Consider the following 72,089-nt stretch of genomic DNA (forward strand, 5'->3'; position numbering starts at 1 on the left):
GACAGTCATAACATTGAAGTCGTAGATAATTTTGTCTATCTTGGAACCAGTGTAAACACCACCAACAATGTCAGCCTGGAAATCCAACGCAGGATAACTCTTGCCAACAGGTGCTACTTCGGACAATTGAGTAGTAAAGTCCTCTCTCGCCGATAAAAACCAAACTCTATAAGTCACTCATAATTCCCATCCTATTATATGGTGCAAAGGCTTGGACGATTACAACAACTAATGAGTCGACGTTGCGAGTTTTGGAGTGAAAAGTTCTGCGAAAGATTAATGGTCCTTTGCGTGTTGGCCACGGCGAATAACGCATTCGATGGAACGATGAGCTGTATGAGATATACGACGAGATTGACATAGTTCAGTAAATTAAAAGACAGCAGTACCCGCCGGGGGAAGCAGAGGAAGAGGAATACCTCCACTCCGTTGGAAGGGCCAGGTGGAAAAGGACCTGGCCTCGCTTGGAATATCCAATTGGCGCCACGTAGCGAAAAGAAAAAACTACTGAGAAATTACTTCGTAAACTTTGCACCACAACCCATCGTCCGACATGGTCAGAGGAAAACATATCTACATGTTCAAACGTTTTTATTCGTCGCGACGCTCCACACCACGCATTCACTTCACTTTATAAAGGACTTCACCGAGTCATTTCAAAGCATGAAAAGTATTTCATTACAGTTTCGATCGACCGACTAAAGCCTGTTTACCTATTTCTCGACGATAAGTTCAACGAGAGTGAGCAGAACAACGACGATGACGGTAATACTACGCTTACTACAATAACTTCAGAATCATCTGAACCTGGGACATGTCGATTTTCGTCGCTATTACACCGTCCATCTCAATCCGATTCCCGCTTATCTATACCGTCACCCAAGAGACGCGTTAGATTCCGCTGAGTAGTTCTTCCTAAATTATCAATAATTTTGATAACGTTCTCCAAGAAGGGGAGAACTTGTGGGACGAGCCACAATATATTATAATATTATACTTCAACTTTTAATACAACATGGCAACATCATGTCAGCAAGTCAGCTGCGCCTGGCGTACCAGCAACGTTGAAACGAATACGACACAAAATGAAACATAGTTATTCGTTAGGCTTGAGGACGCCCGCTGTTATTACTATATAGGACTACACATCATACGATCAAGTATCTTCTCCTGCTGACAGCCACCGCGTGCGCATTGTAAAGGGTGATTTTTTTGAGGTTAGGATTTTCATGCATTAGTATTTGACAGATCACGTGGGATTTCAGACATGGTGTCAAAGAGAAAGATGCTCAGTATGCTTTGACATTTCATCATGAATAGACTTACTAACGAGCAACGCTTGCAAATCATTGAATTTTATTACCAAAATCAGTGTTCGGTTCGAAAATTTTTTATCGACAAATTTTGTTCAGCGATGAGGCTCATTTCTGGTTGAATGGCTACGTAAATAAGCAAAATTGCCGCATTTGGGGTGAAGAGCAACCAGAAGCCGTTCAAGAACTGCCCATGCATCCCGAAAAATGCACTGTTTGGTGTGGTTTGTACGCTGGTGGAATCATTGGACCGTATTTTTTCAAAGATGCTGTTGGACGCAACGTTACGGTGAATGGCGATCGCTATCGTTCGATGCTAACAAACTTTTTGTTGCCAAAAATGGAAGAACTGAACTTGGTTGACATGTGGTTTCAACAAGATGGCGCTACATGCCACACAGCTCGCGATTCTATGGCCATTTTGAGGGAAAACTTCGGACAACAATTCATCTCAAGAAATGGACCCGTAAGTTGGCCACCAAGATCATGCGATTTAACGCCTTTAGACTATTTTTTGTGGGGCTACGTCAAGTCTGAAGTCTACAGAAATAAGCCAGCAACTATTCCAGCTTTGGAAGACAACATTTCCGAAGAAATTCGGGCTATTCCGGCCGAAATGCTCGAAAAAGTTGCCCAAAATTGGACTTTCCGAATGGACCACCTAAGACGCAGCCGCGGTCAACATTTAAATGAAATTATCTTCAAAAAGTAAATGTCATGAACCAATCTAACGTTTCAAATAAAGAACCGATGAGATTTTGCAAATTTTATGCGTTTTTTTTTTAAAAAAAGTTATCAAGCTCTTAAAAAATCACCCTATACAATAACCACCACAAAAAAAAGTAGTAGGTGTCATGAATTCAGATATTATTGATGTGCGAAACAGAATTTTTCGTTTTTTCTTATTCTAATAAATGAAAGTTAAAATTGCCGAACTCATTGCAAATTTTATTAGAATTGATTCGAATATTGGTTTTGCGTATGTTCGAAAAGACGTAAATCTGTCTTGGATTCCGCAACACCCCTGATTATCTTTCTACTCATTTTTAAATATGTATGTATTGTAGAAAACAAAACGAAAATTGTACGTATTTATTCTGGCACTGGGTGGTACAAATTTGTTAATTATGAAGTAGATCCGAATTTCAAATAGAATACATTTACGAATCGAGATACAGAATAGTACTCCATTCACTGAGAAGGAGTCTGTGTTTATGGCTCCACTGTGAATGGCGGTCAGTGCATGTCTAAGGTTGCGTCCGAAGTCTGGTCGGCGTAGTGTCTCATGTCGTCAATGTAGATAAGGAAGGACCTCTTGATGTACTACGAAAACACCCAACAGAACCTGCTTATATACAGGCGACCTCATTGGTACGGCGTAGTTAAGAACCGGCCAACCGATTGTCTTGTATGTTGCCAGAAAACTCTTGATTTTTCAGCTAGCGACTTAAAGATTTTATTGCGGCTCAGTACTTTACAAAAATCTTAGGATTATTATCAGTCGGAAATTTAACGATTTAGTGCGGGAGAAGGTTAGACTCCATGAAGCGAGAAAAGTCGAAGAGATAGCCGTTTACTTTGTATAACTGTTCTCAAATACATGCTTAGGGGTTACATGGGTTTCCTCGGGCAAAAAACGGCCTTTTTTCAATAATTTTTTTTTACATATAAAAAAATAAAATATTTTAATGAATTTTTTTTTATTTAAAAGACTCATATTTAGTAAAAATTTTGCAAAATTTTCAAAAAAAAATATCAAAATGGCAGTCATTGCGAATATAAACAGATCATTTACTGTAAACAGAAAACAATTTGAAATTTTCCATTAGTAGAGCATAAATTAAAAAAAAAAAATATGTTAAAAACTGTATCAGCATTTTCCGCTGATTTACTTGCAAGAGCTTTGCGTATTTTTTATTCAACGAATTAGAATCACTTTTAACAAAATTTATGGCGTTATATACCATTTTCCTCGAACCATTCATACTTTTTGCATTCTGAGCTGGATTTTTGCCTCTTAGATCAAAAATAATTCTCTTTTTTCAAGAGTACAATGCAAATTTCAACAAATTTTTTAATCTTCTTTGACAGCTGCAACGTATTCTTTTCACGACTGCCAATGAATACTGTATATTTGTACAAATAATCAAATGTGTGCTATTCTTTTATCCAATCAAATTTCTTTTAAACGCGATTGTAAGAACAAGAAAAACTGCGAACCAGTAATTTTTGGGCGAGGTAATAGTAAGAAATCAAATCTGGAGACTTTCCAAATTTTAAGGAATTTAATAAGAAATATATATTTTTAAACAAGCTACTGGTTCCAATTTAAAAACGAAACCAACAAAAGAACAATTTACATAAAAAAGTGAGTAATAAGATATACGTACCTGATTCCTTCATACAAAATAGTTGATAAAATACGTGTTGTATAAAAACCAGGGCCGTCATTTACTGTAATCACTACTTTTCCTTGTTTAAGGCCTACAGCCACAGCTTTAGCTGTAGTTTCCTTAGAAGTTTTCGGATGAGTAATTATTTCGAGTAATTGCATTTTGTCAACAGGTGAAAAGTAATGCATGCCTATCAAATTTTCAGGTCTTGAGCTGACCTCAGCGATATTTTTGATAGGTATGGCACTTGTGTTGGTTGCGATTATGCAATGAGGAGGCACTATAGACTCCAATTCTGAAATTACTGCATGCTTGACTTTTAAATCTTCAAATACGGCCTCTATGACTATGTCTGCATTTTGAAACTTTTTATAATCGAGTGTAGGTTTTAATTTTGATATTATTTGATTGCATTCCACGACGCTAATTCTTTTTCTCTTCACTTGAGCGTCTAATCCTTTTTGGATTTGTTCCACTCCCCGTGCTAGTCCTTTAATGGATGTGTCTTTAATAAAAACTTGATATCCATTGTTAACTGATACTTGGGCAATACCAGCACCCATAAGTCCAGCACCTAACACCCCGACAGTTTTAACTTCTGATTTTGGATGGCCAAAACGGTTCTTTCTACATTCAGTTTGGCCACGAAATAGGCTAATAAGGCCTTTTGACTCCGGAGTCATAACAAGTTCTCCAAATGCTTTGCTTTCAGCTTCATATCCAGCTGAAGTTCCTTTTTCAATACCTGTTCGAATAACATCGATTATTTTTAAAGGTGCGGGATAAAGGCCGTTTGATAGCCTTAAAACTTGCTTTTGGGCAGTTTTGAATATATTGTTTCTGATGAAATCTACACCCATAGAGGCCTTCAAAACTTTATCCATCAAACTTTTACTTCCACGATTTACCTTGATACGAAAAGTTAAATTTTATGGGGCTAAATACATCATAAACAAACCTTTAATTTTTCACTGGCAATGTCTTTTGCTACTTGGATTGCGATTTTTTCCAAATATTGCATGGTATTTTCTTCATTTGGAGCTAATCCTGGCCCTAATGTATTAACTAACAAATCTACCAATCCTATTTTTTTCGCTCTGTTCGGTGATACACGTTTTCCTGTGAGACACAAATCTAAAGCTGTTGTCACGTTACTAAGTTCCGAAAGCCGAACTGTACCGCCAGCACCAGGAAGAAGACCTAATAAAACTTCCGGTGTACCGAGTTTTGTTGTCCTTGATGTTGTTGCTATACGATAATGACACGCCATAGCTAATTCAAAACCTCCTCCGAGACATACTCCATTAATAGCAGCCACAATGGGTTTTCGGCTATTTTCCATTTGATGAAAGAAATCTTGTCCTTCTTTCGAAATATTTGAAGCCTCTTCCAAGGTCCTACACTTTTCAAGCATGCTTATATCAGCTCCAGCAATGAAGCACCCTGGTTTTCCAGAAATTACCACTGCTGAAGTGATAGCGCTATTTGTTTCGAGCTCTTGTAAAATTGATTTTATCTCAGAGGTCATGGATACATTTAGAGAATTTACTTTTGCATTTTGTAAATCCAAAGTAACAACTAAAACGTCATCAACAATTTTTGTCCGCAAGTCTTTTGCACTCCCATCGTTAACAATGCTAGAAGCAAACTTTTTCGTACCCATTAATCCACCTTTATATAAAATAAATATAAATTAACAATATATTAAGAAATACATTCACACCATTAAGTAAGGGTCCAAAGTACGAAATCAAATTCTCACCAAATCGACAAAATAGGTCTGTCCTTGACATAAACATTGGGACCCTCAATAGTTGATTAACTGCCATATCTTAAAATTCGTTTTTTCTATAATTTAAATTAAAATAAAACTATAGCGAACAATCTGACCTGTTATATGAATAAAGATTACATACACTAAAATAATTCACTATTCTGAGTATCCTAAATCTAACCAAAATTACAGGTTGTCCCCACTTATCATCAATTATAAATTGCACCTTTTACCATGTTACAGGAAAGAGCATTTTTATTAAGCAGAAATTAGAACACCTTGCACGGGTTTTATTGTCTTCCCGTTTTTGCCTTAACACAAGAAAAAATTACAGATAAAAATACTTACAAAGTCTTCAAAATATATTAGACCGAAACCCACGTTAAAAATGTTAAAAATCAATAGGGTCAAAATCCTTGCACGTATTGCACAGATGTTTCAGAGTTTTCTTCAGAGATAAAGAGATCCCCAACTCTCCTGTCACTGGAAATGTGAGAGCCGCTCACCTACCGAACTTTGACAGTTGACTGGATTGGGTAGGTGTTGACGTTTGGCAATTGGAATGACTGGAACGGCCAGATTGAAATTATACCAAAAATATATGTGAACGGAGGAATTTGTTGCCGCCGTTCAAAATCGCTAATAAAAATTTAAAACAATGAAAATCAAAGGAAATGCGAAATTTAAATATATTTCATGAAACGTTTTGTAATTTGATGCATAATAGAATTAATTTTCATTACAATTGATTAAAAACATTTATTAACTGAGAACTAACAGGCTTAATTCACCTTATTAAGTATTGAAAGATCGAAAGTCAGTTGTTTTAATATACCATAAAATCATAAAAAAGGAATTAAGTAGTTTCGCCATATATTAAAAGTCCAATATATAATAATTTGCAATCGTAATAAATGTTGGGTATTTTAATTTAAAATGCCCAAAAATTTTTATTTTGTTCAATCTGGCCATAATGGAAAATGTTATAAAAAACGCTTATTTTGAGGCGCTCTCACACTGGAATAAGTTGGGCATCCCATTATCCCTGGTTTTCTTATTGGTGCAATGACATAACAACAAAAAACACGCAGAAAACTTTTTGCAATGGTTGTAAAATATGTCAGATCAAAATCCATGTTTTTTTCGAGCAATGACATGTAAAATATAATTGCAACCCTGTGCCAGCTTCCATTTATATTAAGACATTGCAGTTAGATTTATAAAGAAGGTAAGTGTTAAATAGATTTTGTAATTTCTATTTAAATTCTAAGAATTTTTACAGTTTTAGATAAGAATGAATACTGAATGAAGAAAAGAAAAAATGAAAAGGCAGCATCCAAACAAGAAGTAGAAGGGAAGTGAGGTGCTCTCCATTATAGAGGTTTTGATGGAGGTGGAGGATTTTGAAGTAAGTTTCTACATTTTTTTTTACTTTTGATCTAATTCAGTTTTCTGTCTTTTCAACTCCATCTTACAACCATCGATGGTAAGTATAATCTTGATATTTTACAATTTGTACATAAATAATTTTTCAATAATTTCAGAAAAAATTGTTAAAAATGTGTCTCTATTACGTCCAGCTGAGGGAAATATTTGGAAAGAGGTTGCCGGCCATGCAACAGTTATTAGTTACAAGTAATCTGCCTTTGCTTCAGCTGTGACCAGCTACTCGTGCACCAGAATTCGAACTAGAATTCTTAAAAGAGGAAAATGTACCTGCTGCGCCATCAAAAGCCGCGTCTTCGATCGCATCAATTCCATCATCGTTCGATTAAATACGATGTTTGCCGCTACCAATGCGCATAGGAAGATGGAGTGATGTGTAGAAGTTCACTCAAGTGAGGAAAGTTCTCTGATCGTCATTCACTTGGGAGTGGCCAGAAACGATTCTTTTACATATGGTTCTAGCAGCTCACGAGTTCCGGTCTTTGACCAAGTATCCTCTGGGTAGCCTAAGAACATCAGTTTCAAGGCGAGCTAACGTGAGAAGGCGAAACACCCCCTTTTCCAGGGTTGTGCGCTGGGTTTGCGACCCGCCACGTAAAAAACGCACCCTATGAAAAGGAACAACAAGCCTCGGATAAGTAACACCCGATTTGATTTCGGACATAAGAAACGAATTAAGGACTAAGAATTGAGGGCATGCACCTGGAATATCCGGTCCCTTAATTGGGAATGTGTCCCTGCTCAGCTGGTGGATATCCTCTTTAGAGTGACGGATAACATCACGAGACAAGGACTGAGACGAGTAGGTCCTTGGGTCATTTACCATAGTGGACATATAAAAGAGCGCAAATTTGGTGTGAGCTTCGTGGTGGGAGAGAGGCTCCGTCACCGAGTACTATCATTCACCCCGGTGGATAAACGTCTAGCCTCAATCCGCATCAAATCCAAGTTATCGCTGATTTGCGCCCACGCCCCGACGGAAGAGAAGGACAATGTGGCCAAAGATGCCTTCTATGAGCGCTTGGGGCGCACCTATGAGAGGTGCCCCGCCACGATATCAAAATCGTGCTTGGCGACTTTAACGCTAGGGTGGGCAAGGAAGGTATCTTTGGCACTACGGTCAGTAAATTGAGCCTCCACGATGCAACCTCCCCAAATGTGTTGAGGCTGATGGGCTTTGCCGGGGCCCGAAATATGGTTATCTGTAGTACTAGATTCCAGCATAAGAAGATGCATCAAGCTACCTGGCTGTCTCCGGATCGAAAAACTACCAACCAGATCGATCATGTTGTGATAGACGGATGACACGTTTCCAGTGTTTTAGATGTGCTTGCACTTCGAGGACCTAACACCGACTCGGACCAATATCTTGTTGCAGTCAATATTCGTACCCGCCTCTGTGCAGCAAAAAACAAACACCATCAAACACAAGGAAGGTTCGACGTCGAAAAGCTGCAATCCCAACAGATAGCCGAACGATTTTCTACTGCTCTCTGAGAGCACTCATCAACATCTCGCTATAAGGGAACTGTGGGTTGGCATTTTAAGCTCCTTACGTAGAGCTGCAACCGAAACCATTGGTTTTCGGAAAATGCAAAAGAACAACTAGTACGACCAGGATTGCTGCTGCAAGGAGAAAACAGGCTGCCTACCTCGCACCGTTACGATCGACCACAACATGTGAGGAATGGGATAAATACCAAGAGTTGAAGAGGGAAGAGAGACGCATTTGCAGACAGAAAAAGAAAGAGACCGAAATGAGTGAGTATGAAGAGCTTGATAAGCTGCCAGACAGGGGTAATGCTCGAAAACTCTACGAAAAAATGCGGCGACTAAGGGAAGGTTTCAAGGCCGAAGCATACACTTGTAGAACCCCCAAAAGTGATCTAGGGACCGATGACCAGAGCATACTTAAATTATGGAAGGAACACTTCTCCAGCCTGCTGAATGGCAGTGAACGTACAACGCCAGGAGAAGGCGAACCCGATTCCCCAATCGATGACGATGGCGATGACGTTCCATTGCCCGACCATGAAGAAGTTCGAACAGCAATTACTCTTTTGAAGAACAACAAAGCGGCGGTGCCGATGGATTGCCGGCCGAGCGGTAAGCCTGGAAATCCAACGCAGGATAACTCCTGCCAATAAGTGCTACTTTAGACTGAGGAGACAATTGAGAAGCAAAGTCCTCTCTTGACGAACAAAAACCAAACTCTATAAGTCACTCATTTCTCCCGTCCTGCTATATGATGCAGAGGCATGGACGATGACAACATCTGACACATACAATACGCTCGATAGAATTTTATGCGATGTTGGGGCGGCTTAACCCACGGTAGTTGGTGCAGATTAAGGGGTCTTTGTTTTTGTGGAATGGGCTGATGGAAGCTGATGCATACTCCTTATCCGCCGTGCTTGAATAGCTCAGCTGGCATCCCATTGGTCACCCCCGCTTTGTTGTTCTTCAAACGGGTAATTGCTTTTTGAACGTCTCCCTGGTCGGACTGTGTAATAGGGTTCGCCATCTCCTGATGTTATGCTTACACTGCCATTCAGCAAGCTTGAGAAGTTTTCCCTTCATAATTTCTGCATACTTTGGGCATCGGTTATGCTCCGGTCTTGAAACCTTCTGTAAACCACCGCATTTTTTCGTAGAATTTTCGAGCATCACCCCTGTCGACCAGCTTTTTAAGCTCTTCATACTCACGCATTTTCCGAACGTGTTGTGGTTGATCGTAACGTTGCAAGGTAGGCAGCCTGTTCTCGCTCCGCTGCGACACGGCACTTCTTGTCGCACCAGCTGTTTTTTTGCAATTTCCGAAAACCAATGGTTCCGGTTGCAGCTTTCAAGCGCTCATGGCTTCTATGCTCACGTTGTCATTGTCCTTCTCTTCCTTCGGGGCATGGGTGCTAATCTGCGATAGGTTAAAGAACTTCGCTTTGATGCGGATTGTGGCTAGACGTTCATCTACCAAAGTGAATGGCTGTACTCGACGACGGAGTTTCCTTCTCATCACGAATCCCACATCAAGTTTGCTTTCCTTTAGATGGTTACTGTGATAAATTCCACAAGGACCTACTTGCCTAAGTTCTTGTACCGTCCAACGCATTTCTTGTACGGCGGGAATATCAGCTTTCACGCTAACGAAGACATCAACGAGCTGGACTGGGGCACCTTCCCAATTAAAGGACCGGACATTCCAGGTGCTTACCTTTAACTCGTTATCCTTAATTCTTTTGTCACGTTTGTTATCAAAAGTGGAATTTCTCTTTCAAGGCTTTCTCAATTCTGTGGAGCGGATGTTTCGCCTTCTCAATTTAGCTCGTCTTTAAACGGATGTTCTTTGGCTACACAGAAGATACTTGGTACAATACTGGAAGTCATGAGCGGCATGAGCCATATGTAAAATAGAGTTTGTACACTTAATACTACGTTCTATAGGTTTCCATCTGCTAAAAAGTTATAGTTAATTCAAAAAATGTATAACATAAAGTATGTATGTAATTCACTTCTTATTGATCATCAAAGATTCACTCTTGGCTTCTGCCTCAACCATTCGCTGGCTATTTTCATGTGGAAAAAATTCATCGTGATTCTTCGTTGCTATAGACATTGAATTCATTGTCGATAGAAGTAGCACGTCAATTGTTAAGCAATATACAGCAAACAATAAACCAGTTGGAACAAAGAATATGATTTTTTCGTCCTGAATACGTATTCCTTATGGCTGCCAAAGCGTTCTTCTAGGATCCCAAAGCAGTGTTAAATCAGCACGCTATATCTTCTATGACCCAAGTGCCTTACGCTTAGGGGCCATCCATAAAATACGTCACACGAATTTAGGGACTTTTTAACCCCTCCCCCCTCCTTGTCACAAGTTGTCACATTTTGCACTAGCCTCCCCCTTTCGTGACGTCACACATTTTCCAATTTTATGGATTTATCAAAAAATAAAAAAACAGGTTATTCTATTTATTCTTTGATAGAATCAACATTTAGTTAAATGTTAAAGTACAGACACAACGACACAACGAATGGCTAGTCAAGCAATAATAGATACTTAATTATGCTAATTAAAATACTTAATCATTTATTACTGGCAAATCAGGTACTTCATTTCTTCTGAAGTTGGATGTCAGGAACATCTTTCGTATCAATATCGTCTTCTTGTTTTTTATGTGACTATTTGTGTTGATTGGTGGCTTTATATGAAGAAAAATATAGGCCACATATGCTACACGATCTTTTAAATAAGTATGACTCGACACTAAGGCAATATCTATGATATGGAACTTGTTTCAGATGGGATGATGCTTGGAGATTTAATAATATCTGTAGTAATAATGGAGCAAACTTAGCGTCGTTGTCATCACTCCCTGTGACTCCAATGTTAATACCAAAGCTTCGTTACAACTTAAATATTAAAAAACCAAGATTGTGTTTATAAATGTTTAATATTTTTTGTTTACCTATAAATTTCACGTTTGTACATCACAAATTTTGAAATGTGATGTCACAAATCTTTTGACCCCCCCTGCCCCTTGTCACACAATGTCACTTCTGAATGATACCCTCCCCCCCCTTCAAGGTGTGACGTAATTTATGGATGGCCCCTTACGCCTTACGCTTTGAATAGTTTATTTGTTGGGAATTTGAACGAAATGGTGTGATAAGAGTAGTCAGCAATGGATAAGCACAAAAACTCCTGTGCTTTTATGGAATAGATTCGGCTTCCTGAAAATTAAGCTCCAATAAAGTACCATCAATATACCCTAAGCGCGCATCTCATTGTATGTTGTTTCAACGTTATCTTGTCTTTCATTCGCATTCATATTTCAATTTTAACACCAAAAAAGGCAAACAAAACCCGATTTGTGATTTCGTAAAACGTTTCACCATCCCCTGCTCCAAACACATTCTGTATTGGGTGCTCTCGTGCCCTTGCATATGTCGGTATAGGATGTTTGCATTTTGCGTCGTCACCAAATCGAGGAAGAGAAGATTTTTGTTTTCCTCATGAATTTTCTGCTTACATTCGGCTTTTATCGTAAAGCAAAAAACAGAAACAGAAAGTTGAAGATCAGAACATTGAAGTGCTGCAATATTCTTTGTTCACATCTTCTGCTTATGCATAATGGAGTTCTAACACACGCCTAAGTCGAGGAGTATAAAACTTTTGGTTGACTATTTGTTACGTGCGGCATTAGTAAGTGAATATAATTCACATATAATATAGAAAGTGGTGATGTTCCTCCCATATTTATTGGATGGAGCTGATTATGTGTCAGGCTAGAGTTGGCCTGCTAACCATTCGCACGAAGCAGACCTTACGGTACTTACTTAACTTTAATTTTGAAATTAAGGGACTACCTGTTTGACCGTTCGTCCGTTCGTGCAAGTTGTAACTTGAGTAAAAATTAAGATATCTCGATGAAACTTGGTATGTGGATTTCTTAGTACAAAAACAAATTGCTGCTGCACTGCCACGCCCACAAATCGCCATTAAATTTAGTACGTATTATTCTTCTCAGGAATATGTCACAGTACGTACGAAATCGCTTACTTCCCATATAGTAAAATTTTGAATTCCACTTGATTCTTTCACTTTCCAGTACACAAATCAAGAAGTAATGATATAACGGAATAAAACTTTGCACTAATAATTCCTTTAAATTATGCCAGCTTATGGCAACAAATTTTACAAATCCAACCAAAAATGTTCAAACCCTAGTTTCCGAACATGTGGACCTTAGTACGAAAATATTGTACAATATATGAGATATGCAATTGAAATTCACACAGAAATCTTCCCTGATAATAGTATTTCTGTGTATCAACATGCTGAATATATCGGCCAATATTTGAGTTGTCTCAATGAAAATCACAGTCTTACAGTACACCGTTGTGCCGAAAATAGTTAAAATTGGGCGAAAACTTGATCTAGCCCCCAAATAACTAGATTTGAATATGAACCGTTCGGTTGAATCCGAACGTAGCCTTTCCCTACTTGTTATACTATGTTCAGACCGACACTTAATCACACGATTTCGGCTGTTGAATAGATTATCCCACTAATCTTAAAAAATTATTAAGATTTCGCAATACAAAAATGACAGTTCCAAATCACTTCATTGAAATGATTTGAAACTGATCCACGCAAAATCTCTCTGTGCGACTCTGATTTTGCGCCATCTATTTGTCAACATTGGAAATCTGTTACATTATCACAGCTGATTTGGACACTACAAAGGGGAAAAAATGTAAACAAACAAATTTTTTTAAAGCAATGAATCTAATTTCACCTGAAAATCGACTTAACAAATGAAAAAATGCATCCACTATTTCTATTATATGGAAAATATTTGAAAAAAGATGGCTTTTATTACAAAATACTATATGACAATGTTTTCTTTTGATGAATATTAAGCGATGTGACTTCATGAATGACAATAACAGCTGTTGTTTGATCTTTCTAACGGCATTGAGAACACTGTTGGGTTATGAAATGCTTAAATGTAATCTAATCTTTTAAATTTTCGGTCTGAACATAATATTAAGGTGTAAAACCAATCATATAGATTAAAGTCAGCCGGATGTTCGAAAATTTATTTTAGGCACAAAGATACACTATTATGAATAAAACACACTCTCTCTTTCATTTAGATAACTCACATATTGGATATATACGGTACAAAGTCACCCGGAAGTTCGAAAATGTTTATATTAGATATAAGGGGCTAAGGGAAGTATTGGTCCGATTCAATCCACTTTTGACATACAGACACACCATTATAAGATATGGATTATCCCTGAATTTCAATTATATATCTCAAACATTGACCGAATATTTTCGAACAAAAATCAACTATAGTGTTACGAATTTACTCTTGCTAGTTTACTTTGTTAGGTTCGTATCTCTGGATTGACAAATAAAATCAACACTGTTTAATTTAATTCAACAACTCTTTATTTCACAACTCGTCTACACTATAGCAGTTTACTCTTAGCACTGATTGAATACGTTGGCGCTGCCACGGCTTATATAGCCACGCACTTCTCGCTGATGCCGACGTGTCCTTCTAGAATATCGCGTCTGGAAATTACCAGAACATACGGCTATACGGCGCCAGACGCAAGCAGACAGTCGCGGCGCCAGACTCAGCAATTGTTTACCTAGACAAGCAGACAGTGCGGCGCCAGATGTTTATTGTTTCGACGAGCAGACAGCCGTGGCGCCAGATGTCTACAACAAGACAAATGCTATTCCATATACCTACAGCTATTGTGCATAATCAGGGATGTATATAGTAATACAAATACAACTTAATACTACTTTTGTAACACTGCCCTCCACTAAAGCCTAATCGTCCCGATTAGGCACAAATCCTCTTGAACCAAATGGGGCGAGCCTCTCCAAATGTACTACTTTCATTTTACATCGTGCTTTTCCATTTCTTTGTATGCGGTATACCACGTCATTAAGTCGTTTCATCACCATATAGGGTCCTTCCCAGGCTGTCTGCAGTTTCGGGGACAAGCCTTTCTTTCGAAGTGGATTGTACAACAGGACCAGATCACCTTCTTCGAAACCTTTTGAATTTGCCGCTTGATCGAACCGGTCCTTCATCTTATTGCTCATCAGATGCGTATGCTGTCTTACCATTAGATGCAATTCATTCATTTCTTCCTTTAAGGCAGAACAATAATCTCCATCATTTCTTACAGCTGTCGGATTCGTTCCAAACTTAAGATCAGCAGGGAGTCGCAGATCAGATCCGAAAATAATCTTTGCTGGCGTGTAACCAGTTGTCTCGTGCTTCGCTGAACGATACGCCAGCAGGAACATCTGGATGCACTTGTCCCAATTCCGTTGATCTTTATCAACGATTTTCCGCATATGTTCTTCGAGCGTTCGGTTGAATCTCTCCACCATTCCATCTGATTGTGGATGTAACGCTGTTGTCCGTGTCTTGTGGATGCCCAATAATATACAGACTTCTTGGAAAATGGAAGATTCAAAATTCCTGCCTTGATCTGAGTGTAATTCGATGGGCACTCCGAATCTTGTTATCCAATTTTCTACAAACGCTTCGGCTACTGTCTTCGCTTCTTGGTTTGGTAAGGCATATACTTCTGGCCATTTACTGAAATAGTCCATGACAACCAGTAGATATTTGTTTCCGGCCGTACTGGTTGGGAACGGACCTGCAATATCCATTGCGACTCGTTCAAATGGTGATCCCACGTTGTACTGTTGTAGCCTACCGCGACTTTTGGCTTTAGGACCTTTAGCTGCCATGCACTCTACGCAATTACTTATCCATTCTGCTATGGAATCTCGACAACCGATCCAGTAGAACCGTTGTTTAATCTTCTCTATAGTTTTTGTTATTCCAAGGTGCCCTCCACTAGGTCCATTGTGATATTCTTTCAATACTTTTGGGATCATGGACTTCGGTACTATGATCAGCAGACGAGAATGTTTGCCATCTTCGCTTTCCCAGGTACGATGAAGGTATCCATTAACGAGGTTTATGCTGTTCCATTGGGCCCAATATGCTTTTGCAGTTGGACTCTCGCTACTTATTTGTTCCTTTGGTGGTCGTACCCCATTTTCTTTGGCCATTACCAGCTTTGCAAGATCAGGGTCCTCCAGCTGATTGATTCTGATGCGGTGAGGAGTCCAATCATCTTCAGGTTCTATATTCAGTAATCGCACGTCGATTATACCTTCTTTTCCCTCTGATTTGGAGCAATGTTTACGTTCCAGTGGACAAGGGCGACGCGATAATGCATCCGCATTTTTGTGGTGAATCCTCTTTCGGTGTTCTGTTGGTTGATTCCGTTTTGATGGGTTTACCTTTATATTGCAATTACGGGCAAAGTGACCCGCTTTTCCACAGTTAAAACATCTGTCTGTTGTATTTACTCGCTGTGCAGCAATTGTCTTCAGAGTCTTCAATATTTCTTCCATCAGCGCTGGTTGTTCCGTTTCAACTCTTTGTACTTTGAGTGCTGGTTTACTTAGTAGGGAAGCTGTTTCCTGTGTGAGGGCGTGCGAAACCGTTTCTGCAAACGTTCTTTTTGGCAATGCATATGTGGCGCGTTTGGTGTCCACATCACGAATTCCATTTATGAAACATTGAATTTTTACCCTCTCAATGTAATCCACAGGTGCATCTGCATTTGCCAAATGAGCCAGTCGTTCGATTTCAGTTGCGAACTCTTGCAATGACTCGTTCATCTTCTGACCCCTATTTTGCAGTTCGATCTGGTATATTTGTTTCCGGTGCTCACTACCATATCGTCTTTCTATCGCACTCATCAATGCCTCATAGTTGTCCCGTTCACAGTATGGAATAGTCTGAAGGATTTCTGCCGCAGGTCCTTTCAATGATACAAACAAGGACGCTACTTTGTCCGCTGCATTCCAGTTATTGGCCATTGCTGTCTTTTCAAACTGAAGTTTGAAAATTTGAAATGGAATACTTCCATCGAATGTGGGTGCCTTCAATCTTTGATTATTTGTTGATGGTGCAGGGCCATGCAGTTGCAGTTCTCGCACACGATTACTTAATTGAAGAACTTCTGCTTTTAAATTTTCTTCGTCATTTTTTAAAGTGCTTAATTCGTCTTCAAATTTTGAAAATTTCTCTTGCACTTGTTTTTGTAGTTGTGTAGTATTTTCCGTAATCTGTTGTACCAAACGATGTTGTTGTGTAAGGCGAGACTCTAACTGTGATGTATTTTCAGCTATTTGCTGTGCCAGACGATTTTCGGTTTGCACTGCATTGTCTGCTATTTGTGATGTATTTGCAGCTATTTGCTGTGCCAGACGATTTTCTGTTTGCACTGCCTTTTCTGCATTTTCAGCTATTTGCTGTGCCAGACGATTTCCTGTTTGCACTGCATTTTCTGTATTTTCAGCTAACGGGTGATTTTTTTGAGGTTAGGATTTTCATGCATTAGTATTTGACAGATCACGTGGGATTTCAGACATGGTGTCAAAGAGAAAGATGCTCAGTATGCTTTGACATTTCATCATGAATAGACTTACTAACGAGCAACGCTTGCAAATCATTGAATTTTATTACCAAAATCAGTGTTCGGTTCGAAATGTGAAAATCCGCTTTTTTATCGACAAATTTTGTTCAGCGATGAGGCTCATTTCTGGTTGAATGGCTACGTAAATAAGCAAAATTGCCGCATTTGGGGTGAAGAGCAACCAGAAGCCGTTCAAGAACTGCCCATGCATCCCGAAAAATGCACTGTTTGGTGTGGTTTGTACGCTGGTGGAATCATTGGACCGTATTTTTTCAAAGATGCTGTTGGACGCAACGTTACGGTGAATGGCGATCGCTATCGTTCGATGCTAACAAACTTTTTGTTGCCAAAAATGGAAGAACTGAACTTGGTTGACATGTGGTTTCAACAAGATGGCGCTACATGCCACACAGCTCGCGATTCTATGGCCATTTTGAGGGAAAACTTCGGACAACAATTCATCTCAAGAAATGGACCCGTAAGTTGGCCACCAAGATCATGCGATTTAACGCCTTTAGACTATTTTTTGTGGGGCTACGTCAAGTCTAAAGTCTACAGAAATAAGCCAGCAACTATTCCAGCTTTGGAAGACAACATTTCCGAAGAAATTCGGGCTATTCCGGCCGAAATGCTCGAAAAAGTTGCCCAAAATTGGACTTTCCGAATGGACCACCTAAGACGCAGCCGCGGTCAACATTTAAATGAAATTATCTTCAAAAAGTAAATGTCATGAACCAATCTAACGTTTCAAATAAAGAACCGATGAGATTTTGCAAATTTTATGCGTTTTTTTTTTTAAAAAAAGTTATCAAGCTCTTAAAAAATCACCCTTTATTTTCTGTATAGCCACTAACAGCATGTTCATGTCCACACTCGATGATGTTCGTTGTTCTTCTACTTTTTCTTCTGTAGAAGTTTCTGGCCCAACAAATTCGAACTCGTCCACATTAATTCCATCCGCTTCCATTGCTTCACGTAATCGTGCCTGCAGATCCGCCTTTTGCCCGCTTATCGGCAAATTACGCTCCTCCAGTTCCTTTTTTAATTGCTGAATTCTCATTTCTCCGAATTTAACCATCTTGATTTTGGATTATTTGACAATCCCACTTCTGACACCAATTGTTACGAATTTACTCTTGCTAGTTTACTTTGTTAGGTTCGTATCTCTGGATTGACAAATAAAATCAACACTGTTTAATTTAATTCAACAACTCTTTATTTCACAACTCGTCTACACTATAGCAGTTTACTCTTAGCACTGATTGAATACGTTGGCGCTGCCACGGCTTATATAGCCACGCACTTCTCGCTGATGCCGACGTGTCCTTCTAGAATATCGCGTCTGGAAATTACCAGAACATACGGCTATACGGCGCCAGACGCAAGCAGACAGTCGCGGCGCCAGACTCAGCAATTGTTTACCTAGACAAGCAGACAGTGCGGCGCCAGATGTTTATTGTTTCGACGAGCAGACAGCCGTGGCGCCAGATGTCTACAACAAGACAAATGCTATTCCATATACCTACAGCTATTGTGCATAATCAGGGATGCATATAGTAATACAAATACAACTTAATACTACTTTTGTAACAATAGGTACTTGGATCCGGTACTTAGAGGCACAATCAGTTTTTATTGGATTTTACCAATTTTAGGTCATAAAGTGACACACATTAAAGTCATTATTCGTGCAAAAGTTGTATCTCATTTTATTAATTGTTCTTGAATTGTGTACTGGAAATTTAAAATTGTGCTATATCGGAAATGGGCGAGCTTGTTGTACGATTTTGTCTATTTTCACAATGTGACATAAGAATGTAAGAAGAATGCCACGTAATAAGTTTTGTCGACATTGGTTGGTCGGTCCCGTGATGTGGGATTTCACTAAAAAGTGGGCGGTGCCACGTCCATCATTCATACCGGCCCTAATAAAGCTCTCTCATACCATCAAGCTGGTAAAATTTAATGTCTCTGGCGTATTTAGTTATTGATTTATCGCGCTTTTAGTACTTTTTAACAGTACCGTTGTTTGGGGAGTGAGGGTTATCCTCCATTTTCAAACTGTCGGTAGAAATTCTTATAAGATTTGCTATTAGCAAATTTGGTTGTTGTAGCTTAGGGGGTTTAGGAGTTATGTGCATACATTAAACTTGTTAGTTAATTTGCATCAAATAACAGCATTATACTTTAATTTAGTGCTTAGTTGGCAGTGTTCCGGGCACGATTCCGATTATTTTTGCGGAGGGGTAAAAAAACCCGAATTTCCGTATTAATGGGGTATGTACGGATAGGGGAGCTTCGCCAGAGGAGGAATATCCAAAGATAATATAAAAATAACTAATATTTTTTAAAATATTCACGTTTAAAATTCAAAAATTTTCACTAAGAACACATGTTATTTCTCTGCGTTTCACTAAATTTTTTCACGTTTTTACTCTGTATATTCAAATATACGCTCTAAGCATTGAAATAAGCCCCCATTTCACATTTATTTTGTAATTTTTCAGGTAAATTTAGTAATTTAAAAATCACTTATAAAATTTATCGCTTAAAAGTTTAGAGTGTTTATATTTACTAGGAAAACCAGCTTTGCCACACCTTAAAAACCAAAAGTGAATGATTTTTCAGCGTTTCACACCGTTTTCTTTGTTTGTACTTTCGAGTTCGAGAGTTTCGATTTTTCAAGCTAAAATTGAATATGTGACCACTTTTCCATATATGTACATATTATTCATATTATTCAATAAACACAGATTAGTAAAATCGTGTGATCATATTATAATATTACGAGCGAACACCCGTGGTGACTAAAGTACTTTCGCGTGGCACTCCTTTCTGCGTTGGCGGTCTTCGGTTGCGCTTTTAAAAAATAACCCTGGCCGAGCGAATATCCGGGATGACTGAAGTACTTTCGCGTAGTACTCTTTTTTGCGTTAAAAATAAAAAAATATATTAAGTTTTTGTTATAAAGTGGTTAAAGTAGTTATATCCGCCAACAAAATTGCAACTTAGCAAAACGGAGCTACGATCGAAATGTATGATAGGCAGAATTGTAAATTTCGAAGTTGAACTGAACGGGAACGGAACGCATGATACCAAAGTCGCCAAACGGAGAAAATTTCAATCCAAGTCGAAATGCGTGATAGGGGTGATTATATGTTTTACGTTAATTTGATCTTTTTATTATTCTATCATGCTTTTTTGTTTATTACTGGTTTATCTTCCCTTCAGTATTATTTAATAAATGTTATTGTACACATATAATTTTTAATATTTCTATTCTTAAATTTTCTGACATGACATAACATGGGATGGTGTGCTAATTAGTGCGCCACCTTGTACATTAAGCATGTATATATGTAAGTATATTAGTTAGACATTTTTTGTGCTTCAATATTTCGACGTTTCTTTTTCAACAACCATTTTTCCTTTTCTTTTACTTGTTTTTCTCGTACTAGTTTCCTAAAAAGGGTGCGATGACGAGACTTTACCATGCGTGCTTGTAACCGGTGTTCATCAATTTCATTCTTTCGACGGATCTTCTTATTTTCTTTGTGGACTTTACCAGCCTGAACACTCATGGACAGCGTCTAAAATATGATTATTTTAAAATATTAAATATAATTATATAAAAATCGGTTACTTCTTCGTGTCGAAGTTTTTCCTTTTGCTCTTCAGGAATATTATCGTCATTTTGCTCTTCTTCATTTTCAATGCGATCATACTCCTCAAAATCTGCTCTTTCTTCAATATATGCTTTTTGTAATTGATCATCATCCATGGCGTGACTGTCTATTATTTCTTTTGCTGATGCTGAAAACCCGGTATTACCTTCAACATCTACAAATATATATAATAATTAGTAATACAAGAAATTTGTGAAAACCTTACATTTCTTTTGATTGCAATCAGATTCGTTTTGGCTTTCATTTTCCTCGGGGGGAATGTAAGAATCTCGGTTACTGTCAACGAATGGGGATAAATGAGGTGGTAATAAAACCCCTAAAAAATAACTGTTCGTTGGAAGTAGTGTGCGCTTATTAACGCAATCGAAGACCCATTGTGGTTGAATATAATCACGAGATATATATTTTTTACTAAGGATTGGTCTGTCGACGATTTGATGAGTAATAGTTTCATCGCTTTCGTTATAAGTGGCTCCAACAAACGCTGTGCAGTCCCAAGAAACTTTGCCTCCAAACGATCGTATTAAAATTACTATGGGTTCTCGTGGTACCTCTCTATTGACATAAAACTTTAAACCTTTAAACAGTGAGCGTAAGTTTGTAAGTTCTTTTGCTTCCTTTTTTAACTTCATTATACGGTTTGAACTTTGACCCTGTTCAAGTAAATCTAGGTCAATATTCTCAATTTCGTCTTCTAACTCATTTTCGGTGCATATCAAATCAGAATTAAGCGTCGCAATACGATCTGAAACATATGATAATTCGTCTTTATAATTATCTTGCGAATCATTGTGTATTTCTGAACGAAATTTAGGTGGGTAAGTATATCCTGCACTATGGTAAAGGCGATAATTTACAAATCCAAGCATTATTGTATAAAATTCCACGAAAATCGACATAACTTTAAAATCCACTTCTGCTTTTGAATGAGGTTTAAAAGGATAATGATGTGGCATAATCCATGTCACTTTTTGCCCTTTAATATCCGCTTGAAAATAAAATCCTTTAATCGATATGAAAACATTACGAATTGATTTCGAACTGATAATATAATGTAAGAATTCTATAGTAAGTCGTCTACATAAAAACGATTGCTCCCGTGGAATTAAACGTAATGAAGGAAATGTGCTGAATAGGAAAAGTAACGTTAAGCAATCGTCGAGGTCTTTAATTGCATCAACAAACGTTGGATATCGTTCCTTCACAATATGATCTATTCGCAATTCTGGAAATAAAGCCAAACGTCGCTTTAAATTTCGAAAATCTTTTACAGCGCGGTCTTTCCCAGTTTTCTTTGCAAAAATCTAAAACATATATGTACAATGTAAAGGCACTATTAAAAAAATGGCTGGAATTTAGAATAGCATCCCCCGATTTCGGGATAAAATGTGTATGTGCAGATATAGGACGTTTTCCAGATTAAGAAAATATATATGTGTGAATAGTTATTGTTGTTGAATTTTAGACATATATACATATTTAAATTGTGCAAAAAGAAAATTTATTCATTATTTAACTTTCGTTCACACCAAAGCAAAGAAATGCTATTCCAAAATTCACCCAGAAGAATTAATAACAAACCAACCTTGTAATCTCTTAGTGTCCAAACAATAGGTTCATGAAGCAGAAACCGTATATCTTTAGCATGGTACAGTATTTTAATTTCAGAAGACCCCTTTTGTGCCCTTCTCCGATGTTTAGGCTCACGTGGATAAACACCTTTGATTATACATAGACGGCGAAAATCGTTTAACGATAATTGTAACTTACGCAAAGCCGCGCGGCGTGTAATATATTGTGCTGCTTCTCCAGACTGATACTGTTAATTGATTAACAATAAAATTACTAAATTATCTAAACATAACTTTAATTTAAGTATTAGTTTTATACTAAACAATACATATGTACCGACCTTTTTCAAACGACGCATTTTATTTAACGAAACTCTACCACTCTTTTTTCGAAATTGTTGTGTCGCTATGATCTCCAAACATGTGCCGACAATGTGTAAATTAGGGTTGTCGAAAAAATATCGATATATCGATATAATTCTTTCAATGCAACAATATGTTTGAGCTATATTTTTGTTTCGAATTATCGGGGTATCGATATAATATTATAAGTATTGAAAAGGTACAAAAACGATATTTTTATGACCAAAAAATTCTAAATCCTTTTTTATACTAACTGTTTAATCCAAACAAATACTCCTCTGCATTACTCCCACAAATTACCTAAAGTAATAGAAGCGTAATGCAGAGGAATATCAACCGCCTCAACTTCACTCAACAGGCGAAAGAGGAGAAAAAGAAAACATCTTTTCCCGCGTTTTTTACAAAAGGATTCTGGGCACACTGTTCTTCAGAGTTAGGTGTCATACGAGATCTGATAATATTGCTTACCCCATTTAAGCAATCTACTGAAGAAATTAGCTGCGATCAGTACGTGACTTGAAGTTTGGTGATTCCCATTGCAAACTTACTTCAGAGAGGCCTTGAACAAGTAAAACCTTTCACCGAATTTGGTATTGCTGTTCAGAAGAGTTTGCTAAATTTAGTTATTGCAAAACTAGAACCGCTAGAGCGACATTTACATTTGGCCAAAGCAACAATTTTAGACCCACGCTTTAAGCGTATTCATTTTCGTTCAGCGCTAGCTGTTTCCACTGCAATAGCCGAACTGTCAAAAGAAATACCATTAGAACATAGGCGTAGAGGACAACTTTCGCCTGAACTCAGACCCATTCGCACTACCACAATTCCAAATTCCGAAATATCTTCGCCGTCGTTGTGGTCCGGACATGAAAAAATTATTATAGATATTGCTGCAGCTTCAGAAAACTCTTTACTTTCAACTTCAACCAGTGATGGTATGCCTAGCGAACTAAAGCAATATCTAGATCAGCCTATAATACCCAGAAAAGAGAATCCAACAAAATTCTGGTTTCATTGTCGTCACTTTTCCCCCTCCCCTCCCCGATATAGCTCTAAAGTATTTGATATCGCCTGCGTCCTCGGTTTGTTGTTCTTGATTTATTAAAAATTATGTCTATTGGTTAGTATTTATTTAGTAAGGTAAGATGTTTCTGCTAATGATAGTCACCTTGTCGCGGTGCAGAGGCTTAGTCGCAAGGCATACTCGGCGCCCCCCAACCGGTGTGGACGGTGCCGAATGGCGCCATCCAGGCGGGTTGTCGGGCGCCGCATGCGGGCGGCGACCAAGGACTACCACCTCCTAATCCAGGGTGTTATGCGACCCGCGCCCATTGGAAGATTTGCAGCCAGGAGGAAAATTCGGCTGTATTCTAACGGAGCCTCCCCAACACCGGGCCGAATTGGGGTGTAACTGTGGCCTTACCGCGCCAAGGGGCTCTGGCGTGGCGGACTCCCTAGTTCCCCATTTAACAAGAAGACCCGCAGCTCACCTCGTTGAGCCAAGGGTCGTACGAAAGAGATGGATATAAATACAAAAACAAAAACAACGACAACAACGAATAAAGAGGAATCGACAACGCAACGGAATAGGACTACGGATATGGAACACGACAGGGAGAAGGTAAGAACAGGAGGAGCAGCTGGAGGCCGGGGAGGTCAAGGAGCTAAACGGAAGGTTAATTACCTTGATGCTCTCTCGCCAGAGGCGCGGGCGCTGTTCGAGGAGCATGCCAGGGAGGACGATGATGACGACATGCCCTCTAGCAGCGGCGCCCGCCGCTCAACAGACGTCAAGACAGCGGATGCAGCCCAAACCACCACCAGGGCCCACCGAAACAGGCCAAGCCACTCTGACTCGGGAGAGTCGCATCGGGCAGAGGCCGGTGGCGCACGCAGAAGGAGAAGGAGGCGCAGGAGGGGAGGGCAGAGATCTCTCCCAACGGTGGACAGACCCGGAGGGTACGATGACTCCCGGAAGAAGGCCATGAGCGGTGCCTGCCTCAAGTGGTATCTGCGGTACCTCCGGGATGGGATGACCCCCGAAGCGGCGGAATCCCTAGCCAAGCGACGGTACGCGGATACTGCGATATACCCAACAAGGGAACGCGGCGAGGCAGTGTCGGAAAGTGCGCGAGGCAGCCGGTCTATAGACCGTGGCCAGGTTAGTGTACCACTGACCGAAACGCGCGGTGACGGGAAGGCGGTCACCTTTGCAGAGGCCGTGAAGAGAAAGAGCGGTCAACTTACACCACAGGCGCTCTCCAGCTCGAAAAGGCCAAGGGACAGCAGCAGGAGAACTGAAGGTCAATCATCAGCACCGGCTCCCCCCAGGGTGGAGGAGGGTCGGCGCGGGTATTTGGACGCTGTCAAAAGCATCCGCATGGCTGTACTGCCTCAAGACTACCCGGCGGTGTCGTTGGAGTCGCAGCAACTCACGGTGCTCCAAAACCTCCTCCTAGAAGAGGTAGCTGGCGGAGCTGAATACGCGGCATCCTTCCTCGGGGTTGAATTCAGAGGGGGAATGCTACAGGTGGACTGCAATGACCAGGAGTCCGCCGACTGGCTGCGGGAATTTACCCCAAAGCTAAGTGGCTGGACCGGTCCAGTCCTCTGTGCAAAAAGGGCGGAGGACCTGCCAGTTATGCACAATTTGACAGTGTTCCTCCCCCCAAGCGATGACAAGCCGTACCAGTTTGCCCTAAACTTAATAAAGAACCAAAACCGGGGCCTTAGCATCGCGGCCTGGCGAATTGTCAGTAGCCAGCTGGAGGACAAAGGAGAGCTACGAGGTTGGAGACTGTACCTGTACATAGACGACGAGTCGTACAGGTAAATACGTGCAGCAAGCTTCCGCCTATTTTACAGGTTCAGCATGGTGGTCATGAGGCCGCATAAACCAGTGACTACAGGAAGCAAGGAGGACGGGAAGACTGCCACCCAGCCGAGTGGTAGCGCGTCAACACTAGCAGAGACGATGGTGAGCAAGGCGATGGAGAAGATGCAGGTGGACGCCGTGGCAAAGCAACCGGGCGTGAGCAGGGTTGAGCAGACTACGAAGATCGCTACCGCTGACGTCCTGGATGCCCACGAAACCGAGCTACCCTCCACCCAGGAGCTCCTCGAGGGACTAGAGGACCCAGTGGACAGCAGCGCGAACGACGGAGGGGATGTGGACATGCCCCCCCTCGAGCCACTACCTTAATGGCCGTCGACGTGGAGGTTGCCCAAGTGAACCTGCATCACACGGCGGGGGCCTCAGCAGTGATTGCGAGCAGGTTCACAGCGGATAAATTGGGCGTTCTGTTGATCCAAGAACCATGGGTCTACAAAGGAGAGGTCAAAAGCCTCAAGACGGAACAAAACAAGGTAATCTGGGACATCTCCAGCGAGAGGCCTAGATCGTGCATAGTGGTCAGGAATAATGTGAATTTCTTCTGCATTTCAGAGTTCCTGACGCAGGACTTGGTAGCAGTACAGGCCAGAGACTGGGAGGGCAAAAGCTTCGTCCTGGCATCAGCCTACTTCCCAGGGGAGACAGCAGCAGCACCTCCTGAGGGAGTGATTAGGCTCGTGGAGTACTGCAGGAGGTACAGGCTGCCCCTCATCATAGGATGTGACGCGAATGCTCACCACGTGGAATGGGGGAGCACGGATTGTAACGCAAGGGGTGAGTCTTTACTAGAGTATGTATTAGGTAGTAGTTTAGCAATTGAGAACGTGGGTTGTGAACCCACCTTTATAACTATAAGCAGGAGGGAGGTGCTGGACATCACCTTCAGCAGCGAGCATGCTAATGGTTGGGTCTCAGGGTGGAGGGTTTCAACGGAGCCCTCCCTGTCAGACCACAGAATAATAAGGTTCGCACTGAAGGTGGAGGTCAGGCAACTTCCCCCGAGACGCAACCCCCGCAGAACAAACTGGGGTGTTTTCAGGAAAAAACTAAAGGACGGGTTACAAAGGCAGAACCAGATCGACGATAGCGTCACGGGCCTGGGGATAGAGAGCAGGGTGTTGGCACTAAACGAGTCAATCACCAAAGCCTACAATGATAGTTGTCCCCAAATAGTGCCCACAGACAGACGTAGCTGTCCCTGGTGGACAAGAAAGCTCGCGGACCTCAGGAAGAAGGTACGCAGCCTATTTAACAAGGCGAAGCGTACAGGGGTCTGGGAGGAGTACAGGTGCTACCTAACTCTATACAATAAGGAGATTAGGTCAGCAAAACAAAACAGTTTCAGGAGCTTCTGTGAAAAAGTCTCCTCCACACCAGAAGCGGCGCGGCTACACAAAGCTCTGGCCAGTGGAAAGACAAGCACGGAACTGGCCATTAAGAGGAGTGACGGGACGTTTACGGCCAGCGCCGAGGAAAGGGCGTCAGAGCTCCTGCGTGCTCACTTCCCGGAGACTATCCCGGTGGACCAAAGTCCACCTGTGAGCGAACATAGGCCAACCCGCTTGGATTGGGCAACCGCCAATAGCCACGTTCGAAAAATTCAAGTCTCCGGGGGTGGATGGCATCTTCCCTGCGTTTTTTGCAACAGGGCGAGCAGCTGTTGCTACCTCACCTTGTTCGGCTGCTAAGGGAGAGCCTTGCACTGGCGTACATCCCGGACCCATACCGAAAGCTGGTAGGAGGGACTACTCCTTGGCCAAATCCCACAGGCCGATCAGTCTAACCTCCTTCCTGCTGAAGACGATGGAAAAGATCATTGACAACAATATAAGGTCGACGGTGCTGAAAACTGCCGCCCTGCATGCTACTCAGCATGCATACAGAGCGGGAAGATCAACCAGTACGGCTCTGACCAGTTGACCTCAGAGATCGAGAGCTCAATAGAAGAAGGGGAGGTGATTATATGCGCCTTTCTAGATATCGAAGGTGCCTTTGACAATACGTCTCACAGGAGTGTAGCCAAGGCACTGGAGAGAAGGAAGGTGGCTACACCGGTGCGCAGATGGATTGACGCTGTGCTGCGCACCAGAATAGCTGAGACCAAAGTTGGCGATACAACAATTCGTCTTGGGGTGACAAGAGGGTGCCCACAGGGAGGTGTGCTATCACCACTACTGTGGAACCTTGTCGTGGATGAACTGCTAGAATTGCTAACTGACAACGGGATCCGCTGCCAAGGGTACGCGGACGATATTGTGATATTAGCAAAAGGTAAATTTGAGGATACTCTCTGTGACCTAGTACAGCGCGGTCTGAATCTGGCAAAGGGGTGGTGCAGGGGAGTTGAATTAAACATCAACTCCTCGAAGACAACCATCGTCCCATTTACAAGGCGCAGGTCCCTACCCGGCCTGAGGAACCTCACACTTGGGGGCAGAGAGATTGAAATGACTAACAAGGTTAAATACCTAGGTCTCACTCTGGATTCTACCTTACGATGGAAGCAGCACGTGAACCAAACGGTAGCCAAGGCAACAAAGGCACTGATGGTATGCGGCTGGCGGGTAGTTCCTAGGGCTGTAAGCCAAAAATCATTAGGTGGTTATACACCATGATTGTCCGACCGATTATTACATACGGGGCGGTGTCCTGGGCCTCCGTGGCGGCACAGGCTTCGGTGGGAACCCAACTGGCCAAACTACAGCGGTTGGCATGCGTGTGCATGACGGGAGCCATGCGGACCTGCCCTACGGCGGCTCTGGAGGTCCTGCTGGAACTCACACCGCTCCATATAATAATAGGTCAAGTAGCCAAGAATTCACTTCTGCAGATAACAGCGGAGGGTGGTGGTAAAGGCAAGATAATTTCGTCCCAGAGGATGGAGAGAATAAGTGGTGATATTCCTATTGCCCTCCTCCCAAGGGACGGCATCAGCAAAACGACACACTTAACAAGGAAGTTTAAGGTTACCCTTGGTAGTAAGAGTGAGTGGAACGACACCACTCTTGAGCAAATGCTAAGGGATAGCACATTGAGGTGGTACACCGATGGCTCGAAGACATCGGAAGGAATAGGTGCGGGTATCGCGGGTCCGCGTACCAAGCTCTCCATTCCGATGGGAAACTTTCCGAGCATTTTCCAAGCCGAAGTTCTGGCCATAAGCCGGTGTATTGAGATAAACCTTCGCCGAAACTATCGCAACGAGCGCATAGCTATAATCAGCGATAGTCAGGCGGCACTAAAAGCGATTTCCTCTTACGAAATCAAATCGCTGCTAGTGCAAGAGTGTAGAAGAAGGCTTGACAACCTAGCCCAAAAGAACCAGGTACACCTTATCTGGGTGCCTGGTCACAGGGGAATAGCCGGCAATGAACTGGCTGACGAGCTTGCCCGCTCCGCAGCCTCCACTGCTTTGGTGGGGCCAGAACCATTCACTGGAGTGGGTCCCCATACGGTGAAGGAACTGCTCCGCAAAGAGGAAAGAGCGTGTAGGGAGGCACACTGGCAGCGAGCGCACGGGATGCGTCATGCCAAACTGTTAGTGGGGGGGTATAACCAAAAGAGGTTCGAGACTATAATCAACCTCCCAAGAAACAAACTCAGGCTCCTGGTCACATTCTACACCGGCCACTGCAAGCTAAGAAGGCATTTATCAAACATGGGCCTCTCAGCTTGCGCAAACTGTCGGTTCTGCGATAGTGAGCCTGAAACCCCGGAGCACCTGCTATTCGACTGTAACGCAGTCTGTAGGCGCAGGTCAAAGGCCCTCGGATCCATGTTTCCGGATAGGGATCACACTGCCTCGCTAGCACCCAGTAGGATATTGGACTTCATCAATATGCTGGGGCTAAGCGAGTCTTTGTGAGCTAGGTGAGGGCACAATAGACCCGTGGTCGCAGTGCAAACCTCAATCAATAATCTATCTATCTATCTAAGATGTTTAAAGTAGATTAGGCCAAATATTTGTTTTCACATCATACCGATATATCGATATCGTTGTTAAAGTTTTTGAGTCTGAGGCTGTCCAGAGCTGGGCACAAAACGAGTAGGTGTAGCACACTAACCGTTGACTCACAAAAGGGACATTGCCTGATGTGACTACCATCCAGAAGGTGTGCGTTGGTAATGATAGTGTGTCCAATGCGGAGTCTGACGTACGGAGTGATGAGATTGACTGGCAGAGAGGTCGGAAAGTTAGGTTTCGTGCGATTTGGGTTAATTCTTGAGTAATGGTGATTGTAAAGTACCCAATCAACAGCTAACTTGGTGTTTCTCAGTTGAGCGATGAGCCGGTAGATAACGTCCTTAACGAAAAATGATGAGGTTATAGTGGGAGAGTGATACATTTCCTTGGCAGTTGAGTCAGCAAGCATGTTTCCAATTATACTCGAGTGGCTGGGAACCCACATAATTCTGAGTTTATGTGGAAGCGATATCAAAATGTCTCTGATGGCACAAATGATGTAATTGGAGTTATTGCAGTTTTTTAAAGCTAGGAAGCAGGATAAACTGTCAGTACAGATAATATATTTTCCTTTGTTTAGCTTTGAGTATTGAACAGCTTTAAGAATTGCGGTAGCTTCAGCTGTAAAAATTGAACAGAAAGAAAATAGCAGGCCATACGAAATAGGGTTTCCAGCTTCACTAACTGCGGCGAAGGAGGTGTGAGTTCCTTTTGATCCGTCTGTGAATAAAAGTTTCCAACCAGCTGATTTGAGAGGAGCTGTTACTTTCAGGAAGTGGACTTTATAAACATCGCAAGGAGTATTGTTCTTTCGTAGTTGAGCTAAATCAGAAACAAATGAGGTTTCACTCACACGCCACGGGGGGTGTTTAGTACTCCAAGGTAAAGCTATTTTATGCGGTAACTCATTTACTTTCACAAACATGGCGCATTTGTATAACGATGATTGAATCTTTGGCGATCGTATACGTGTCAGAGCTGAGTGGAAATCCTTCTTCAGAAAAAAACTGGGATTGATTAAGAGCTTAGGATAGAGTTTAAATAAGCTGTCTTCCATATTGTCTTTTAAAGAAGGCAGTCCAGATTCAGGCAATATGTTTTTTATCGGAGATGTAGGAAACGCACGAATAGAACGACGGGCAGCAGCATGATATGGTGCAGCAAGCAATTTGATATGATTTTTAGAATGGTGTCCATATATTTCAAGGCCATAATTAATTATTGATAAGATGAGAGCTTTGGTGACCTTAACCAGTAGAGCCGGGCCAATGAGTGAGCACTTACATGAAAGATACTTGATTATGTTTAAATTAACAAATAGTCTTTTTCTTACATATTGACAATGTTGCTTAAATGAGTACTTAGAGTCTAATATTAAGCCTAGGAACTTAAAACTATCTGTACAGTTTAAATTTATATTATTAACGGTAAGTGTGAGTGGATTACAATGATGTTTCTTACAAATATGTAATAACTTAGATTTAGAGGAAGAAATTGACGTGCCCGAAGAACCGGACCAGTGGAATAAGAGGGATAAGATTTTAGAAAAGGAGGACGTGACAACGGACAAATCGGAGGAATTAGAAAATAATACTAAATCATCAGCATAGATTTGGTGACTGATGTTAGGGAAGTCAGATAAAATTGTACTGATTTCATCAAATGCGATAATGAAAAGTATGACTGAAAGGGGGGAACCTTGGGGTGTTCCATTATCAAGAGGTAGTATAGAGGATCGGACATTAGAAACAAGTACAGTAATTTTGCGTTTAGAGAGGAAAGATTTAACAAAGTTATATATATGTGAGCCGACTTTCCATTTACTAAGCTGCCTTAATACCACGTGTATACCAATACGATCAAAAGCCTTTAAAAAATCAAGTGAAAGTATCGACACATGATTTTTGTGGGATAATGCATCAGAGACAAATTGGTCAAGATGCAGAAGAGCGTCTAACGTCCCCTGCCCCTTCTTAAATGCAAACTGGTTATGGTGAATAAGATTGTGAGATTGAGCATACCAGGATAGCCTGATTGCAATGATTTTCTCCATTAGTTTTCCTAGGCAAGGAAGGAGGGATATAGGCCGATAACTATTGACTTCGCTGGGAGGCTTACCAGGTTTTAAAATGGGAATGACAGCGCTGGTCTTCCAAAGTAGAGGATAGTTACCTGACCGAAGGATGTTATTATAAAGATTAATTAGACGGGATAGCAGGAAGGGAGGGAGGTGTTTAATGATAGGGTAGGATATTTTATCAATCCCAGGGGTTTTGCCTTTAACTGCAGAGAGTGCAGAGAGGAGTTCAAGAATGGATATATCAGAATCTAAAAACCTAGCTGAAGAAGATAAGTTCGAGGGAGGCCGGTAAGGGGAGGAAAGAGCGGACAGTTTGCTGGAGGAAAATTCAGGAGAGAAACTGGAATCCGAGGAAACGTTGGAAAAATGAAGCGCAAATTCTAAGGCAATATCTTGCGGATATAGTAGATTTCCACGAGGAGAATTGAGGAGAGAAATCGGAGAAAAGGAGGTTAAGCCAGACAGTCTCCTAATATCAGCCCAGATCTTTTTTGGGTTAGATGAGAAATTGATTTCGCTAGTGAACTTTTGAAAGCAGAGTACTTTAGCAGCTTTCGCCTTACGACGAAAAATCGCATTAGCTTTTTTGTATTGCATTAAATTAACATTTGAACGAGTGCTCTTGAATTTGTGCCAAGCAAATTGTTTTTGTTGCCTAAACGCAAAAAGTTCACTATTCCACCAACGAGGTGCAGGTTTGGCTGATTTAGAGGAGGACTGAGGTATGGAATAATTGGCTGCAGAACGGATAATTTTTTGAATACGTGAGGACTCCTGATGGACGTTGGACGAAATGGGGAGACGACGGGAATGCAATTCGCAGAAATGTTCAAACTTATCCCAATCAGCCAAGTCTGTTTTAAAGCATACTCTAGTCTTAAACCGGGATGTATGATGGGGAGAGGAAATTTTAGAAAGGATGGGGAAGTGATCGCTACCATGAAGGTCATCGATCCGGAGCCATTCGGTTTTGGTGAGGAGGGATGGGGAGCAAAGCGAAAGGTCAATATGTGTAAAGGAAGAGTGAGTGGAAAATTGGGTGGGGGAACCGTCATTAAGAACAATGTAGTTAGAACTAAGTATAACATCTTCAATAATTCGACCTTTCGGATTAGCTGAGGAAGACCCCCAAAGGGGGCTCCAAGCGTTAAAATCACCGGCCAGTAAGAAAGGAGTGGTTCCAGACGGGAAGAGATGACGGATATCACTTAAAGTGAAAGGTTCATTAGAAGGGGAATAGGCACAAGTAATGATGAGATTACTAGGATAAAGAATTTCTATGGAGAGGGAGGAGATGTTTGAAGGAGTAGGGGGGAGGGTGTTATGTGGTATTTTACTATTGATCAGAATGGCTATTCCCTGTTTGCTGGTGGTATTGCTGGGGAGGTTATAAAAATAACCTATAAATACCTTGGGGGTATGAGCTACAATGTTGTTGGCAAGATGAGTTTCATTTAATAATATTGCTGAGGGGTTGAATGTTTTAATTAAGAGTTCGAGTTCGATGTAATTATTTAAGTATCCGTTGATATTCCACTGAAGGATGGATAACATGGATAGAAAAATAAAGAAAAAATAATAATATGAGGTTATGGGAACTTATTGTTCCATCGACGAGGGTGACGGAGATGAAAGGGAGGAGGAAGCTGGATGGGTGTTATGAGCAAGAGGAGAGATGGCAAAAGATGCCAGGGGAGATAAGGTGTGTGAGGAGGGAGAAGAGACGTGAGAAAGTGGAGAGAAAGATGGGGAGGGGGAAGAATTCAAGGGTGTGGGGTATAGAAGAGGGGAGTTCTTTGAAGTTTCTGGAAGTTCAATGTGATGCAATGGATTGTTGGTGGAGGATGAATCGTTGTTAGCTTTTGTTGTTGTTGCGTTAGTATTGAGGTTAGAATTTTTAGATATTGGAGTATTATCTTTGTTATTAGGATTTTTTGAGTTTGAATTTATATCGCTGTTACTTTGAATTTTTGCCACGTTGGCGAAGGAGAAGGGGGATGGGGTGGAAGGATGTTGATTTTTATACATGGTAATGGCGTCCCGCATGGTGCATTTGTGTATAGTTTTAATCTTTAATATTTCTTTCGATTGAATAAATTTAGGGCAAGCATTTGAGGACGAGGGATGTTCACCTGCGCAGTAAGCGCAGTAAACTCTGGTGCAATCAGAAGGAGGAGAGTGGTTAGGAGGAAGGTTGCAAATGACACAGGAAGGAGTTTTTACGCAGTGTTTAGCGGTGTGTCCTAATAGCTGACAAGTTTTGCAGCGCATAGGATTAGGGTAGTACGGACGGACATCTAGGGTTCTCCAGGCTACATCAATTCTGTTAGGAAGTGTATATTTATTGAATGTTAATAATACGGCACCAGTAGGTACACGAACGCCTTTAACTATTTTGTTAAACTTGTGGACTGCAGAGACACCTTGTTCCTTGAGACCTTCGATTATTTCTTCGTCGCTAAGTTGGCAAATAAAGGGGGCATAAATTGTGCCCTTGACTGAGTTAAGGGTGCTGTGAAGAGCAACTTCAACAGCACCTGCACCGGGTAGATTCTTAGTGGAAATGAATTTATCAGCAATTTTTTGATTTTTTACCAGGAGGAGTAGGCTGCCATCGCGAAGTGACGAGATGTTGTTAATATCTTTACTGATAGCTTGAATACCTTTATAAATCGCGAAGCAGGAGATGGATGTAATTGGTTTACTGGCATCCCGCGACTTAATGACGAGGTATTTAGGGTCATCCTTCTTAGTTATGGGGAGTTCCGGAAATAGTTCCAACGTTGTTTGCTCAGGCTTTTTTCTTTTTGTCTTCTGGGCTGAGGATAATAGGGCAAACCTATTATCACCCAGATTGTTGGCCCCGGGGGGCATAGTGAAAATATTACTTTTTGTGTATGCAAAAATGTAAGAATGTAGCACAAGTTAACAATAAGAAATAAACACAGCGAGAAATTAACAGTAAAAAAGTTATTTGTGCACAACTGTAAAGTAGCGTTATAACACAGACACTGCTAGAATGACCGCGAGAGAAAAAGAAAAATGCGACCGTACGGTTTGACAACTCGGTTGCGACTGCTCACAAATTTATTTGTTTGTTTACATTTGAGCAACGAGAATGGTATGTTCCTTAATTTTTGCTTGTAATTATTACTAAAGATCGTGTTTTTTAGAATTCTGAGAAAAAGTTGCTAATTGCAAAAGCAATTGCTTTGAGAAGCCAAATAAATATCCTGCTCAACGACAATTCTTCAAGAGAACTACTCAGCACCAGGCCTTGGCAAAAAATATAGCCGAGTTAAAGAAACAACATCTAATCGTATTAGAATTAATATTTATTAATTATAATTTAGGGAGAACAGCCAGTTGACCCGACTGCTGTCTTCTTGTTCTACAGAACGCTTTATTAAAATACCCATAAATGTAAAGGTGTCTCTTGCATTCATGTCCAACGCTACAAGCGGCCTAAAAAATAATAAATAAAATACTCACTAAAATATAATCTGAACCAAATAATAAACACCCACCTTAGCAAGACTGGCATAATTTTCAACCGACACGTTACGTTATATTATGTTCAGACCGAAAATTTCAAAGATTAGATTACATTTAATCATTTCATAACCCAACAGTGTTCTCACTGCCGTTAGAAAGATCAAAAAACAGCTGTTATTGTCATTCATGAAGTCACATCGCTTAATATTTATCAAAAGAAAACATTGTCATATAGTATTTTGTAATAAAAGCCATCTTTTTTCAAATATTTTCCATATAATAGAAATAGTGGATGCATTTTTTCATTTGTTAAGTCGATTTTCAGGTGAAATTAGATTCATTGCTTTAAAAAAATTTGTTTGTTTACATTTTTTCCCCTTTGTAGTGTCTAAATCAGCTGTGATAATGTAACAGATTTCCAATGTTGACAAATAGATGGCGCAAAATCAGAGCCGCACAGAGAGATTTTGCGTGGATCAGTTTCAAATCATTTCAATGAAGTGATTTGGAACTGTCATTTTTGTATGGCGAAATCTTGATAATTTTTTAAGATTAGTGGGATAATCTATTCAACAGCCGAAATCGTGTGATTAAGTGTCGGTCTGAACATAGTATTACATTATTGTCATCATTACTATATAGGAATATTGGATTTTCTGCTGTGGTTTTAGGAAAAGCTTTAGCTATTAAAAAAGGAAGAAAATATAATTGAAACATCCAAAAGTTTTTTTGAATAGCGGAGTCGGCACTTACATATGGAAGAGGACGTCACTTTCCTCATTATTGAATAATAATATCTGCTTTTCTATTGGTACTCCGGCTTTAGTAATATGCGTTCACGAAATTTATCAATTTGTACGACTGGTTCGAGGTAAACTTACGAGGTAAATTTACGCAAAATTAATGTTACTTCTTGGAGAAACGATCAAACACCAGGTTTTCTCTAGATATTTTTTTTAACAAACCAGTCAAGAGCGGTGTCACCAATGTTTTTAGATCTTCTGACAAATTGCAATATGATGGCAGCGTAGTCCACCATTCGATTGGTCCATTTCCGGATAGTTGAGGGGAAATGTTTAGTATCGCGCCGGTTTAGTATCGTTTATGGAGAAAAATAGGGGGGGCTACCCCCCCTCACGCCCCCTCATTGGAAAGGGGAAGGATCGAACTTTTTAATAAACCCCCCCTCGACCCCCTAGAGCCCCTATAGACCTGTAGGGAGCCCTTTGAAAATGACCAAAAATCAGTGTTTTTGCTCATTTTTCCATACAAACTGAAAGCAATGCAACCCAGCCAACATTTTTGTATGGACAAGAAATCAAAATAAAGAATGATACAAAGGTATCCGGGGTGACCGAAGTACTTTCGTGTAGTACTCCTTTCTGCGTTGGCGGCCTTCGGCCGCGCTCTAAAAAAATAACCCTGGTCGAGCGAATACCCGGGGTGACCGATGTACTTTTGTGTAGTACTCCTTTCTGCGTTGGCGGCCTTCGGCCGCGCTTCAAAAAAAATAACCCTGGTCGGTCCAACACCGGGGTGTATCAAATTTTTTTCGCTTAGAACTCCTTTTTGCGTGGGCGGCCTTCGGCCGCGCTTTAAAAAAATAACCCTGGCCGGTCCAACACCGCTACGCCATCCACAGTATTTTAGCACTGAACACCTTTTCGCGTTCACTTCCCACATTTGTTGCTAACTGGGTTTAATTTATTCCCTTTTGTTCGTGCTTTCTCGGCAATTTGACAGTTCAAATTAGGCAGTCATTTTGGTTTTTCGCATTATTGAACTCAATGCAGAAAAAGGTGTATTTTATTTAAAGATTTACAAAGAAATTAACAATCAAAAGTAATAAAAAACATTACTAGTGGTTTTTATAATTCATAAGTAATATATGTGCGTGAAAATGTATCCATAATTGGTTTGGTACAATGCACAACAGAGGAAAATACACTAGCATATATTGAGAAATTTGCAAAAAATAGCATTTTTTAAAGTGAATTTGTGGAAAAATTTGTGAACCGATTTTTATAAAATATGTTTTAAAATAAAGTTCGATAATTTAAGCATACATGCGTGTTTAAAATTTTCAATTTGGTTCTCTCGTTTAGCTACAGTGAGCCAAAATTAACCGGCGCGATACTAAACCCAACCCTAGTTGAGTACCCGAAATTACGCCAGACGCCTTTTTTGTGGTTTTTTGATGTATTGTTTTTTGCCACCAAAAGGACGGAATGGTAAATTTCCAGTTGCTACATGGTAAAGAGTGACACCAATGAACCATAAGTCCACATTTGCAGTAAATGAACGATTTATTTGTTTACGTAGCACAGCACGTTCATACATATCGAGATGTAAATACTCCGCTGTTCCATAAAGTGAAACAAACGCTTTGTTATCATCCAATTCCCGGGCGGCACCGAAATCAGTTAGCTTGTATTATATATGGTTTGACCATCTCCGAAATAAATTTTATTATATTTCCCGGTTTTAAATCGCGATGTACTAAATTATTGTTACGTAGATGTTTCATTCCAGCACATAAATGTTCCAGCACCAATAGAAATTTTTGTTTTTCCATTTTTTAATATTAATATCAAATACAAACTGACAACTGTATATGGAATGTAAACAAATATCAAGTGACAATTTAGGGCCGGCAAAATATGTCTTCCAAAAAAATCGATTAAACTAGAGCAGGCACCGAATATAATGAGTGGAATGTAAGTTTTCAAGTAGTTTTCAGCGAAAACCGTGTTTTCGTTTGACAGATTTTACATGGACGAAAACATAAGTTTTCGTGCGAAAATCAGTTTTTCCCACGAAAACATGTTTTCGTTGTCGGTCCGAACATAGTATTATATCATGTACAAATGAAGAACTCCAAAAACACATTTTCTTACAGGCAATAGCCAGAAGGCTATCTTTTAGCGAACGTGTAAGCGACTTGTTATTGTTCACTTTTGCGTACCCTGTAAGACGGACCCTGCCACAGAGAACGTATAATATAGAGAAGGTCCACCGCCTTGCCAAACTTACGATATTTCATTTTTTGGAGGGGTCCTCTTTTCTATTAGTGGATTTCACCTCAAAATCAGGGGAACTATTTTCTATAAGCGGACTTCACCAATATTTAACAGGAGCGTCGCAAATAGCAGAATTGAGCATTTTCAGTGTTAAATTAGAACAATAATGATAATTCCAATGTTGAGGAATGTACGCTTACAGATTCCCCTTTTTACTATGCGCAAACGATGCTGCATATAATTTATAGATCGGTATACATATGTACATATTAAAGGGCTGCATGAATACGCAAAAAACAAACTTTGAATCACTGTCCAAAAATTTCAACTCGCACTCACTCACACAACGTAAAAATGAATTCTCATGTTTGGGTAAAATAAGGACCGAATCTCATGAGTGAGAACAACAACGAGTTCGCTCAACTCATAGCACTCTCACAAGTAACGATCCACTCTCTGTAGAATTGGTCTACCAAAGCATTTCATTCTGTTGGTGTGAATTAATTCTGTGCAAGAAGGATGTTGGATGAGTGAATGATGTTCGTGTGAATTAACAACTGTTAACTCGAGTTATTGTAGTTGCACGACTAGAAAGAAGTATGTAAATACGCATAGATAATTACATACGAATGTGAATAAAAAAATGTTTCCAATATTAAATTTTATTGCAATTTTCGTGAAGTTTATTTAGGCATTAATAGATTTAACAAAAAAATTATAAAAAATAAAAATATTTTAGAACTAAAACCTGTCCTTTGGAACAATTGAAAAAAAAAACTATTTTTAAATCACAAAATACATACAACTTTTAGTTCCAAAGTATCACATTTTTATTAGTTACATTCGCGTTCATTTCCAGTCCAATTAACTCATGTGTAAATATACCTATATATTATGCTGATAAACTGTCGATAAATCGTAAAAAAACATTAGGGAAAACCAAAAAACATACGTAAACAGAGACACAGGTGTAAATTGTATTATTACATGGCAAATATTAGCCAACAATTGCACTGAATTTCGCGATCAATTACTTACATCCATTATTTTTGAAGAAAAATATGAAATATTAAAATAAAAATCTGCCAAAACTATTTTACCCCCTTTTATCTCCGTATACACAAAACAAATGACGAATTTAAATATTTAATAAACCGTCTCGGTTAAGCGTCTACGGCCAGTACAATGCAGGCAAACATGTTGTGGGGAAAACCCTTCCGTTTATCTTCTCTATTTGCTTGCTAAGCTGAACACTATGGGTGCACACTGTTCTGTTAAAAGGTTGGTACGCAGCTCTCAAGTAATTGCTCAAGAACAAAAATACATTATTTCTGAAGTAATTTTGACAGCTGGTTACGCATTGTGAATCATCCACATTAGAAGAGCAAGAGAGAATAAACAAAGTAAACAAACTTTGTGCGTATGTATGTATGTATGCATGTGTATGGTAACACAAATATTTTCATTGAGATTTAAGGAATGTTGTTGATGATTGGTTGGTTTTATACAACATTTCAAAATGGAACATACTTTATAATAATGATTTCAACTAATTTAGGATGAATTTGACGATTATTTCGAATTTCCTGCAAGAAACAATTGTTGATTTGATGTTTCTTCGCAAAACCAGGTTTGCCATATTCACATTTTATTGAAAAAAAGTATTAAAAATTAGTACTAGCTTTCTTAAGAGCTGCGTACTAGCACAAGTAACTTTATCGCAGGAACGTTTCTGGACCGTTTCTTAAGCGTTTTTTTATATGAAGTTTTTACGTTTCTTGAGAGCTGCGTACTAAGCTAAAAGAATGAGAGAAACAATGAATTCACATAACAATAAGTGACGATCACACACTATTCCACTACTAAGCGAACGCTAACGCTTTGCATTCATTGCTGGTTGATGATATGAGTGTGAGTTGGGTTTGTTTATGAGATGAATGAGCTGAGTCTACCTGCTAGCGATAAACAGCAACTCACAATGTCTTCTCTGTATCTGCATTCACATAATTCCAACTCAGCGTCGGCGCTTAACTCGAGTTATGAGATGAATTCATAAATTCTCTGTTGCATTCATAGCGTGAATTAATTCTTGCAACCCTTTAGTACATATACATATTTGTTATGAAAACACATAAGTGTGTATGTATACATTTTAAAATTGAGCTATTTTATGATGAATTCCAAAAAATCTTTGCAAATGTATAATTCAATAAAATGTGTATTACTACCTAAATATGCATTTTATATAGGTTTGGTACGACATACATATGTATGTATATTTGTATACTTAAATAAATATTTACTGTGGTCAATAAACTTTTCGAAATCATATTAAAAGACCAAGCGGTCGCACATTTGCCCATATTTAATTATGTTTGCATGTAAATAAATATAAAAGAACCATACGCATAATGTTTGTAAATTTGTCTAAAAGCAACATATGTATGTATATAAATATGTACATTCAATGCTTCATGCGCAATTTCCGTTGGCGCGGACAACCAATGGCGAAGCTCATATTTTTTGCTTTCATGTCAAAGAATCAATGTGTCGAAAGACTGACGCGTCACAACATTAGGGGTATTCTCTTGCTCTTGCAAAATCCTTGCACGGTGCAAGAATTGCACATATTTCCTCTTGGTGCACTTGCATATTTCGGTATAGTACTTTAGCAATCTGCAATCTTGCAAGAGCAAGAGTATACCCCTATTGTGTTGTTGGTAGAAAATCCGAGCTGTGCCGAAAACACAAGCGAACGATCGTCAATTGCCACTTCCCTTGGCGCTGAGACAGCTTCGCATACAAACCAGCGTAGATATGTATGTTCGTATGTGAGCTTGCATACATATCGACGCAGATTTTTGCAAGCCGCGTAAAAATACATTTTACATTCCTTGACAAATACAGTCAATCCCGGTTATGTGCCACGATCAAAGATACAGAAGTTTGTGTTTGTAAAAATAAAAATATAATATGACACATAAGCGAGTGCGAATATTTAAGCGAGTGGTACTTAAAACAATAATTTCTATGTATTTCCAAAAACAAATCGTGAGGTGCAGCATGATATAATATAGGCTGTTAAGAGTGAAGAGGGAGGGATTTGACTTTCATTTAAGCGGAATACTACTTAGCCGGGATTGACTGTACACATAAATCAGAGGAATATTGAACATTTTCTTTAATACATTTCTTGACTTGAATTTGCGGGGTCAGAAATTGTTCAATTTATGATTTTTAGCTTTTGCCTTCGTCGCGAAAAGACGCTTGTAGGCAAAGGCATGCTCGGGGAGATGTAATGGTGTTTGTTTTTATGAATGAAGCAAGTTTGCCTGTTGAAAGTGCGCTTGCGTTCATGAATGAAAATATTGTTGTTGGGTGTTTTTCTACAAATTTGGGCATCGACTGTTTGGCTGCCATATTGACTGGTGACGCTGCTGATGCTATATTAGACGATTGTTGTTTTTGTAGAACAATATTCGTAATTTTTGCGGGTGACATATCGACATGTGTACACATATTTGTATGTTGCTTTGTGTATACATTATTTGTTCGGCAATGTCGTACACATATGTATGCATATGTATGTACATATAGAGCAGTGCGCGCACACTTTTTACTGACACGATTACGTGAAGCAATGGAAGCGGATGGAATTAATGTGGACGAGTTCGAATTTGTTGGGCCAGAAACTTCTACAAAGGTAGAAGAAAAAGTAGAAGAACAACGAACATCATCAAGTGTGGACATGAACATGCTGTTAGTGGCTATTAAGCAAATGGCAGAGAATGCAGTGCAAACAGAAAATCGTCTGGCACAGCAAATAGCTGAAAATACAGAAAACGCAGTGCAAACAGAAAATCGTCTGGCACAGCAAATGACGCAAATAGCTGAAAATACATCACAGTTAGAGTCTCGCCTTACACAACAAATGACTGAAAATAATACGCAGTTAGAAAAGCGTTTGGTACAACAGATTACAGAAAATAATACACAAGTGCAAGAGAAATTTTCAAAATTTGAAGACGAATTAAGCACTTTAAAAAATGACGAAGAAAATTTAAAATCAGAAGTTCTTCAATTAAGTAATCGTGTGCGAGAACTGCAACTACATGGTCCTGCACCATCAACAAATAATCAAAGATTGAAGGCACCCACATTCGATGGAAGTATTCCATTTCAAATTTTCAAACTTCAGTTTGAAAAGACAGCAATGGCCAATAACTGGAATGCAGCGGACAAAGTGGCGTCCTTGTTTGTATCATTGAAAGGACCTGCGGCAGAAATCCTTCAGACTATTCCAGACTGTGAACGGGACAACTATGAGGCATTGATGAGTGCGATAGAAAGACGATATGGTAGTGAGCACCGGAAACAAATATACCAGATCGAACTGCAAAATAGGGGTCAGAAGATGAACGAGTCATTGCAAGAGTTCGCAACTGAAATAGAACGACTGGCTCATTTGGCAAATGCAGATGGACCTGTGGATTACATTAAGAGGGTAAAAATTCAATGTTTCATAAATGGAATTCGTGATGTGGACACCAAACGCGCCACATATGCATTGCCAGAACGTTTGCTGAAACGGTTTCGCACGCCCTCACACAGGAAACAGCTTCGCTACTAAGTAAACCAGCACACAAAGTACAAAGAGTTGAAATGGAACAACCGGCGCTGATGGAAGAAATATTGAAGACTCTGAAGACAATTGCTGCACAGCGAGTAAATACAACAGGCAGATGTTTCAACTGTGGAAAAGCGGGTCACTTTGCCCGAAATTGCAATATAAAGGAAAACCCATCAAAACGGAATCAACCAACAGAACACCGAAAGAGGATTCACCACAAAAATGCGGATGCATTATCGCGTCGCCCTTGTCCACTGGAACGTAAACATTGCTCCAAATCAGAGGGAAAATAAGGTATAATCGACGTGCGATTACTGAATATAGAACCTGAAGATGATTGGACTCCTCACCGCATCAGAATCAATCAGCTGGAGGACCCTGATTTTGCAAAGCTGATAATAGCCAAAGAAAATGGGGTACGACCACCAAAAGAACAAATAAGTTGCGAGAGTCCAACTGCAAAAGCATATTGGGCCCAATGGAACAGCATAAACCCCGTTAATGGATACCTTCATCGTACCTGGGAAAGCGAAGATGGCAAACAGTCTCGTCTGCTGATCATAGTACCGAAGTCCATGATCCCGAAAGTATTGAAAAATATCACAATGGACCTAGTGGAGGGCACCTTGGAATTACAAAAACTATAGAGAAGATTAAACAACGGTTCTACTGGATCGGTTGTCGAGATTCCATAGCAGAATGGATAAGTAATTGCGTAGAGTGCATGGCAGCTAAAGGTCCTAAAGCCAAAAGTCGCGGTAGGCTACAACAGTACAACGTGGGATCACCATTTGAACGAGTCGCAATGGATGTTGCAGGTCCGTTCCCAACCAGTACGGCCGGAAACAAATATATACTGGTTGTCATGGACTATTTCAGTAAATGGCCAGAAGTATATGCCTTACCACCCCAGGAAGCGAAGACCGTAGCCGAAGCGTTTGTAGAAAATTGGATAACAAGGTTCGGAGTGCCCGTCGAATTACACTCAGATCAAGGCAGGAATTTCGAATCTTCCATTTTCCAAGAAGTCTGTACATTATTGGGCATCCACAAGACACGGACAACAGCGTTACATCCACAATCAGATGGAATGGTGGAGAGATTCAACCGAACGCTCGAAGAACATCTGCGGAAAATCGTTGATAAAGATCAACGGAATTGGGACAAGTGCATCCAGATGTTCCTGCTGGCGTATCGTTCAGCGAAGCACACGCCAGCAAAGATTATTTTCGGATCTGATCTGCGACTCCCTGCTGATCTTAAGTTTGGAACGAGCCCTACAGCTGTAAGAAATGATGGAGATTATTGTTCTGCCTTAAAGGAAGAAATGAATGAATTGCATCTAATGGTAAGACAGCATACGCATCTGATGAGCAATAAGATGAAGGACCGGTTCAATCAAGCGGCCAATTCAAAAGGTTTCGAAGAAGGTGATCTGGTCCTGTTGTACAATCCACTTCGAAAGAAAGGCTTGTCCCCGAAACTGCAGACAGCCTGGGAAGGACCCTATACGGTGATGAAACGACTTAATGACGTGGTATACCGCATACAAAGAAATGGAAAAGCACGATGTAAAATGAAAGTAGTACATTTGGAGAGGCTCGCCCCATTTGGTTCAAGAGGATTTGTGCCTAATCGGGACGATTAGGCTTTAGTGGAGGGCAGTGTTACAAAAGTAGTATTTAGTTGTATTTGTATTGCTATATGCATCCCTTATTATGAACAATAGCTGTAGGTATATGGAATAGCATTTGTCTTGTTGTAGACATCTGGCGCCGCGGCTGTCTGCTTGTCGAAACAATAGACGTCTGGCGCCGCACTGTCTGCTTGTCTACTTCAACAATTGCTGAGTCTGGCGCCGCGGCTGTCTGCTTGCGTCTGACGCCGTGTAGCATTATGTTCTGGTAATTTCCAGACGCAATATTCTAGAAGGACACGTCGGCATCAGCGAGAAGTGCGTGGCTATATAAGCCATGGCAGCGCCAACGTAATCAATCAGTGCTAAGAGTAAACTGCTATAGTGTAGACGAGTTGTAAAATAAAGAGTTGTTGAATTAAATTAAACAGTTATTGGTTTTATTTGTCAATCCAGAGATATGAACCCAGTAAAGTAAAACTAGCAAGGAGTAAATTCGTAACAATACGTTCTCTGCCTGCCAACCATGAGCGGGTAAAAAACCAGATAATCAGTTGGTAACATGGTGGTAAACGTGGGGATAAACATATAGAGTGCGTCTTAGGTCTTTTTAAATTTTTATTTTATTTTATTTTTCACATATTCTCATAAAATTTTTACAAATTATATAAATAAAAATATATTACATTGAAAATTATTATCTGAAAAAAGATTGAAACAAAATAAAGGTTATTAATACCTGAAAATAAATAACAATTACATTGAATTTGTAATACCTAAAAGAAAAAGAAAGATTAATTGTATAAAATGATAATAATATCTGAAAGAAAAGATTAATATTATCTGAAAAAATAAAATACATATGTATGTATATTAAATACAATTAGATTTTACTCTGAAAGCAAAGATTAATTAAATAAGAATAGTGATTAAATCTGAAAAGAAAGAATAATTAAATAAAAATAATAATATCTGAAAGAAAAGATAAATATTATTTGATCATTTGAAATATAAAACAAACATTTGTTTTCACATATTATATCTATATGCATTGTGCATGCCGCCTTAAACGCATAAAATACATACATACGTACATATGTACATATTGATTTTTGCATATTATATTGGACTGCGCAGCCCAATTTCAAAGTACACACACTTTTTTCACATACATACTTACTTAACAATTGATATTTGCCGATTCTGATGATATAGCTGCTGCTGCTACTTCCAATTCAGTTCTGATTTCCAATGCTATAAAAATAAATGAAGTAATGATTTTCAAAATATTGTTAAAAAATCACTTAAATTTCATTTACTTTTACCTTCTTGTTGTACGAGCCTCCTTTACGATGGTACGATCACGAACGACATGCGTCTTTCAATCGTTTTTTTTTTTATTACCCTTTTTGGGATTTTCTATTGTGACTATTGACAATTATGTTTTCTCCTTCGCACTCATTCAAATAAATCAAGAAACGAAACAAACTTTTATTCATCGCATTTAGGTAAACAAAAAATAACCCGTAGATGTGCGTTGGTATTAGTGCATGGAGAAAAAATGTGTAGTTGTATTGGAATATTTGTCACAAGCGGGTAGCCGTGATTGACAGGGATTGTTCAACATACAAGTAACAAAAGAATCATATGGTCGTCAACAGCTGAGATCACCTGATCGAAATAGTTAATTTTTCGGCACAGAGAGTTAAATAAAAGGACTAAAAATAGTAAAGAGGGTGCAGTATAGGCGCGTTACCGATATTTTTTGGGTGTTAGGTTCCCCCGGAGGCATATTTTCACCCATATAATATATTCAATATTAAACAAAACTATTTGCAGTAATTTAAACAGAAATAGATATATATTCTTAAAAAAATTTTAATAAAATAGAAAAGTTTTACCAATATTTTGATACAAGAATTAAAATTTTAATACAAACTACGTAAAATTAATCTTTATGAATTTTAATAATCGAAATATATTTGAAAATTTAACAAAAACGTACTTAAAGTAATCAATTGTTTAGCATAACACGGCAACACACTCTAGCCTTTTTTAAGGCATTTGGCCGTTTTACTAGAAGAATATTTAGGAAACCCTAATGAAGTGCTTGGCCTTTTGCCCTGAGTCTCTCTCATTCTGGGGCATCCTTATAGCGGGATTCTGCAACCAGTCTCTATTTGAGTAATTTTGAGGCAAAATTTCAATTTGTGACTAGTTACTTTTCAATAAACAGTCTCTAGCATTAATCTCAAAATATTGAGACCTGGTAGTTAGCAGGTCACAAAACCAAAAAGAGCTCTTGTCTGCCATTTTGAATATACTGAATAGAGATCATCATAGATATTAATCGATTGTCGTTTCTTTATATTTTGTAAGCAACTCCAACACGAAAATATGAAAAATAAATAAATTTTACATAAATTTCGTAAATATTATGAAACAAAGTCACCATATATTTTTATTCTTATTGATAATTATGTTTTTTGACTATGTTATAGAAAATTTAATATTTGTTATCGACATATTTATTTTCATTCAAGTGTAAAAACATCTCTGAATAATGAAATGTAACAGATTTTGTGACTGTCACTTACAGAATAGCAATATCGTCTCAAGTCTCAAAAATTGTCTCTATCTTGAAATCTCAAATTTAGAGACTTGAGACTGTCTCAAGTTACAGAATCGCACGGTTAATGTAATTTCTGTCATTCTATAAGCTTTCGCCTGCGTATATATGGATGAAAATGATAGAATTTGTTACTTGTAGAATTCTACAATGGAATTACTATCGACATTCTAGCTTTTAGAAATATTTCTTTGTTAAAAAGAAAAGGCGATGCAAAATTATTCAAGAAGAAAAATAAAAAACAGAAACAGAGAAAAGGCAATTTTGTTTTTACGAGTAATTTTTGCGTTTCAAGAGGTAATCTCTTATATGATAGATTTTTAATTACAAATAATTCTTTTAAATAACGTTTTCTACACAAGAAATTGATTTTGATCGGTGATTAGTAAGCGATTAATTTGTTATCCGTTCTATAAATTATAATTTTTTTCGCATGCTTTGTTCTCAAAAAAAAAGTGGGGACTTAAAAAAAAAAATTTTTTTAACCCTTTTTTCACATTTAATTGTTTATAACTTTTTTAAATAATAATGAATATTTCTGGTTCTGCTTGAGGCCGTATCCATGTATGTATCTAAAGAGTAAAATGCCGTTTGGTTCATATCTATAAGTGCAATAGTTTTGAAATGAGAATTTCATCCATGCGAAAAAACGTGGTTCGGACAAAAATCAGTTTAAACCAAAGGCACGTAATAGCTGCCGCTACCGAAGGCAATCGAGCGGCCGGATTTCCCGCAGCGCTGTTCACTGTTTTATACCTGCTTCTCGGTCTTGCTGACCTTCGGGACTAATTCTACACTATTTCTACGAATATGCAGTAGCAATTTATGAAAAAAAATCGATTTTTTTTAATTCTTTGGAAGAACCTGGCCTTAAAAGAACATCTCACGATTCTACTGAAGAATCAAGAAAAAATTATTGAAGTAAGATTACTAAAAAGGATTGAACTTTGCTGGCGGTGATAGCACACGATATCTGTTTAAAGTTAGTGGCGCTAAATAACTACATAGTACATATACTTATGTATAATAATAAAAATTAACAAAAGAAGCTTAATAAAATTATGAATTTATAGTTGCAGCTACTTGGTGGTTATACGGTCTAACCACTGCCCTTGAAAAGGCATAATGGAAGAGAAATTTTGCTATGTCGCCTATGACATCGAGATGGAACAGGTAGTAGAAATGAGAAGGCCAAGGCTTCATTTTTTAGTGTTGAACAACATACAAATGGTTGACATCGATATACGACCGGAATTGTCCAAGCATATCGTGCCATCTGGTGATTCGTGTGCTCAAGAATGATGCGGATAAATAAGCGGTAAATAATTGCTCATGCAAAATTAAAACCTTCTAATTTGCGGAACTTTAAAATTCATCTTGAAGATATGGTGTGTGAAACAAGCAAATTAGGAAAAGTATTACAGAAACTTACAAAGAGCTAAGAATAATAACAGGGTCCGAGAGTAATTGAGAAAAATTTAATATTGTTATTGTTTTAAAGTTGTACCTATACCTGAGTTAAGTGTTATGTCTATATATGTAACTTCTAATAATATATAAAAGCGTTAAAAATAACAAGACAGTTATATACTAATAACTTTCAAAGTCTATATTAACAACCCGTATTTATTGATTATTCCCCACACGCTATGTATGCTTATGTATATGTTGACGCCGCCCCCGCCCAATGTCTTTTGCCACGTCTGTATCGGCAGAGCAATCTTTCTTTTCTATTAATTCGCGCGCAACTAAACTCTAACAAAAAGTTGCGCGATCTCTCCTTTTGCGACAACCTAGCGATACAGACGTGGTAAGTGTGTTTCCAATTTATTATAATTAAATATATGTATTATAAGAAACCTTTGTTTTTTATTTAACATTTTGTGGAATCATTTGCGCCGAACGTTTCCCTACGGCCAACCACATCTTTGGAACGAACGAGCACCGTGCTCCACCACCCGAATTATCATTGGTCCTTCGAGCCGGATAACAGGTAACAAGTCGATTTTTTTATTAAAGTGAAAGTGCATAATTTGCCCGCTTTAGCAACTCGCAAGTTACAGCCAAACATATTTTGGATTTGTGCTCTGCAAGCTAAAGGCAACAGATTGGTTAATTTGTGCGTCATTTATGTACAAAACCCATTGTGCTGTGTGAAGTGGAGACCAAAACTTATTTTTGGCACTCTACCCACAAGAGCAAAGCACAAGATTGCAGGTAGTATTGTACTACATTTAAGTACAACAACAAATACACCTGGCAAATGCACTATTTCACTTTGCGAAAAAAAACCACACTCTCTGTTATTCGAGAAAAAATTATAAATTTCTTGGACGCACAAAATCGTCTGGAGCGTCAACAATCTCTCTCGGTTTTTTGGTTTTTCTTATGGTTAATTTGAGTCTAATCGCTCAACTCTGCCTTTCCATATATTGCGAAGAGCGAGAGCAGCAAAGGGAGAGCAGCAAAGGCCAAGCAACAAAGTGCGAGCAGCAAAGGCAAAGCAGCACAGACAAGCAGCACAGGCCAAGCAGAAGTTGAAGTGAGCGACAGCAAGAAAGCCAAACAGGGAAGTGAGAGCTGCAAAGGAAGCAGCAAAGGCAGAGCAGCACAGGTCAAGCAGAAAAGTGGGAGCGGCATAGGCAAGCAGCGTAGGAAAAGCAGCAAAGGCAAGGCAGCGCAGCAGCCATCCCAGAAAGACAGCAGCAAACAAAAAAAAGTGTAGTGTTAAATTCGAATAACCCCATGAACAAAATTTAATAGTGGATATATGATAAATCAAATAAGTGCTTTTGAATTTCTATTTGTATTTGTATTTGCATTCAAATAAAGCAACTAAACACAAATCAATTTTGTTTGTGCACACAGTCAAGGGCTAAGCGTGCAAGTGCATTGGGACGATTACCCAGCAAGCACTTTCAAATTAAATTTGGGATTGCACTAAATTTGCAAGAGCAAGTACAAGTGCATTGAGCCGATTACCCAACAAGCACATACTAATTAAATTCGGAAAAATACTTTCAGAAATAGTTTACCAAATTTATTAATTTTTTTTTGTGCCTTCAAAAATTCACGCTTCACTAAGAAACAACGCACTACTAATTTATAGTCTGTCCGTGATTGGGTCTATAACTTTTGAACTTTTGCAACATATTTCCAAATATTTTTTAAATTGTAATTTCAAGTTTTATATCCAATTTTGAGCAATTTTCGGAAACAATGGAATCAATCAGAGCCTTTACCACAGCTGCAGACGCTCTACTGGAGTTTGAGGAGTCTTTTACTCCAACAGCAAACAATCAAAGTGCCTACTCTCTTGAAGTTCAACAAGCTGAACTGAAATCTCTGTGGGCAGAGGTAAAGTCAGAGTACAAGTTGTGTTTGCCAAAAGTGGATCCTTCTGATACAAGCTCAATTGACGACCTCAAACTTAAATATACAAACTGTTACCAAGCTTATGTATGTTGCACGGCCTTGATGGGCGAACACATGCACAACCTCACGACGTTCAATCAAAGCCCTACTTCCAATTCTACGGTGATTCAACCTGAACGGTTACAACAAACTGTAAAACCCGTGAGGTATTCTATCAATTTACCGCCATGTGATACCGAAATATTTCATGGCGATGTTTTACAATGGCCCTCTTTTAGGGATTTATTTGCCGCTATATATGGGAATAACCCAAGGCTATCTCCGGTAGAAAAATTATTCCATTTAAATCAAAAAACGCAAGGTGAGGCAAAAGCTATCGTTTCCAAAGCGCCACTGACGAATGACGGATTCGCATTGGCTTGGAACAATTTGTTGTGTAGGTATGAAAACAAGCGAGTGCTTGTCAATACACAGTTAAATTTATTATTCAAGCTCCTGCACATCTCAACAGAATCTGAGACCGAACTCAGAAATTTACAGCGGGAGATTAATAGCTGCATTTCAGCTTTACAAATACATGGCATCAATGTAGATAGCTGGGATGCCATTTTTACGTATTTGTGTTCAATCCGACTACCGGACTATACACTGTCGCTTTGGGAACAATCTCTGGATTCGGATTCAGAGATCCCAAAATGGGTCGAGTTAGACAAGTTTATAACCAAACGGGTTAAAACGCTTGAGAGAGTATCAAACCTCAAAGGCGAGTTGAGTACTCAACCCAATATTAGGTCAGCTGATGGTGAAGGTCGGATACCAACCTTGCAATCAAGGATTGGATCCAGGCCCATCAATTCCCATCACGACAGAGCAAACAATACCAGATGTAAACTATGCTCATCTCAATCGCACATTTTGAAAACTTGTCAAAGATTCATTGAGATGCAGCCTAACGCACGGTTAAATGCTGTCAGAAAACTCCATGTCTGCCTTTACTGTTTATCGGACTCACATGAAGTCAAAAATTGTAAAAGTCTGTTTAATTGTTCCAAATGTAAACAGAGACATCACTCTATGATTCACCGGGATCAGAGTGAGGGAATAGCTCAGATATCTGACAGCACAGACACTACTGAGATTTCTACTAAATCTCATGTGGCCTCTATAAAGGCCAATATTTCAAATGTGCCTACCAGTCGAAGCATGCTCTTAGGTACAGCCATGGTGACCATATGTCACAACGAGAGCACCTTCGCTGTCAGAGCCCTGATTGATTCGGGATCTGAAGCCACCTTCGTAAGCAATAGTCTGCAAAAACGCTTACATCTGGCAACCAAAAAGGTCAGCGCGAGAGTTTTAGGATTGAATAATACCGTATCAGGACAAGTTCAATCGGTATGCTCGATCACAATTGGCTCGCCCCGTAACAAAGGTTTGAAACTAGAAGCGGAAGCTTTGGTACTGCCAAAATTGACTGGACTGCTTCCATCCAGATCAATTAACTCTTCAATTTTAAAAAGGCTACCTAATATTCCCTTAGCGGATAATAATTTCTATACGAGTCAAAAGGTTGACTTGTTGATTGGAGCGGATCTTTACCCTAAAATCATACTAAACGGGGTAAAATCGAAAATCTTCGGATCCCTCGTAGCACAACGTACAGTGTTCGGTTGGATCTTTACAGGTTCCGTTCCCTCTGAAGAAACGAAGATAAATGGCAAAGGCGACGGACAAAATTCAACAATGACTCAACAACAAACACAAAACCATTTTTGTAGTAAAATTAATACTAATTTTATATTTTTACAACAGAAACCACGTCAGCAGCATCAACAGCAGCAGCAACAACAGGATCAGACTAACAATGATGGCGAAACAAATGATGCGCCCGGCTCATCGCATCACACCGATACGCATGGTGGCGCATTTCGAGCTCCCGGCGTTGGGATGCAATCGCACAACGGTGACCACGTATCTGGCAGTAGTTCGTCACAACAACAGAATTCGATGCCACACCTGCAGGCGTTCCACAGCGGCCTCCACTCGCATCTGTTGCGCCGCCAACAACATGCCGCAGCCGCAATGCAACGAGAATCCGCCAAAGCAAAAAGGCGAAAAAATCGTGATCCCGATGAGCTCTTCTTGCTCTCACTCTACGAGGAGATCAAACGTGTGCCCGAAGAGATACAACTCGATGTCAAGGGCAAACTCATACAGGTGCTCCAAAAGAACCAGAAAAACCCACCGGTGAAACATAAGAAAGCCCAATCACAAATGACTAAATACAACTATCACAGCACGCTCCAATAACGCATAGCATGTATCAGCTGCAAAAGAAATATGACGAGGCCACGACGTATTCGGGCCCCTCTCAACCGTGTCAACCGACGTCAACAGTCAAGTAGCCGCAAAGCTCTGACCAACGATGCCTCTCCAGCATACCACACGCCCAAGATCGAGCCAGACTCGAGTCGTCTCGCCGACTTCGGCGTGCTGGTAACTTCCTTTCGGATTGGCGGCATAGCAACGATCGACTGAGACTCGATTCGTCTCAGCGACATTGTCCGGACCGAGCGGAACTCAATTCGTTCCGCCGGCCACCCCATCCGAAGCGAAGGCGTGGACGAGACACTCGTCGTCAAGCCGATGCACGCCGTATCATCAAGGATAGGTACGCAACACTACAGTCCATCCACTGTTATCCTCGCCTCCACGATTTCACGATTTTCACGTTTACAACGTCGTCCATTACCACCGACGCCAGTAAGGTCTCTGGAAGACCACACATTTCAACTTTTCCAGAACCTAAAGCTGGCAGACAACGATTTTTCAAGGTAGCGCCAGTCGAGATAATCTTGCGAGCAGACGTTTACTCCCGGCTCATGTTGCCCGGGTTACAACCAGCGGCAATGGGCCAACTCATCGCCCAAAATACGTCGCTGTGAGATATAATATCCGGCGTCATCTAACATCGGCACAATAAAGTGCACTGGCTGCCAACGCCTCTCACATTCACCACCTACCCAGGATCGAGTTAGACTCGAGTCGTCTCGCCGACCTCGGAAGGTGGTGACTTCTATGCAAATTGGCGGCATGGCAATGACCGACTGAGGTTCGATTCATCTCAGCGGCATTTCCCGGACCGAACCAGACTCGATTCGACTCGTCGGCCACCCCATTTGCAAAGTAGCCGTGGAAGAGGAAGTGCAGGAGCCAATTAGTTAAGTTAGTTTTAAGTAATTTATTGTAAACTGCATTTGCAGTAATACTGCAAGGCGGGGAGAATGTTGACGCCGCCCCCGCCCAATGTCTTTTGCCACGTCTGTATCGGCAGAGCAATCTTTCTTTTCTTCTTTTTCGAAGTTTAATTCGCGCGCAACTAAACTCTAACAAAAAGTTGCGCACTCTCTCCTTTTGCGACAACCTAGCGATACAGACGAGGTAAGTGTGTTTCCAATTTATTATAATTAAATATGTGTATTATAAGAAACCTTTGTTTTTTATTTAACATTTTGTGGAATCATTTGCGCCGAACGTTTCCCTACGGCCAACCACATCTTTGGAACGAACGAGCACCGTGCTCCACCACCCGAATTATCAGTATATGTAATTAATATCATAAACAATAAGTTAGGCAACGATCTTATACCACAGATAATACTCGAGGGTATTGAGAAAATTTCGCACACTTCTGGCAAAAAATACTATTTTTGCTTGGATCCTAAGTGGTCTAGTTACGGAACCAGTCTCCACCATGACAACTCAAGTTAAGGAAATCTCAAACGAATATCCCAACTCACAATTAAGCAAATTTTGGGAATTATTAGTCACAACCACTGAAGATCACTATTAGGAATACTTTCAAAGTGAACTCAAATCAACATATGATGGATACCAATTTCCTCATATTCGAAAAGGAAAGTACAACAAAACTCGACTTGAGCTATGTGCCGCGCTACTACTTTCCAAATGAGTATTCATGGTGCAAATATATTAAAACCGGGTCGCTTTCGAAATTGTACTAGCCTAGTTAAAAAATTAACCACATGCATGGAATCTATCGAACGTCACAAATATTTGATCTAGTAGGATCAGCCCTTGGCGACACATAGTCAGTGCTGACAATCCTTCCGATTTAGGAACAAGAGGGGGCAAGGCGCTGCACCTTGCCACCACCACCCTCTGGTGGTATGGCCTCCGATGATTAATAGTATCTCCTGATTTTTTGTCACTTTTTTGGGTCTTTCGTGTGAATGGTTGGATTGTCAATTTAATCCTAACCTATAACGAAAACCATCCCGTAGTTATTTCAGAGAAGGCTCAACTTGCGTCGTGCTCTTTAATTATATCCACATATTAATGCTTTACGCCAAACATCGCCTCATGCAACACGTGGTCCGCCAGGAATTTTATATCCCTTAAGTTCCAAATAAAGAAGTGCGTTTTTATGTGAAAGGCTGCACTACACATAAGCAGAATATTCCAACACAGATTATGGCAGCTGGCTAAATGAGATAAGCCTCCCCCTAAAGTCACTACCAATACACCATACACACAGAACCCACATACCACAGGACCCACACGCGAGAGCACCTCACATCCACACGCGCAAACACACCCCACACTGGGTACCACTCCACAAAAAAGGGGTCAGCATCTTCACACTTCAGTTCTTATTCGTCTGCATTTGAAACTGCACGTCGCCTTCTCAATCGTCACCCGCTGTCGTCGTTGCGCTTGTACAGTTTGCTATACACTTTATTTCATTTAATAAATTAACATAGATTTCAAGAATTGTTAAAGGCAGAAAACGGGCGTTTTATTCAAAAAAAAAAAGGCTAAAAAGGTTATAAGTGTTCAGGAAGTAAAGTAAACAACGTCTTAAACAATGGTCCTTCGAGCTGCAAAACTAAGAATACCAAAAAAATAAAATAAAATAAAATCAAGCGGAGTGATTAAGGTGCGGTGAAAACTATAAGCACCTTCATACTTGTGACACAGTGAGTGCAGTTAAAACAAAAAAAAAACACTTAGGCTGTTCACGGTAAGGTGGTTATCGGGTTATGTGATTATTGGATTAAAAATAACCTCTATGCTCCGTGAGCACCCTATGTTGTATGGTTATTTGCTTATTTTTACACAAACAGCTGTTGATTGTTTACAATTTTAGTTCAATGAAATTCCAATTTATAAAATGCCTAAACAAAGTTTAAAAAGCAAAATAATCGAATTTAAAATAAGTTCTGCTATTCAGGAAATGGACTTTATTGAAGGTATGTGCTTATTAAATAATCCGAATTTTAAGGGTTCAAAAAATTCTTTGTATAAAATTTGCAGACATCTTGCATAATTTGCTGATTGTAAACAAAAAACAGCTGTTAATAGCAGAATTTCCAATAAGAAAATCTAAATGGAAATGCCATTCGCTTAGTATTATTTATTTTTTGTGCTGCCATTTAGTAAAATTCCAACGACTTTCTAACACTGGAAATAAGCAAATAACCACATAATCTGTAAACAAGGGCCTAGGTTGGTCAACTTTGGTTATTTTGTCATAACGCATTTTGTTGTTGTTTACTTAATCACATAACCACATAACCCGATAACCACCTTATCGTGAACAGCCTAACTGTTTAGAAAACGGGAAAGACTCCAACGGTGCAGTAAACAAAATAACACAAAAATAAAAAAAAAATTGTGGAGTTTCCAAAACAAAAACGCAACCAAAAAGGTTTAAAAACAGAAGAAAAAAAAACCTTGTTATTACAAAAATTATAATAATAAAACACATTCATAAGAACATGTATGTACATACAAATATATATGTATGTACAAAACAGAATATTACACATATCGCTCATTTGCTGCAACGTCGTCATAACTCAAAAAACGTGATTTTTGAGTTAATGCTGCTTCGTTATATCATACTTCATATTGAGTGAAAAATTCATATGAATACCTCTTATATGCTCCGCTTGAGAAGAGGTGTAAGGTTGGAGTCACCGTGTAAGGTTGTAGTAAGTTGAAAACTTTAAACGCGTTTTCTGGCGAATCGATTTTTTTGAGTTATGACGACGTTGCAGCAAATGAGCGATATGTAAAGTGATAGATACATACTGTTACAAAAGTAGTATTAAGTTTGGTATTTGTATTGCTGTATGCATCCCTTATTATAAACATTGGGCGCCGCGTTTGTCTACTTAAACAAAGCTGCATTTGGCGCCGTATAGCATTATGTTCTTATAATTGCCAGACGCAATATTCTAGAAGGACACTTCGGCATCAGCGAGAAGTGCGTGGCTATATAAGCCGTGGCAGCGCCAACGTAACCATCCAGTGCTAAGAGTATACTGTTATAGTGAAGACAAATTGCGAAATAAAGAGTTGTTGAATTGAATTAAACAGTTTTTGGTTTTATTTGTCAATGCAGAGATACGAACCTAGCAAAGTAAACAAGCAAGCAGTAAAATCGCAACAATACTGCAAACCTAAAAAGTGTAAGCTAATAAGACAATAAGAAATATACTGTGCTACAAAAACACGAAAAGTGCAGTGACAAATCATTCAATAAAAAAAAACCCTCGCGAAAAATAATTTGTTAAATAATCTAAACGGGCGCGAAGCTTAAAAAGACAATAAACTCAAAAATGCAATATTTTCAAAGAAAAAGGAAAACCAAAAATTACTAACATATTGGGAAAAAGACATATGTACATAAGTACGGAACATGCATAACAAGAAGCTAAACGGAAAGGAGAGGAGTCCCGCACGGTGGCATACCCCAATCTCATATACATCAGCAGCAAACGGGCAGGAAACCGAAAGGATACAAATTGGACGCAGTGGCATAACCTAAAACCCGTACTTAACCGCATATGAAGATCTCAAAGACCCTTGTTGCGGCACAAAGTGAGTGCATTCACTCCATCTGATCTTATAAAATTTGTATTTATTTTCATATATGTTTGTTGAATTTTACAGTTCATCTTTCTAAAAACTGTATACAAACCTGTTAACTTTAATAGAACGCCATTTCTTTTTTTTTTTTTTGCATTTTTTGTGATTGTGTAAGTTGGACGCGTTTTTGTGCGGTCCAGTGTTTTGCATAGTTTTCCAAGTGTTTTGAGGCAGCTTTGGCTAAATTTGTTTCACGTATAACAAACAGGCGACGGACGCAAGTGAGCAAATAAAATCGAAAGAGATAAGTACAATTTTTGTATCTTATTTTAAATTATTTTACGTACCTGCCCATTTTTTCAGCGGCAAAATTTGTTTTTTAATAAAATTGTTTCCCCTAAGAACAGCAATCTAGGCACAACGTGGTTATAAAAAATTTTGTTTTGCCATTGTGGCTGAAGACATCAGCTGTTTTCCCCTTTCTTTTTCTTCTTTCTCTTTTTGTTTTGTTTTTTGCATTCCGTTTCGGTTTTGGCGTTGCCAACCATCGGAAATTTAAATCAGACTTAAGAGGAAGAGACTGAATGGACTAGTTGGCAGGTGTTCCCAACTATTTTTGAGTGAGGTATGGCCTCTCAGAATAGTTCTGGGTGTACACCAGAAAATCCTTTTCGGAGGATTTCAAAAATTGTAAGAACGCCGCCAAATGGCAAAAAAGAGGAGTCCACCGTTGCTGGACCAATAAAAAATAGTGAATCTGCCGACAATGAGAACAAGAGCGGCAAATCCGATGAAGCGCAAAGTAGAGAATCTACTAATATTTTTTGCAAATTGGGCAGAAAAATAAAGGAGCTCGAGAATATGATGTCCGGACAGAGACACATAAACCAAGCCATGCGAGAGCTTGTAAGCAGCATAACATACTTGTATGGCAAAACAGAAAATCTCGAAATCCATTCGAAAATAGTGATGGTAGGGAAAGCGTCACAAGTATCGCCCCAAAAAACCCCAAAAAAGAGCACGGGAGACATCAGGCTTTCTACCACCTACAAAGAAGCCAAAAAACATGACTCAAAAAGTGCAAGGAACTTTTACTGAAGTCATCAAAACAAATATTAGAGACACTGCAGCAGATAAGCCAGCACCCGAGAAATGGGTAGAAGTGGGAAAAAAGAAGAGGCCCATGGAGAAGAGAATTAGGTCGAAACCAGACGCTATAATTCTAACAAAAAAGGACGGAGCCTCGTATGCAGACATCCTCCGTAAAATTAAAGGTGACAGTGGCCTAGAGGAATTGGGTTCAAATGTGACCTACATCAGGAAAACTCTCAAAGGAGACCTACTCATAGAGCTAAAAAGTCAAGGAGACCAAAAAGCTGAAACTTTTCAGAGCGCCTTAGAGGGAGTGGTTGGCGAGATGGCAGTAGTACAACCAAAAACACACAACGTCACTGTAATGTGCAAAGATCTGGATGAGGTAACTACTCCAGAAGAAATTTGTTTCGCATTACAAAAAGAGTGCGGAATACAAAGCATAGGGCCAGCAAATGTTAAAAATATGAGGAAAACAAGAAGCGGCACTCAAATAGCCCTTATATCCCTGCGTGCCCAAGATGCCAAGACTACCCTTAAAGCTGGCAAAGTAAAGATTGGGTGGTCGATCTGTCGCCTCCGGGAGTACTCCCCTGTTTCCCGTTGTTACAGATGCTTCCATCCAGGCCACAGGTCCTCTCTTTGCACACGTTGTGGAAGCGCGGGACATGTTGCAAAAGCATGCACTAACACATCGAGTTGCATGCTCTGCAAAGGAGAACATTCGGTTCTAAGTACGACTTGTCCCAAATACGTCGATTTAGCAACAATGGAGAAATGAGAATATTGCAGCTGAACCTAAACCACTGCGCTGCAGCACAAGCACTGCTGCAACAAACCGTAATAGAAAGAAACATTGATGTCGCCTTACTGAGTGAGCAATATTCCCAATGTTCGGAAAGCACTTGGATTACAGACAAAAGTGGCAAAGCAGCAATATGGTTCTGCAATGGACAAACATTCACATCTTGCTGTAGAGAAGCAAAACTGGCTTTACATGGGCGCAAATTGGGGGAATTTATTACGTAAGCTGCTATGCTCGTCCCAGTGCGTCCGTTAGAGAATTTGAAGACTTCCTCTTGGAATTATCATTAGAAAGCAGAGGAAAATCACCGATAATAATGGCAGGCGATTTTAACGCATGGTCTACTGCCTGGGGAAGCAGAAGTTCAAACCACCGTGGGCGCCTAGTTTTGGAATTCCTGAGCCACACCAACCTCACAATAATGAACAGTGGCACAAAAAATACTTACCAAAAAGGAAACAAGGGCTCTGTAATAGACTTGATGTTTGCAAATGACGCACCAAGCAGACACATTAAGTGGAAGGTGTCAGACATGTTCACAAATAGTGACCATATGGCAATCTTCGCAGAAGTTTTATTCTCGCGAGATCAGGAACCCCCACGCAGTAACACTACACATAAACGAAGCTGGAAGCAAAACGATTTTGACACTGACGTTTTTGAGACAGTCTGGAGTGCAGCAATAGCACCAGGCGAAGACGCCACCCACTTAGTATCCGCTGTGCAAAAGGAACTAGTTGTAGCATGCGACGCAACTATGCGCAGGACGAGATACAATAACAATCGAAAGCCGGTATACTGGTGGAATGAAGAAATTGCCACGCTGAGAAAATTCTGTCACTCATCCCGACGTCGCCTACAACGCAATCAATGTGGCGAAAACGAAAACCGTCTCAAAGAAGCTTTTAAAAACCATAAGAAGCTTCTAAAGTCAGCTATAATCCGTAGCAAGAGAAACTGTTTTGAAAAGATCTGTAAAGAAGCGAATATAGACCCCTGGGGGACTGCTTATAAAATCTGTATGTCCAAATTCAAAAACAAGCGGCAGCAATCCCAATGCGCTCCGTTCATGAAGAAAGTCGTCGAGGTATTATTTCCGACGCACGAACCGATTACTAACGCTGAACAACGAAACGAAGCTGCTGAATCACCCCCACTGGTTACAGAAGAAGAACTATTGGCCATAGCCAAAAAAATCAAAAACAACAAAGCACCTGGTATTGACGGAATACCAAACAGAGCTCTAAAGGTAGCCATAATTTAGAAGCCCACTCTTTTTGCAAAAATGTACAATGCATGCATAAAAGAAGGGATGTTCCCCGATCTCTGGAAAGTCCAGCGTCTGGTCTTAATCCCAAAACCCAAAAAACCAACAGATGAACCTTCTTCGTATCGACCTCTGTGTATGCTCGACACAATGGGCAAAGTGTACGAAAGCGTAATAAGAAACCGCTTGGAGATTGACAATACGGCTTTAGAAAACAGAGGTCTACTATTGATGCACTGAAAGAAGTTGTCGACACTGCGAAAAGAGCAGTAAGTGGCAAAAGATGGAAAGGTGGTACCAAAAAATATTGTGCGCTGATCACCCTGGATGTGAAGAATGCATTCAACTCTGCCAAATGGGAAAATATATTCGAAGCCCTATATGGAATACGCGCCCCTCAGTACCTCATAAAATCGTTAGGAGTTATTTTAAAAATAGAAAGAGCTACCCTATTACAAGCGGAGTACCACAAGGATCTGTTTTAGGGCCTCTCTTATGGAATCTAGTATATGATTAGGTGCTAAGAATTCCACAGCCTAAAAACGTGAAGCTAATCGCATACGCAGACGACCTTATAGTGGTAGCAGTAGGTAAACAACTTGATGATCTACAAAATAAATGTAATGAATGTATAAATGGTCTACGCCATCGGTTTTCTTCCAAGAGTTTGGAACTGGCTGAGCACAAAACAGAGGTATTGCTCATAAGCACCAGAAAAATTGAGGAAAAAATAACTCTCACTATAGGAGAGTGCTTAATTACTTCACAACCTCAGTTGAAGTATTTAGGGGTAATATTGGACTCCAAACTGAAATACAAGCAGCACTTGACAAACATAGCAAATAAAGCAAATAAAATTTATAACGCCTTATCAAGAATGATGGCAAATAAGGCTGTGTGCGCTCCAGCCGCCGACTTCTAATCGCAAAATCTATGAGCTCAGTTATACTATATGCAGCTCCAGTATGGATACAGGCACTAAACATAAAAGCGTATGCCAAACCAATAAATGCGGTGCATAGACTCTCAGCAATAAGAATAATAAGTGCTTTCCGAACTATTTCCAGCGAAGCATCTGAAGTACTAGCTGGTATGCTGCCCATAGACATCCAGGGTGACGAGCTCACGAGATTATATGAGCTATCAGCGCCAATTACAGAAATTCAAAAGAGAGAAGAGAGAGAGAAGAGCATAACTATATGGCAGCAACGGTGGCAAACCTCAACTAAAGGACGGTGGACTCACAGACTTATACCTGACATCCATACGTGGATAAGTAGACGACATGGTGACCTGGATTTCCACCTGACCCCAATATTAAGCGGGCATGGGTGCTTCAGAGGCTATCTATATAAATTTCAAAACGACGTCAGTCCGTATTGTTCGATGTGTACGGAGTCAATAGAAGACTCTGAGCACGTGTTCTTCCATTGTCCTCGGTTTCGAAACATAAGGGAAAAGTTAGAAACTGCACTAGGTGGTAGCCAAACGGTGGAAAATTTGACTGCACTTATGTGTCAGTCCTCTGAGAAGTGGAAAGCTGTTCACGAAGCGGCTACTTCCATCATGACAATACTAAGACAGATACAGCAGAATAGGCGTCAGTCCGTCTGTGCTATAGAGGAGACGTAAAATGTCTTGTCACTCCCATGAAGTAATACCTTATCTGGTGGTTCCGTGGGAGAGTCCTGAGTTGGGAGTAGGTTAGGTTTAGCGGATTAAAGTCCCGCACTCCGGCTTTCGATGCTTCCTCCTACTATAAAAAATAAACAAAAAAAAAAAAAAAAAAAAAAATAGAACGGTTGCTACCAAACTGTTTGAACTTACGATTAATGTACATCCAAATATGTATATGTATGAACAGTATATAGTATAATATATAATTACTAGCAAACCCGGCGAACTCCGTTTCGCCCCCAGATGGCTTAGTTTTATGTAACATTTCGTTTGGTTATTAAAAGATGAACAAAATTTTTTTTTGTTTTATATTTGAAAATATATTTCATTTCACAACAGTAATGAATTCATTTCGGTTACAAAAATGAAGTGTTATTTAGTTGAACTTCTCTAAGTAAATGAAAGTGAATCCAAAGTAAATCCTGAATCGAAGCGCTATACGTGTCCGCAAATTATCCGTTTCATTGAAGTGCTCTTTGGTAAATCACATTTTTTGTTTTTTGGTCTGACGTTAACGTTAACATAGACAAAGCGGATGGTTTCCCAAATCGTGAACACGCAACGTATAACTGTCCATGTGAAAAACAAAACACTAAGCGATTGGCCTTGCGTTAATTGTCATTGCGAACACAATGTGATCTGGAAATTGCAATCGTTTGAAGTCAAACGGAAGATCAGTCGGAATCATTGGTATTCGAGGAATACATACATTTTCACCTGCATACTTTCCGTTAAGAATGGTTGCCTCAATCAAATTCGGCATAAGTCTTTTTTAACGAAAGTCGAGTACCATTGCAAAGTCGCGATGGATTCAAATTACGCAATATCATAATAACTATACCAACTTTTAGTTGCAAGTTATGTGGTGGAAATACTGGTAACTTCAGAGAGTTCAAAAACTCCGTTGGATAATTTACTATATCATCGGAATTTGTTATGGAATCAACGGATTTGTATAGTATATATACAAATAGCCAGCAATTTTTGATTGAATGGTGAAATTCAGTGCGTGTACATCATTATACTTTGCGGCAAGAATTGCTCGTTGACTTAACCAAGCAAATTCTGATAATTCTGACTAATGTTTGGGAAACATTTTCAATAAGAGATAATTGAGAGTCTACAAATTGTTTGGAAAATTGTGCAGCACTTTGATCATTTTGTAGTTGAACTTTCATATTAGTGGTTAGCGATAATGTTTTTACGTTATTCCATAAAGTTGATGCCTTCAGGCAAGCATTCAATTTATCTGCAGGCGTTCCACGGGGAATTACTGGCAACGTCTGCCTGAAATCGCCTGCCAACAATATCATCAAGGCGACAAAGATGTTGTTATTTCGCCGAAGATCCTTCAGTGTGAAGTTAAGTGCTTCAAGTGATTTCTTATGTGCCATTGTGCACTCATCCCAAACAATGAGCTTTCATTGCATCAACAATTTTCCCATTGCACTGGAACGGGAAATATTGCATGTTGGAGTATCAATTGTGTTGAAATTGATTGGCAACTTAACCGCAGAATGTGCAGTACGACCGCCATCTAAAAGAGTCGCCGCAATTCCAAATGATGCTAACGCCAAAGCTTTGTCACTTCTTGATCGAATAGTGGCCAAAATCAATAAAATGACAAATGTTTTCCTCCAGGTGCGTCCAGGAAGAATAGACCACCGGTATTATTGTCCACCGTTTGCATTAATGTCTCGTATACTTGTTTTTGCTGTTCATTCAGCAACGGACCATTATTTCGAACGAATTTCTTCAATATATCAACATTATATTGCAGCTTTCGATTTAATTCTTGGTTGAATGCATTGTGCATCAATCGATTTGGTGCAATCATTCTTACTTCAATCAGTAGCTTGTTTATAATAGTCAAGCATTGATCCTCAATCAGAATCATTACTTCATTGTAGATTTCATCGGTTATTTGGATGTCAGGATTATTCGTTTGAATGCGCAAGTGGTGCAAGATATCTTCCCATATGTCGTCTTTGTATTTGTTCCGTAACTGAATTAGTTGTGAAGGAAAACAAGAGGTGATGGTAATTGCGAATAGCGTTCGTATTTGGTACGCATTTGATGAAACAACTGAATCCGCAAGTATTAAATCCCATTGAGAATCGTTCTCCAGCAAACCCAATGTTGACATGCTTCTCGATATGTTTAACATTGGTGGCCATTCACAGTTTTCAAATCCGCAAATGATTTTGGTCGACGTACATTTACCAACAGCAGTCGCAAATAAAAACATTCATCATTTCTAGGATGAACAGTATACATGCGACCTAGTGTGTGTGTATTCAGTGTTGTCGGCGTACATTTACCAACAGCAGTCGCAAATAAAAACATTCATCATTTCTAGGATGAACAGTATACATGCGACCTAGTGCATCAGTGGAAAACACCTGTGGCCAATCTGGAACTGGGGTTCCTTGTTTGCGACGTTGTAATTTCTTTGTTGATTGATTCCAAGTGTAAGTGACAACTCTACACGTTTGCATCTGTTTCGAAAATTCATGATAGCAACGGGCAATATGGTACAATGAATTCATTTCCGATCTCAATCTCTTGATTGTGAACTTTAGCTTTGATATCCATCGTTCCCTGTGACTGTTTCAGCAACTAACGGTCGAGGATATCGTTTTGTGCACTTTCCATCAGCCATGCAAGGCGATAATAGATTTAATGCACCGCATGGTCCATGCACCATCTGTGTCGTCACAATGTCGTGTATATGGGGATCAGTGACTTGGACAGGAATTTCAGCTGATATGATGTCATCCACTTCATTTGAATGTAATTTGTTCACATGAGCATTCGGTAGTCCACGCTTCTGCCATTCCACCGAGTACATATAACAACGTGTGTTACCAAAAACTCGATACTTAGTAACCATATCCATCATAACCTTGAGTTTTGCTGAAATACTCTGGCGATTATGTCATGGCGATCTTGCGGTTTTTGGCCCGGTTCCAACTCACGTTCTATTTCCGTCCACTTCGGAATGCATGTGAACGTAATAAATAAATCCGGAGTTCCATAATTCCGCACGTACGTCATAGCGTCTTAAGCGTATTCGTGCATGTGGCGTGGCCTTCCGATATAAGTTGATGGGAGAATCGTCAGACGTCCAATATTCTGAACATCACCATCTGAATGAATAGCATCACACAAGTGTATATAGTTCTGAGATCGTAGCTTTGCCTGATTGAATCGGATGAACGCTAAACGTTCGGTATCGACTTTGACATACATTTCGACAGCGAATTGCTGGAATAGCCGACGGCACTTCAGAATGACATTCTCCTCATGTGTACGAATCATCATACGATACGCATAGTAATTCATTGTGCTTAGATTTTTATTTGTTGATACGCTTGAAAATGCAAAATTAAATGAATTGTTAATGGAAACCAATAATAGCAATAATTAGTGTGTGTATATTGTACCTGCAATTGAATCGACTATCATCGTGATGTAGTATCCGTCTTGCCCTTGCCAATAAATGATTGGATATTGTAACGCATCGTACAAACGATGTGTCTCGTTAAACGATGCATGATATTGCTTCTTCGCTGAACGACAATGTCTCGCGATTTATTTTGATCGCCAACAATAACGCATTGAATCTTCGCACATGTTCACCTGTTGGGGTACAATCCGCACTTATGACATATTTGTGTGTATCCGATGGCATTCGTTCCAATGCTGTTTTGAACATATTAACCACAGCATTATTAGCGTGAAAAAATGCTTGCAACTGTTCAATAATTCGTCTTTTTAACTGTTGTGTTCCCTGTATATTGCACCGCACATTCAACTGATCCACCATCGACGAAATGAAATATATTTGCAGAAAGTTATGCGGTTCACCTGGTGTTGGCACTATTGAGCCATGCAAATGATATATTTGTCCTTGTATCTGTAATTGCAAACAATCATTTGTTGAAGAATACGGTTTCGTACGGAAAAATAATATTCACACATACATATGGCATACAATTTGCCTATGCCAGTATATACATATAGTACATATTCTTCTTTACTCGGCCTTCTTTACTGGTCGAGTTAGCAACAGCGCGCCAGTCGTTTCTTCTTTTCGCTATGTGGCGCCAATTGGATATTCCAAGCGAAGCCAGGTCCTTCTCCACCTGGTCCTTCCAACGGAGTGGAGGTCTTCCTCTTCGTCTGCTTCCCCCGGCGGGCACTGCGTCGAATACTTTCAGAGCTGGAGTGTTTTCGTCCATTCGGACAACATGACCTAGCCAGCGAAGCCGCTGTCTTCTAATTCGCTGAACTATGTCAATGTAGTCGTATATCTCGTACAGCTCATCGTTCCATAAAATACAATATTCAACGTGGCCAATGCGCAAAGGACCATAAATCTTTCACAGAGCCTTTCTCTCGAAAACTGGCAACGTCGACTCATCACTTGATGTTATCGTCCAAGGCTCTGCACCATATAGCAGGACGGGAAAAATGAGTGACTTATAGCGTTTGGCTTTTTTTCGTCGAGCTGAAAATAAAAAACAAATATATACCGTCAAAATAATACAAAAAAAAATTAAGAATTGGTAAACAAAGCGCATACATATTGTCTTTCAATTGTATATTCAAAGACCGAATTGGCACATTTTCAGCAATACCTCTTGTCCTTGTTAATATAACTAACTACAAGCAAGCAGGATTGCCAACAAAACATTTTAAGCATATTACGTATGCACATAAACACTAACATTTTGTGCAGACTCAAAGGTCATTAACCTTTTTCTTTTCTCTCAATATCGCTCGTATACACAAGTATATACTAGTGAAACAATAAATAAAATATATATAAAGAAAACAAGAACAAACTAATAGCACAACTAAATAAGAACCGGGAATAAGGAAAAGGAAATATGCGTTCGTTTTTTGATACATAAGTATACAACAAAAATACAAATATTTTGTCTTAAAGATTTCACACGTATTTACTGTTATCAGAAATACACTGAGAGATTTTTTTTCATTATTATTATTATTTTCAATTCTCACATATTATCTAAATTAACGGAGATTCTAAGGATTCTCAATCGAAGCAAAATTTAAAAGTACAAAAAATGATTTCTGAAGAAAAGAGCCCATGTACACCTGCTGAAGCTACACGCTCAAAGCATGGTGCAACAAAGCAAAAAAAAGCTGAAAGATATTTCATATACTACGTTTATTGCTAAGAGTGACAGTCTAATTTGATACTGCACTCGATTTTCATCTTCACCGCTTCAAGACAATTCTGAATCGGTATTAGAAATCAAAAAAGTAAATCTGGGCAATTTCTGGACACGACTCCGAACTGCGTACGACGCAATTGTAGAATCTGACGAATCAGATCTACCTGAAAATTTCAAATCATCAGCATACGCAAAATATGAAAACTGCTTAGACCAGTATGAAGAGACGAAAGCTATGATCTCCGATCAATTGAAATTAATTAAAGCAATTGCAATCCAAAACTGAGAGTAGAGCTGCCTCAAGTTCAAAGCCAAGAGACGAGTTCAGGCATTCACCTCAAGGTGCCGTGTACATAAACCATGCAAAATTATCACAAGCGCAAAAATTGTATCACCACAGATACAAAAAAAAAGGTTAAGCAGGCGTTATAGTCAACAATTCGCTCTTAATGGCGGAAATTTCAATTTTGCTTGGGAAGCTGTAAAAGCTCGTTACGAAATCGAAAGAATATTGGTCGACAAACAAGTGACGATATTAATGAATTTACTAAAAATTCAGAAAAAAAAGTGAAGAATTTATAAAACTTCAATCCATTGTTTCAAATTGCTTGTCGGTTCAAGCTACACAGAATATTAACACAGCTTCGGAATTCGATGGCAGTGACAGTGGTGCTCGACCAGATGAGGCTATTTCTTGGGGTAAAATAAAGAAAGAAGCTTCACCAGTTAAGGTGTATGCAGAAGCTAGTTTAGTAGTGCCATTGATTGTTGGTGAGACTTTTGTTAAAAGACATTTCAATGCAAAAAAAGAAAACGAACCATGATAATAAATAATTGTAAAAAAATGCAAATTTGTGGACTTTAATTTGTAATAGGAAACGAACTTTTTAATAAAGCTTAGCCAATATGTATTTCTCATAAACTCTTTATTCCAACGAAATTAAACAAATTTTATTAACATTATAAATATATTTTTTATTTTTGAATCTTTAAGTTTTGCATTTTCCACACCACCCCTGAGGTTTGCAATAAGGCGCGTTACTGACTTTTTTTTAGGTGTTCGGTTCCCCGGTAGGCCTATTTTCACCTTTACAACTTAAAATAAACATAATTAATAATTTAAATAAAAATATTGCACAAAATAATTTAATAAGATTTTTAAGCTCCCACAATAGATGTATCCAAAATCCTATAACTCTACTAAATATATTAAAATACCGAAACTAACTTTTAAAAGGGGGAGGTAATTACCTATGTGAAATGCACAAAAATTTGATGCGCAGAAAATGAGGGTTGGCTGCCTGCCTATTAAAAATTCTTAAAGAAAAATATGTTCTAATTCTTATAAAAAGGTATTTTCGAACGTCGGGTTGTGAATTTTCGCAGCAATAAAAAGGCTCTACATCTCCCATCATACTATGTAATTTTTTTGAAAATCCTATAAGATGACAACAAGAATCAAAATTGTTATTCAATATAGCATCAACTTTTTTCAAAAAATCTATGAAGGGTTCACTTCACTTGGGTGGTTTATATTGGTGGAAAGGCTGCCTGTAGATAATACACATGTGGCAAAAAAATGGTTTTGAATTAATATTTATTTATTTATTTATTTAAATGAGAACTAATTATTAATAATTAATACACAGAGATTAATCACTGGCTACTAGGGCCTTCGGCTATCTATTACAATAGTTATGTCTAATTAAAATTAAGTGTAAAATTAATACTTAGTTTTTATTTGCTTATAATATTTAAATGTTATTTATCTTACATATCTTAAGCAAATTGTTGATAGCATTGATGTTGTTTTCAGTAGACGGGAGGGTTCCCTGTTTCCAAAGATGGTTTTCCTTTTTTGCGCTAGTGCAGTGCAGTCGTTTAGGATGTGGTTAACTGAGTCGTTTGGATGATTGCAAAGTGTGCAGCTAGGTTTTTCCGTTTTGTTCAACAGATAATTGTGTGTTGTTAAAGTGTGACCTAATCTAAGGCGCACAAATATTTTTATGTATTGGCATACTGGAACAGTCGCATGGGTAGTTTGGCTTGACACCAGTGGGATTCTGTTCCTTGAATTGATGTTGAAAGTTTGACTCGTAAAGCTCTTTTTTTACTAGGTTGCGAATATCTTTTGATGTGACGTGTGCGTACGAGAAAACTGGTTCTCTACTCGCCTTTTTGGCGCGATCGTCTGCAAGTTGGTTGCCTCTAATACCAGCGTGTTCAGGGATCCACATGATCTTGATTATGTTTTTGTGTTTGTATAAAATATCTTTTATATTCTTGATCAGTACTGAGTTATTTGTATCATTCAACAGCGCGGTAATTGTTGATTTGCTATCACTGCATATGATGTGTTTGTCTTTAGATTGTGCAATAAATAGCACCGCTTCGTATATCGCAGCCGCTTCAGCCGGTAAAACACCGACGGTTATAATGACACCTTGGTCGTTTGTCACTGCAAACGAAGTGTGGGTGTCCGATTTTGATCCATCGGTGTAGATAATTTTCCACTCTGGTTTATAAGTGTTTACTGCGTCGTTAAATAGCTGGTTATATTGTTCTGCGTTGGTGGTTGATTTTTGATACTTGAATAACGTACTTATTATGGATGATTTTAACGTCAGCCAGTGAGGATGAGTGTTCTCCTTTATTAATTGTGGTGTTGATATTATGACAAGTTTTTTTATAATGTTTATACGATATGTTTTCATCGTATTAAACAAACGGGAGTTTTTGCACTGGAGGAGCTTTGGTATGAGCATCATTGTATTCTGCTTTGTTCGGAGATGGATGCTGGGTAGACATGCTTCAGTTAAGACCACTTTGGTTGGAGAAGTAGGGAATACGCGAATGCTCCTTTTTACTGCTATGTGATAAGGGGTTTCAATGAGTGCGAGATGGGATTTAGCACAGTGTCCATAGATTGCGAGTCCAAAGTCTATTTTTGACAACATCAATGCTTTTACAATATTTACGAGAGTTGAGATATGGATATGACAGTGTTTTGAAGAGAGAAACTTTATAATGTTTAGTCTATTAAGTAAACTTAATCTAACATATTGTTACAAAAGTAGTATTTAGTTGTATTTGTATTGCTATATGCATCCCTTATTATGAACAATAGCTGTAGGTATATGGAATAGCATTTATCTTGTTGTAGACATCTGGCGCCGCGGCTGTCTGCTTGTCGAAACAATAGACATCTGGCGCCGCAGCCGTCTGCTTGAACAATTGCTGAGTCTGGCGCCGCGGCTGTCTGCTTGTCTGCATTTGGCGCGGTATAGCATTATGTTCTGGTAATTTCCAGACGCAATATTCTAGAAGGACACGTCGGCATCAGCGAGAAGTGCGTGGCTATATAAGCCTTGGCAGCGTCAACGTAATCAATCAGTGCTAAGAGTAAACTGCTATAGTGTAGACGAGTTGTGAAATAAAGAGTTGTTGAATTAAATTAAACAGTGTTGATTTTATTTGTCAATCCAGAGATACGAACCTAACAAAGTAAACTAGCAAGCAGTAAATTCGTAACAATTGGTGTCAGAAGTGGGATTGTCAAATAATCCAAATTCAAGATGGTTAAATTCGGAGAATTGAGAATTCAGCAATTAAAAAAGGAACTGGAGGAGCGTAATTTGCCGATAAGCGGGCAAAAGGCGGATCTGCAGGCACGATTACGTGAAGCAATGGAAGCGGATGGAATTAATGTCGACGAATTCGAATTTGATGGCCCAGAAACTTCTACAAAGGTAGAAGAAAAAGTAGAAGAACAACGAACATCATCAAGTGTGAACATGAACGTGCTGTTAGTGGCTATTAAGCAAATGGCAGAGAATGCAGTGCAAACAGAAAATCGTCTGGCACAGCAAATAGCTGAAAATACATCACAAATAGCAGACAATGCAGTGCAAACCGAAAATCGTCTGGCACAGCAAATAGCTGAAAATACATCACAGTTAGAGTCTCGCCTTACACAACAACATCGTTTGGTACAACAGATCACGGAAAATACTACACAACTACAAAAACAAGTGCAAGAGAAATTTTCAAAATTTGAAGACGAATTAAGCACTTTAAAAAATGACGAAGAAAATTTAAAAGCAGAAGTTCTTCAATTAAGTAATCGTGTGCGAGAACTGCAACTGCATGGCCCTGCACCATCAACAAATAATCAAAGATTGAAGGCACCCACATTCGATGGAAGTATTCCATTTCAAATTTTCAAACTTCAGTTTGGCCAATAACTGGAATGCAGCGGACAAATTGAAAGGACCTGCGGCAGAAATCCTTCAGACTATTCCAGACTGTGAATGGGACAACTATGAGGCATTGATGTGTGCGATAGAAAGACGATATGGTAGTGAGCACCGGAAACAAATATACCAGATCGAACTGCAAAATAGGGGTCAGAAGATGAACGAGTCATTGCAAGAGTTCGCAACTGAAATAGAACGACTGGCTCATTTGGCAAATGCAGATGCACCTGTGGATTACATTGAGAGGGTGAAAGTTCAAAGCTTCATAAATGGAATTCGTGATGTGGACACCAAACGCGCCACATATGCATTGCCAAAAAGAACGTTTGCTGAAACAGTTTCGCACGCCCTCACACAGGAAACAGCTTCGCTTCTAAGTAAACCAGCACACAAAGTACAAAGAGCTGAAATGGAACAACCGGCGCTGATGGAAGAAATATTGAAGACTCTGAAGACAATTGCTGCACCGCGAGTAAATACAACAGGCAGATGTTTCAACTGTGGAAAAGCGGGTCACTTTGCCCGAAATTGCAATATAAAAGTAAACCCATCAAAACGGAAACAACCAACAGATAA

At 39.5% G+C, this 72,089-nt stretch overlaps 3 protein-coding genes and 1 long non-coding RNA gene across 5 annotated transcripts in view; 2 read left to right on the forward strand and 2 right to left on the reverse strand.

Moving 5' to 3' along the window:
* LOC105224381 (trifunctional enzyme subunit alpha, mitochondrial) overlaps nt 1-5,968 on the reverse strand; it is a 13,041-nt gene extending 7,073 nt beyond the window's left edge. Inside the window, exons 1-4 of one of the 2 annotated variants that reach the window (XM_011202455.4) lie at nt 5,829-5,968; nt 5,469-5,554; nt 4,665-5,377; nt 3,704-4,614 (exon numbers count right to left, since the gene is read on the reverse strand). In XM_011202455.4, the coding sequence (XP_011200757.2) occupies nt 3,704-4,614; nt 4,665-5,377; nt 5,469-5,535 (1,691 nt within the window). In that variant the 5' untranslated portion in view covers nt 5,536-5,554; nt 5,829-5,968. Of the gene's footprint in view, nt 1-3,703; nt 4,615-4,664; nt 5,378-5,468; nt 5,555-5,622; nt 5,699-5,828 lie in introns of those variants that run through there. The other variant, XM_011202446.4, reaches the window with a different exon arrangement.
* Nucleotides 5,969-19,767: 13,799 nt separating this feature from the next.
* On the forward strand, nt 19,768-20,860 carry LOC125775636 (uncharacterized). Its single transcript, XR_007421214.1, has 2 exons — nt 19,768-20,118; nt 20,429-20,860. It is a non-coding gene; the product is annotated as an uncharacterized LOC125775636 (long non-coding RNA).
* Nucleotides 20,232-22,721, reverse strand: LOC105224370 (pescadillo homolog). The gene is made up of 5 exons (XM_011202434.4): nt 22,569-22,721; nt 22,242-22,475; nt 20,862-21,960; nt 20,614-20,810; nt 20,232-20,560 (listed from the first exon to the last, which is right to left on the reverse strand). The coding sequence occupies exons 1-5, from the start codon at nt 22,584-22,586 to the stop codon at nt 20,339-20,341; spliced, it is 1,770 nt and encodes a 589-aa protein (XP_011200736.2). The 5' UTR covers nt 22,587-22,721; the 3' UTR covers nt 20,232-20,338.
* Nucleotides 22,722-51,356: 28,635 nt separating this feature from the next.
* LOC125775364 (uncharacterized) lies at nt 51,357-53,736 on the forward strand. The gene is made up of 2 exons (XM_049445880.1): nt 51,357-53,146; nt 53,298-53,736. The coding sequence occupies exon 1, from the start codon at nt 51,387-51,389 to the stop codon at nt 52,620-52,622; it is 1,236 nt and encodes a 411-aa protein (XP_049301837.1). The 5' UTR covers nt 51,357-51,386; the 3' UTR covers nt 52,623-53,146; nt 53,298-53,736.
* The last annotated feature ends 18,353 nt before the right edge of the window (nt 53,737-72,089 follow it).

Source organism: Bactrocera dorsalis, chromosome 1 (assembly GCF_023373825.1).
Source record: "Bactrocera dorsalis isolate Fly_Bdor chromosome 1, ASM2337382v1, whole genome shotgun sequence".
Lineage (NCBI taxonomy): Eukaryota > Metazoa > Arthropoda > Insecta > Diptera > Tephritidae > Bactrocera > Bactrocera dorsalis.

Bases quoted from the DNA above. Each gene is read 5' to 3' on its own strand.
- LOC105224370 (XM_011202434.4), bottom strand. The intron at 21,961-22,241 runs GTTGGTTTGTTA...TATATGTTTTAG, and splicing joins GGACACTAAGAGATTACAAG to ATTTTTGCAAAGAAAACTGG. The intron at 20,811-20,861 runs GTAAGGTTTTCA...ATATATTTGTAG, and splicing joins TGATTGCAATCAAAAGAAAT to ATGTTGAAGGTAATACCGGG.
- LOC125775364 (XM_049445880.1), top strand. From the start codon at position 51,387: ATGATTCACCGGGATCAGAGTGAGGGAATAGCTCAGATATCTGACAGC.